The 72,089-nt window shown below is 37.0% G+C and overlaps 2 protein-coding genes across 2 annotated transcripts; one reads left to right on the forward strand and one right to left on the reverse strand.

Annotated features, from left to right (window-relative positions):
- Positions 1-20,093: 20,093 nt before the first annotated feature.
- On the forward strand, positions 20,094-24,365 carry LOC143636583 (tubby-like F-box protein 8). Its single transcript, XM_077104148.1, has 5 exons — positions 20,094-20,335; positions 21,180-21,559; positions 22,237-22,324; positions 22,451-22,586; positions 23,538-24,365. Exons 2-5 carry the CDS (start codon positions 21,203-21,205, stop codon positions 24,259-24,261), a joined length of 1,305 nt encoding a protein of 434 aa, XP_076960263.1. The 5' UTR covers positions 20,094-20,335; positions 21,180-21,202; the 3' UTR covers positions 24,262-24,365.
- A 6,036-nt stretch (positions 24,366-30,401) lies between these two features.
- Positions 30,402-33,825, reverse strand: LOC143636573 (bZIP transcription factor 12-like). The gene is made up of 4 exons (XM_077104137.1): positions 33,214-33,825; positions 32,946-33,017; positions 32,834-32,863; positions 30,402-30,756 (listed from the first exon to the last, which is right to left on the reverse strand). The coding sequence occupies exons 1-4, from the start codon at positions 33,721-33,723 to the stop codon at positions 30,682-30,684; spliced, it is 687 nt and encodes a 228-aa protein (XP_076960252.1). The 5' UTR covers positions 33,724-33,825; the 3' UTR covers positions 30,402-30,681.
- Between the last annotated feature and the right edge of the window lie 38,264 nt (positions 33,826-72,089).

Genomic DNA, 72,089 nt, shown 5'->3' on the forward strand with positions numbered 1-72,089 from the left:
TACTTAGTAAGGTCTTTGTTTTTATTTTCTCAAAACCATAAATTTGGGACAATGTATCCCAAGTGTGGGGATGGGGAATTTTCTTTAAAAAAAACCATAAAAAATCTGAAACTTTTAAATTTTTTGTTTGAAAGAAACCGGTAAGTGGTAAGATGGCGGGTAAAGTTTTGGTCCTTTTTCATGGTCACAACTTCCTAAATAACATGTGCCTAGTTGTTTTTAAAAGGAGATTATGTAATTTTCTAATCAAGGTTAGCATGCTTTCGGTGTAATAACTTGCATAACATATTCGTTTACACTTGAGAAATGAGAAAGTATTGGTTGGTTGAAAAGTTGATATTATCCAATTGAACTAGTACAATTAGTGCATTTCGAGATCTTAGCGTGGCATAAGTGCAAAAGTGATAGAGTCACTTAGGTTAAGTCTCGTCTGGATGAGCGAAAGTGTGGGTTTTGGGGGGTTGGGGCCTCATACATTATACATATGAGGATGGTTAATGTGAGGGGCGGGGGGTTGGTTCCTTTAGAACACTTTATTAGGCCTATTCTTTTATTTTATCAACCCCGGTGTTATTTTGCGAGACGATCTGACTTAATAGGTTCTTTGTATTTGTAATTGTTTTAGTACTTATCAATAGGAAGTTTTAAGCATTATGTTACTTATGCTTGTCCTCATGAAAAAAAAAATGAAAAAAATAGAAAAAAAAGTGTTCAAGATTCAATGTTCAAGATACTATGTATTGAAAAAAAAAACAGAGAAAAAAAGAAAAAAAAAAGAGAAAAGTTAGTGATGTGTATAGTTGTTTATTTCATTGTTTACTTAGTTTGTTTGTAATAAGCCAGATCGGATCACTTGAGATACTTTCAATATTACCTTCCATACCCTTACACTTGGCCCCATTACAACCCGTTTTAAGACCTCTTGATTTGTATTCATGTCAAAAGCATTTACATAGGTAGAGATTTGATGATTGTACAAGCTTATGCGAGGAGAATTGATTAAGTATGAAATGTATGAATGATCACCAATAAAAAGGTTATTGTGTAAATGTGTTATGTATAGGTAAAAACCGAAAGCATATTATGTTTGGTTAGAAATCTTCGGTTTAAATGGAACGTCAAGTGAACTAGTGCAACCGATAAAAACTAAAGGAATAGGGTATGACTTGGGACCTTAACCGAACCGGAATTGTGGTAAGATTGGTGGCTACAAGTTGAAAATAAAAAAAACTTTGTGTTGAGATGTTGCTTGAGGGCAAGCAACGGGTAAGAGTGTGAATGTGACGGGTGGTCCATGGGACAACCCTTAAGTGGTTTAAGGCCGTTAATGTTCATGCATTTAATAGGTTTATCTTGTTGAATTAGATGACTACGTTTACTTGTATACTTGAAGGTAGGAGAAGATAGAAGATGGAATTACGAGAACGTGGACGAAAACGGCGAAGAAAACGGAGTTGAAACGAGAAAGATATGAAGAAAACAAGAACTTGAGCAAGTGTTCCACCGTGGCCCACGGTCAAAACCGTGGTCCACGGTCAACTCAGCTAAAAACCAACAGTTTACACCGTACCGTGGGTTCTTGGACCACCGTGGAGGCCACCATGGCCCATGGTGTGAACTGTGGGCCACGGTGCGGAGCTGTCAATACCGAAAATACTTGTTTATATTCCGTTTTTTGGTTTCTTGTCACCTATCCTTCATTCTAAACAAGCTAGAGACGAATTTTTGAGAGCAAGAACAAGATTTTGGTGATTATAATCATTTTTTTGGGTTTATGATTCGTTCGATTATCTTAATTGAGGTGATGATTAATCAAAGGATGTGTGGCTAGTACTCTTTATGTTCTCTCCCGAATTATAAGGTTTTCTAATTGGATATTTGTTAATCGTTTATGTTATTGGTGAGATAGTATTTTGATCATATAATTATTGTGCTATGGTGATTGTGTGTTTGTTTTGTAATTGTTAGTGTGGTATAAATTCGTGTTCTTGACTACCCGTTCTTGGTGTCATAGGCAATCGAGATATAGTAGAAGGGAATTAGGGTTTACAATACTAAACTGATTTTTAAGTGACAACCTTGTGTTTTTGTAATCCAAGTACTTAGTCCTCTCTTATCACTTCCAAACGCATTTTCACGAACTATATTGTGTAGTTTATCCCACAAGTAAACGTTAATTTTATCAACATTGGATACCTGAAATCGGGAGAGGGCATTCTTTCTTATATTGTTTAAAACTCGTTTATTGCTTTAGCTATTTTTGTTAATCAAAACCAAATAACCAACTCTTTGAATTTACTTTTGCACGTAGGTTAATATAGTTCAATTATAAAGCTACTTAGTAATACATATTCCACAAACTCCCTGTGTTCGATACCCGCTTACCGCTATCTAGCTTGTTGTATTCGGTTTATTTTTGAGTGAGTCTTCGACCTCACGTCAAATTTTGGCGTCCTTGTCGGGGAGTAGTGCGCAACTTGTGTTAGCTTTAGTAGTTTTTGTGTTATTTTCGGGTTTACGCTGGTTGTGTCAGTGTTCAGGTATCTACAGGTGTATGCATACTAGAGGCTCTAACAGGTCATCACCGCTAGTAATTGATCCCGAGATTGACAGAAAACTTCGAAGAAACCGAGTCTTACTTAGGGAGAATAAGCTTCTTGGTTTTCCAACTGCATCAAACAACATGGATTCACCAGTTTCCACTTTGGGTCAAACAATCCCGACTACACCTCCACCAAACCCAACTCCACGATCACCACTAATATACCTACAACATCAAGTGAACTCCAACCACCACCCAGAACCGAACCCATAGCTGCCCAATTCACCTATGCAACATCATCCACATTGCCACCTATTACCAACCTTTTTTCTAACTTTTGTGCGTCATCATCATCTCAACAACAACATCAACAACCACCCTTTCACCCATCACAATCAACATACCAATATCAACCACAACCTTTCATGCAACATTCAAGATCACAAGGTGACGGATACAGATATGGGTTTGACAATGAATTTGAAGGGTATGAAGAAAAAGGTTACTACATGGGAGGTGATGGAGGAAAAATGGTAAATCCGGGAACTTTTGGTTATAGTCAATGGCAACAATCGCAACAATTGCAAGAGCTTAATCGACAACAACCACCGCCGGTTATTCAACTGATGTGCGCAAAGTGGTATATAAAAATTTAACAAATAATGACCAAGCATAACGAGTAATAAAAACCTAGAATACCCTAAACCAAACCACTAGCAACAGGCAAGTGAACCTATCGGGTGTAGAATAGGTATGGGAAGACCGGGAATATCGAACCCTAGAGACACTAAATTAAATAACGAGACTAGTTCTAAAAGCTAATTTAAATTAATAATTAAGAAAATATATATTTTATTTTAAAAACTAATAATTAATTAAACAAATTACTTAATTAAATTAAAGTAAACTAGAAAATTAAATTACCGAATAAAAACTTTAGTTAATTCAAATATGAGAAAGAGTTATCTAGACAAGGAATCTGAATTGTGACGACTCGGGCTTTTATCGGTTACGGGAAAATGTTATGGGAACCGGGAATCTAAAGATATGAAAATCTAGGAAACTTAATGGATCCTTAATCACTCTCAAGGTGTCACCAAAAAAAGAAATCTTAGAGATCATGTAAAAACACCGGCTTATTAGTTCATCTGTCAGTTCACCAATTATGATTAATTACCCTATAAAACAGCTAACCCGTCGGTTTCACTATCTCAATGCACCAAAGTACATGGGGTGGTTTTGAACAGTTTAAAGGACACGGGTAAATAGTGAAATTAAGGCAAAAATAGGCAAACCTCCTGTCAGATAATTTAACCTAAAACCCTAACAACGCAGACAAACCCGACAACTTATCACCCGTCGGATATTTAAGTAGGTACGAATATAAACTTCTAATAATATGCCAAAAATCAGTTTCTATGGTGAATGAGCTCAATAAACCATAAACAAGTAGCAAACACACAGTAAACAACCCTAACATGCAACCTATAATCGAAAGACATTCAATCAAGTAACATGTGAAACATTTATTTAGACACAAATCAAAAGTAAATACGCATGAGACACATCCAATAAAACTAATCAAAACTTTTAATTAATCAAAATCCCATAAACAAAACCCTAAAACCGACAAGTCCAAAACAATCAACAAAACATCATCACAAGCCTAGATAATTAAAAGTGTTTAGCCAATAATCATGTTCAAAACAAGAAAATAAATAAGTTCAATAAAGGAGTTCATAATAAAGATAAATAAAAATCAAACCAATCTTGTGGTTGTTGTCCAGCCCCCCCCCCCCCCCCAACGAAATAATAATAATAATAATAATAATAATAATAATAAAATGATGCTTGTGCACCTGCTGTTCTCGTGAGTCCAAAGAAAAATCTCCAGACAAGTATATAATAATAATAATAATAATAATAATGAGAATATATGGTGATTTGTGATGTTGCTGCTTGTTTGACTTCCTTCTTCTGATGACTTAACACCAACCCCAAAACAGTAATATATATATGGCTGCTGTTGTCTGTCGTCCTCCTCAACCCAAACAAAAATAATAATCCTGCGATTTTCGGCTGATGTAGGGTTTTATATTAATAATAATAATCTGTTGCTTTCCAACTAAAACAACTTCAGATGGGAATTATAAACCAACACACGATCCTCACACTTGAACTCTTTCACCTTCCTCAACTTTCGATCGTCTAACGCCTTCGTACGCTCCTTATAACTCCATGATCTCACATACGCCTCATCTCCCAGCTCCTCTACCTCATGAATTTGGAGATACCGGTTTTTCGCAGCTTGGGTCAGGTCAAGATTAACGGATCTCAACACCCAATATGCTCTATGCTCTAACTCAACCGGTAAATGACACGTTTTCCCGTAAACCATCCTAAAGGGCGTGGTCCCAATAGGCGTTTTAAATGTTGTGCGGAAAGCCCAAAGTGCATCATCCAACTTGTCGGACCAGTCCTTTCGGTTCTTGCCGACAGTTTTCTCCAAAATTCGTTTAACGCCTCGGTTTGCATTCTCCACTTGCCCGCTCGTCTGTGGATGATAGGCGGTGGACAATCGATGGGTGACCCCATATCGTGCTAACACCTTCTCCATCTGGGCATTACAGAAATGTGTGCCCCTATCACTGATCAAGGCCTTGGGAGTACCAAACCGACAGAACAACCTCTTCAAGAATCCCACTAGAACTCGCCCGTCGTTAGTGGGCAAGGCTTGAGCCTCAACCCACTTGGAAATGTAGTCGATAGCCACGAGAATGTATCGGTTCCCTCGAGAAGAATGGAACGGACCCATGAAATCAATGCCCCAAACGTCGAAAACCTCACAAACCTGAATAGGGTTTTGGGGCATCTCATTACGGGATGAGATGTTACCAGTGCGCTGACATGCGTCACACTGTCTGACAAACTCGTGTGAGTCTTTGAAAATCGATGGCCAATAAAAGCCGGAATCTAAAACTTTCCTAGTGGTAGAAGACGAACCATGTTAACCTCCAGTTAAACCCTCATGACAATGCCTAAGAATCTCACGGCCCTCTTCCCTACTCACACACCTCCTCAACACTCGATCGGCGCCTACACGAAACAAATAAGGCGAATCCCATATGTAGTGGCTGGCGTCTGCGAGAAACTTCCTTCTCTGCTGATAACTCATGCCCTTGACCACTACTCCTTCGGCCAAATAATTCGCAATGTCGGAGAACCATGGCAGACCCTCCTCTTTAGCACTCACGTACAAAACTGGCCCTCTCTCAAATCTCACCCTCACCATCATCAACGACTCGTGGGGGAACTTATCCCCGATGGCATCCTCTCTAATCTCCTCTCTCTTCGGATCCTCCAGACGTGATAAATGATCCGCAGCTACATTCTCCGCTCCCTTTTTATCTCTAATCTCAATATCGAACTCGGAAAGCAAGAGAATCCATCGTATCAGGCGAGGTTTGGCATCTTTCTTGGCGAACAGGTATCGCAATGCCGCATGATCAGTATAAACGATGGTTTTGGACAACACGAGATAAGAACCAAATTTATCGAACGCGAAGACCACTGCTAGAAGCTTCTTCTCAGTAGTCGTGTAATTCTCCTGAGCGTCATTGAGGGTCTTACTCGCGTAATAGATAGGATGGAAGTGCTTGTCCTTCCGCTGACCTAAAACAGCCCCGACTGCAAAATCACTAGCGTCGCACATGAGCTCGAAGGGTAAGCTCCAGTCGGGTGCTACTAAGATAGGAGCATTAACCAACTGCCCCTTGAGAAACTCAAACGCCTTCAGACAATCAGCATCGAAGTCGAGTGCGGTGTCTTTCTCAAGAAGGCGAGTCATGGGCCAGGTGATCTTAGAAAAATCTCTAATGAACCTACGATAAAAACCCGCATGCCCGAGAAAACTACGAATGGATTTCACACTAGTCGGTGGAGGAAGTCTACTGATAGTGTCAATTTTAGCTTTGTCTACTTCAATACCGTATCGCGAAATCTTGTGCCCGAGCTCAATGCCTTCAGTCACCATGAAGTGGCACTTCTCCCAGTTCAACATCAACTTCGTCTCTATGCATCGCTTTATCATCCTCTCAAGATTATAAAGACATTGATCGAATGAGTCCCCATATACCGAAAAATCGTCCATGAAAACCTCCATGGAACTCTCGATCATGTCCTGGAATATCGCTACCATGCAGCGCTGGAAAGTAGCTAGAGCATTACATAACCCGAAAGGAATACGTTTGTACGCGAAGGTACCGTATGGGCATGTAAAAGTGGTCTTTTCCTGATCCTCATGTGCGACCAGGATCTGGAAATAACCTGAAAATCCATCAAGAAAACAATAAAACTGTCGCCCCGACAGACGATCCAACATCTGATCGATGAACGGAAGAGGAAAGTGGTCTTTCCTAGTAGCGTCGTTAAGCCTCCTGTAGTCGATGCACACCCGCCAACCTGTGACTATCCTAGTCCGAATATGCTCGTTACGTTCGTTAGTGACAACTGTCATCCCTCCCTTCTTAGGGACAGCCTGAACATGACTCACCCATGAAGAATCGGAGATGGGATAGATCAGGCCTGCGTCGAGGAGTTTGATAACCTCCTTTTTAACCACCTCCGACATGTTAGGGTTGAGCCTCCTCTGAGGTTGGATTATAGGCTTGTACTCATCCTCCATGTGTATCTTGTGCGTGCAAAAGTTCGGGCTGATGCCCTGGATGTCCATGAGTTTCCATGCAATAGCATGTTTGTGTGCTTTGAGCACATCAACCAACCTCGATTTCTCATCATCCGTCAACTGAGAAGAAATGATGATGGGTAAATCGGCATCACCGTCCAAGAAAGAATACTCCAAATGAGGAGGGAGCTCTTTAAGCTCGAGCGACGGTGGTGCCTCAATAGTTGGTCTCTCCTTCGGTCCCTCAGTGCTATCGACAACCGTGAACACCTCGGGGTATTCAGGAGGTGAGTTGACAAGAATGCTTAGGTCGTGCTCCAGAGGAACATCAACCTCGTCCTCCTGATTGAGCAAATCTGCTCCAGAGATGTAATCAAGACATCGTTCAAACTGAGATATGAATGTATCAAGAAAGTAAATGGAATCGTCCTGACTACTAGAGTTCCTCATTGATTTGACGACATCGAAGGTGACGTTCTCCTCCCTTACACGAAGTGTGATTTTTCCGTCGAAGACGTCAATAAGCGCTTTAGAAGTACGCAAGAAGGGTCGTCCCAAAATGAGTGGGACCTGATCGTCAGCCTCCATGTCAAGAATAAAAAAATCCATGAGAAAAAACGAATTTATCGACTTTAACGAGTACGTTTTCCACAATTCCTCGCGGATGTTTGACCGAACGGTCGGCTAAGGATAAACTCATGCGCGTTGGGACCGGCTCGCCAAGGTCTAGCTTTTTATAGATAGAATATGGCATAAGATTAATGCTAGCACCTAAATCAGCCAACGCGTAGCTCTCAGTCGAGCTGCCAAACAAACACGGAATCATGAAGTGTCATGGGTCTGCTAATTTCTCTAGCAGCTTGTTCTGGACTACCGCAGAGCATCATTCATTAAGACATACTGTCGAAAGCCCCTCCAGCTTCTTCTTATTCGAAAGAAGGTCTTTTAAGAATTTGGCATATTTAGGCATATGCTGGAGTGCCTCGACAAACGGAAGATTGATTTTTAGCTGTTTAAACATGTCCAAGAAATGTCCATATTCCTGCGCGTACTTCTGCCGCAGAAGACGAGCTGGATACGGAACTCGAGTAAGATCGACTTCGGGACTCTTCTTATTTTCAATCTTCTTCTCGACAACTTTCTCTGCAGGAGACTCACCGTTTGACGCGGTACTTGCTGGGACTCGCCTCTCGTGCGTCCTCACAGGAGTCTCCATCTCTATCTCCTCGTCCACCGGCTACTCATCATCTGCCGGAGACTGCTCTCGATCACCTCCTCTGCCACTACGAGTGGTCACCGCCTTCAACTGTGCCTTCGGGTTAAGCTCTGTGCTGCCCTGAAACGCTCCGACCTGTTTATTAGGTAGCATCTGCTTCATCATCTAATCCACCTTTCGAGACATTTCCAAAAACGACGACTTCTGGTTCTTCAATAGGGTGTCGTGCTCAGCCAGTCTCTGCTGTGTGTTATTCTCTCTGTCAATAAGGTGGGAAAGCATGGTTGATTGCTTAGTTAGAAGCTCCTTAAGATCCGGATCCATACCGCTACTCCTTCCCGCACTTGAACTCCCTGCTGCCTCTGGGTCACTAAAATGCTCCTGCCTCTGCTGAAAACCCTGAGCATTACCTCCTGACCTCCAACCATAGTTGGAGTTATTTCTCCATCCCGAGTTACCGTAGGCATTCGCTCCCCGACTCTGATTACCCAAGTAGTCCACCTTCTCTTGTTGATCAACCGGACAATCAACTATATCGTGCCCTCCACGACAGATTTCGCATTTCTGAGCGATCTTCTTCAACTCTCGGATATCTTTTTGCATTGCCTCTAAGACAGCCGCGATGGTAGTATCATTCGAGACCTGATAAATGCCTCGAGCGGAAGAGGTGGTGGTTTTAGAAGCACCTCGGGCGGACGGCTCCTGCTGCTCGGCTAGGGCGAAACTCTCAAACAACGACTGACACTCATCTATATCCAACTTCTCTAACATGTTTCCTCCAGCTGACGTATTGAATCTCTTCTGCATCTCAAAAGTTAGCCCGTTATAGAATTTCTCGACTACAGCCCATTCGAGTAGACCATGCTGGGGGCATCTACTAAGAAGATTATGGAACTTTTCCCAAGCAAAAGGGTATGGCTCGTCAGGGTCCATGAGGAAGGAACAGATCTGATCACGGAGTCGCGAGGCTTTAGATGGCAGAAAGTACTTCTTAAGGAATTTAGCTTGAAGATTATCCCAGGTAGTGATGGACCCAGGGGGAAGGTTTTCCAGCCACGATGAAGCACGACCCTCTAGAGAAAATGGAAAAAGATGAAGGTAGATAGTAGCACGAGTGACGTTGGCAATATTGAAAGTGTCGCAAATACGAGTGAATTTGTTCAGATGGCCAGGCGCGTCCTCTTCTTCAAGTCCGTGAAATGGGGCAGAATTAGTGATGGAATTCATGACGTTGGTCGGAATCTGCCAGTTATTAGCATCAGGCATCGCCGGACGTGTGATAGCAGACCGTCTCCCCATCACTCCCTCGTTCGCTCTCGAGTGAACCGTACGCCTAGGGGGGTTAGCGTCACCCATATCTAAAGTGGAATCAGAAACGTGTACCTTGCTTTCGCGTAGAGCACGTGAAATCTCTTGAAACTCCCTATGGCGCTCACGAAAATCTCTCTCGGGTTTGTCTGAAGCAATGAATTCTAGTGGTCCTAGTGAACATGCACGTCGCATACGCTGAAAAACAAGTAAAAGAGTAAGGACCCAAGCTTATCCCTAGAGCACACAAATTACACTTAAGGCACAGATAGCAATCAAGAGCAATTAAATAATAAAATAAAAATAAAACTAATTAATTAACTAAAACTAAACTACTAAAAACAAATAAAAGCAAATAAAAACTAGTTCGCTATTACCAAGTGTCCTCGGCAACGGCGCCAAAAACTTGATGTGCGCAAAGTGGTATATAAAAATTTAACAAATAATGACCAAGCACAACGAGTAATAAAAACCTAGAATACCCTAAACCAAACCACTAGCAACAGGCAAGTGAACCTATCGGGTGTAGAATAGCTATGGGAAGACCGGGAATATCGAACCCTAGAGACACTAAATTAAATAACGAGACTAGTTCTAAAAGCTAATTTAAATTAATAATTAAGAAAATATATATTTTTGGATTTTTATTTATTTTATTTTAAAAACTAATAATTAATTAAACAAAATACTTAATTAAATTAAAGTAAACTAGAAAATTAAATTACCGAATAAAAACTTTAGTTAATTCAAATATGAGAAAGAGTTATCTAGACAAGGAATCTGAATTGTGACGACTCGGGCTTTTATCGGTTACGGGAAAATGTTATGGGAACCGGGAATCTAAAGATATGAAAATCTAGGAAACTTAATGAATCCTTAATTACTTTCAAGGTGTCACCAAAAAAAGAAATCTTAGAGATCATGTAAAAACACCGGCTTATTAGTTCATCTGTCAGTTCACCAATTATGATTAATTACCCTATAAAACAGCTAACCCGTCGGTTTTCACTATCTCAATGCACCAAAGGTACATGGGTGGTTTTGAACAGTTTAAAGGACACGGGTAAACAGTGAAATTAAGGCAAAAATAGGCAAACCTCCTGTCAGATAATTTAACCTAAAACTCTAACAACGCAGACAAACCCGACAACTTATCACCCGTCGGATATTTAAGTAGGTACGAATATAAACTTCTAATAATATGCCAAAAATCAGATTCTATGGTGAATGAGCTCAATAAACCATAAACAAGTTGCAAACACACAGTAAACAACCCTAACATGCAACCTATAATCGAAAGACATTCAATCAAGTAACATGTGAAACATTTATTCAGACACAAATCAAAAGTAAATACGCATGAGACACATCCAATAAAACTAATCAAAACTTTTAATTAATCAAAATCCCATAAACAAAACCCGAAAACCGACAAGTCCAAAACAATTAACAAAACATCATCACAAGCCTAGATAACAAAAAGTGTTTAGCCGATAACCATGTTCAAAACAAGAAAATAAATAAGTTCAACAAAGGAGTTCATACTAAAGATAAATAAAAATCAAACCAATCTTGTGGTTGTTGTCTAGCCCCCCCAACGAAATAATAATAATAATAATAATAATAATAATAATAATAATAATGTGATGCTTGTGAACATGCTGTTCTCGTGAGTCCAAAGAAAAATCTCCAAACAAGTATATAATAATAATAATGAGAATATATGGTGATTTGTGATGCTGCTGCTTGTTTGACTTCCTTCTTCTGATGACTTAACACCAACCCGAAAACAATAATATATATATGGCTGCTGTTGTCTCTCGTCCTCCTCAACCCAAACGAAAATAATAATCCTGCGATTTTCGGCTGATGTAGGGTTTTATATTAATAATAATAATAATAATAATCTGTTGCTTTCCAACAAAAACAATAGGCCCTTTTTTGGTTTTGTGTCGTGGGCTCACCCCAACAAATTAATATTAATAATAGTTCTTCCACAGACCCTCACGTCTACTGTTGTAATCATAATGAACCTCCAAGAAAATAATAATGATAATATATATGGCGGCTACTGGAGTAACTAATAATAACGATCTCTTCCATCCAAAGTAGGGTCAATAATATATATGTCTTCAAATCTTGCGACCCCACGGTAATTTTAGACTTCCCTCGTCATGCTACTGTCCACAACAAATAAAAATGGTGAATAACATATTTCACTCAAATGCACATCACACCATTTAATTGAAAGACACTTTATAATAATTATACTAACATATTCAAATATTCACCCATTGGTTTTAAGTTAGTAAAATTACTCTATTTTAGCCCATTGTCTCTCGAAACCATTAAACTCACATATGAACCAATTAATATAATATTCAATAAAAAACATGACTCAAAGTATTTGAAAGTGTAAGAAATATTAATATAATAATATATATAATTTAAACCACATCATCAACAATAACCACCACTAGTTCAACAAGCTCAACAACAACCACCGGTTGTTGTTAATCAAGTTCAACCGCCACCTATTATTCAACAACCGCAAGGGCAACCTCAAGATCAACAATTCCAACCGCAAATGCCCCAACCACAGTTTCAACAATAATATGCGCAGCCAAGGCCCGTTTATAGGCAAATGGGTCAACCAAGAGTACCAATGGGGGTACCAAGAAGGCATGCAAAAGAGATGGTAAGGGGGATTGAAGCCCATTTCCGACCCATAATTACTAATAATCCGTCTCCGGTGGTTATACCTCTCAATCATCAAGGGAGGACATTCGAAGTGAGAACAAATTCACCTCAAAGTCTTTCGAAGTATAAGAGTCTAGAAACGGAGGAACCTTACTTCCACTTGGAGGCATATGACTCCATTTGCAACACAATTGGGGGTCAAGGTTTTACATCGGATGAGGTAAAGTTGGTTTTATTTCAGTTTTCGTTGGAAGACAAGGCAAAGAGATGGTTTTACACTTTGCCTTCCGTGTCTATTTATACTTGGGCCGAAATGCAACAAAGATTTTTGGAAGAATTTTACACGGCCCAAAAGACAAACGATGCGAGAAGAAGTTTGAGAACCTTTCCACAACAAAAGGGGTAAATGTTTCATGAAGCATTCGAGAGGTTTAACATGATGATTAAGAATTGTCCCCATCATGGAATTGCTCTTTGGGAGTTATTAAATGCTTTTCATGAAGGGTTGAGTATGGAGGATGAACAGGATTTGCGGTCGATCATTAATGGTACATTTGGTACCAATTATGAACAAGATGATTGGGCGTATTTGGAACAAATGGCGGTTACATCAAAGAGAAAGGCTCAAACCGATAGAAGAGCGAGACCGGCGATTGGTAGACCTCAAGTGCAAGCCGTGGAAGAAGGAAATGCACAAACCACTAATCAAGTAATAAATGTTTGTACAAATTGTAACGATTTGGCTCATGCAACGGAGGTATGTACGGTAGGTCAAGCACCGGTGGAAGAGGTGAATGCACTTCAAAGAGGGAGGTGGTAGAAATTACAACATGAACTCCAACACCTACCACCCCGGGTTAAGAAATCACCCGAATTTTCGTTATGGAAATTCGGTCACTCAATCTAACCTGAATTTTCAAGGAAGTCAAAGCAATTATGTCCCACGCCAACAATATAATAACCAAGGTAATTATCACGGCGGGAATAATCAAGGATTTCAAGGTCAAGGAGGTAGTGGCCAAAGTGGGTCAACGGGTCATAGTTCATCTAGTGGAAATGAAGTTATGGAGATGCTTAAAGTGATGCAACAAGACATGCAAAGAAGAAATCAACTCGATGAAATTTGCATGCAAAAGGATGAGGTTCGTGACAAAGCCATTCATTCGTTGACCACTCAAATAGGTCAACTTGCAACCGATATGGCGAATTTGAAGAAAAACAGCTCGAGTTTAAAGAATGGGAACAACGTGCATATCAATGCAGTAAGTCTTTTACCTAATTTTGAAATTTCTAGTGTTCGAGTTGACCCAACACCACAATTTGTTGAGGGGGCGGTGGAAGATATTAGTGATAAGATTGAAAATGTGATTAATTGTGAAACAATTTTTAAAAATAACTCTGAACTAAAACCGAATGAAACATCTTTTTGTGAAACTTGTTCTTGTGATAAATGTTTAAATGACAAATTAACCAAAATAAGGGATGAGAGGGTTGATAATAATACTCTCCCGAGTAAACTTCAAGACCCAGGTGTGCCCCTTTTATCAATCCAAATAAGTGAATTTAAAACTGATCGAGCACTGCTAGATCTTGGAGCTTGTGTTAGTATCATGCCCGTTAGTTTATATGATCAGTATGACTTTGGTCCGTTACAGAAAGTAAACACCACCGTGGTTTTAGGGGATCAAACCCATACACTTCCTCTGGGCATGATATATAATGTGATGGTACATGTGGAGGATTTATGTTACCCAGGTGACTTTTTCTTGATTATGCTAAAAATGTAACTAACACGCAGCCCACAGTCAGATTGGGTAGACCCTTCCTTGGCACTTCACATGCAGTGATTGATTGTGCTAAGGGGACACTGGGAATAAAGTGTGGGAATCGTGATAAACAATTATTATTATATGAAAATAATACTGACTCTTTTGTTGGAAAGGAAAACCTAAAGATGAATTTTGTTAACAGTGTGTATCCTTGAGCAAGGATCACATGAAAGTGGAGTGTGTGATTGACAGGTCAGTTGAGAAGAAAGAAGTTGAGCATCAACAAAGTGAGAAGGCGGCAGAAAAAGGTGGCCGACCAAGAAAGACGAAAGTGAGACATCCACCTAACCAAATTGATCCAGGGTGGAGAGTGAGGATGTTCGGGCCTGACCCTGGTTTGCCGGAAGACAGGCAACAGTTGCTTGAAAAGGAGCGTGCTTATAACGAGAAAGCTGCACGGGAGTGGGCCAATCACCCACCTTGAATGTCATAAAAGTTTCAAAAAGGTAGTAATTGTACATTTTGTATATTTTAATTTTTATTTTGCATTATAATTTCTAGTTTGTTTGTTATTAGTGGTATTTTAAGCTACCATCTTAGCAAAAACCAAGTGTGGGGAAATTCTTATGGATTTCTCTTCGACACTTTGTTGGGAACAACCCGGGTTTTTCATGGAAGGAAGTGGAGTTTTACTTAGTAGTGTCTTTGTTTTTATTTTCTCAAAACCATACATTTGGGACAATGTATCCCAAGTGTGGGGATGGGGGAATTTTCTTTTTCAAAAAAAAAAACATAAAAAATCTGAAACTTAAATTTTTTTTTTTAAGAAATCGGAAAGTGGTAAGATGGCGGGTAAAGTTTTGGTCCATTTTCATGGTCACAATTCCCTAAATAACATGTGTCTAGTTGTTTTTAAAAGGAGATTATGTAGTTTTCTAATCAAGGTTAGTATGCTTTCGGTGTAATAACTTGCATAACATATTCGTTTACACTTGAGAAATGAGAAAGTATTGGTTGGTGGATAAGTTGATATTCTCCAATAGAACTTGTACAATTAGTGCATTTCGAGATCTTAGCGTGGCATGAGTGCAAAAGTGATAGAGGCACTTAGGTTAAGCCTCGTCTGGATGAGCGAGAGTGTGGGTTTTGGGGGGTTGGGGCCTCATACATTATACATATGAGGATGGTTAATGTGAGGGGCGGGGGGTTGGTTCATTTAGAAAATTTTACTGGGCCTATTCTTTTATTTTAACAACCCCGGTGTTATTTTGCGAGACGATCTGGCTTAATAGGTTCTTTGATTTGTAATTGTTTTACTACTTATTAATAGGAAGTTTTAAGCATTATGTTACTTATGCTTGTCCTCATGAAAAAAAATGAGAAAAAGAGAAAAAAAATAGTGTTCAAGATTCAATGTTCAAGGTACTATGTATTGAAAAAAAAAAGAATTGAAAAAAAAGAGAAAAAAAAAGAAAAAAAGAGAGAGAAAAAAAAAAGAGAAAAGTTAGTGATGTATATAGTTGTTTATTTCATTGTTTACTTAGTTTGTTTGTAATAAGCCAGATCGGATCGCTTGAGCTACTTTCAATATTACCTTCCATACCCTTACACTTGGCCCCATTACAACCCGTTTTAAGACCTCTTGATTTGTATTCATGTCAAAAGCATTTACATAGGTAGAGATTTGATGATTGTACAAGCGTATGCGAGGAGAATTGATTAAATATGAAATGTATGGATGATCACCAATAAAAAGGTTATTGTGTAAATGTGTTATGTATAGGTAAAATCGAAATCATGTTAGGTTTGGTTAGAAATCTTCGGTTTAAATGGAACGTCAAGTGAACTAGTGCAACCGATAAAAACTAAAGGAATAGAGTATGACTTGGGACCTTAACCGAACCGGAATTGTGGTAAGATTGGTGGCTACAAGTTGAAAATAATAAAAACTTTGTGTTGAGATGTTGCTTGAGGGCAAGCAACGGGTAAGTGTGGGAATGTGACGGTTGGTCCATGGGACAACCCTTAAGTGGTTAAAGGCCGTTAATGTTCATGCGTTTAATCGGTTTATCTTGTTGAATTAGATGACTACGTTTACTTGTATACTTGAAGGTAGGAGAAGATAGAAGATGGAATTACGAGAACGTGGGTGAAAACGACGAAGAAAACGGAGTTGAAACGAGAAAGATATGAAGAAAACAAGAACTTGAGCAAGTGTTCCACCGTGGCCCACGGTCAACTCAGGTAAAAACCAACAGTTTACACCGTAGCGTGGGTTCTTGGACCACCGTGGAGGCCACCATGGCCCACGGTGTGAACCGTGGGCCACGGTGCGGAGCTGTCAATACCGAAAATACTTGTTTATATTCCGTTTTTTGGTGTCTTTTCATCTATCCTTCATTCTAAACAAGCTAGAGACGAATTTTTGAGAGCAAGAACAAGATTTTGGTGATTATAATCATTTGTTTGGGTTTATGATTCGTTCGATTATCTTAATTGAGGTGATGATTAATCAAACGATGTGTGGCTAGTACTCTTTATGTTCTCTCCCGAATTGTAAGGTTTTCTAATTGGATATTTGTTAATCGTTTATGTTATTGGTGAGATAGTATTTTGATCATATGATTATTGTGCTATGGTGATTGGGTGTTTGTTTTGTAATTGTTAGTGTGGTATAAATTCGTGTTCTTGTCTACCCGTTCTTGGTGTCATAGGCAATCGAGATTAGTAGAAGGGAATTAGGGTTAACAATACTAAACTGATTTTTGAGTGACAACCTTGTGTTTTTGTAATCCAAGTACTTAGTCCTCTCTTATCACTTCCAAACGCATTTTCACGAACTATATTGTGTAGTTCATCCCACAAGTAAACGTTAATTTTATCAACATTGGATACCTGAAATCGGGAGAGGGCATTCTTTCTTATATCGTTTAAAACTTGCTTATTGCTTTAACTATTTTTGTTAATCAAAACCAAATAACCAACTCTTTGAATTTACTTTTGCACGTAGTTTAATATAGTTCAATTATAAAGCTACTTAGTAATACATATTCCACAAACTCCCTGTGTTCGATACCCGCTTACCGCTATCTAACTAGTTGTATTCGGTTTATTTTTGAGTGAGTCTTCGACCTCACGTCAGCAAACACCGCAACGTTCAACTTAGTTAAGTACCGTTCGTATACACATGGTCCTGCTCCCCGTAGGAAAGCGTAATACGACCAGGTGTGGTGCGATGCGCATACCGCGTAATACCACATATGTAAAGATCCAGACAAACGTACACGACATCCTGAGGGATAGGCTTTTACTTTTGTTTATAAATATTTTAGAGACACGTAGTCCCATGTAAATCTTTTTCACATAACATGTTTGACTCATTTTAAAACTAGTTGTAAATTTTGGGGCGTATTCACCTTTTGATTTGGATTGGATTCAAACATCGCCCGAGGGTCTTTCACGTTGCTATCTCGCACCTATAGTACGAGTATAACCTTTTGTTAGTCGGATATACAATCCGGCTTAAGACCTTTAGTCTTTATAATCGTCACATCGATTATTTATTCTTTACCTTTAACTTTTAGTTAAAAGTATTTTTTTTCTTTTAAACCTTTAGTTTAAAATATTTTTCTTTTATAAGTTAACTTATAGTTAATCTTATTTTAAAACCCTACGTTTCTTCTTCTTTAAAAAACGTATATTTCTTTTCTTTATTATTTAAGAATAGTTATTATTACTTAAATAATATTTATAACAAAGAATTATATATATATATATATATATATATATATATATATATATAATCACATATAATATATATATGAACATTTATATTTATATTACTTTCTTTCTTTCTTTTCTTTGTTATATATTCTATTATTTTATCGAGGTATCGAGTATAACATCGACTCAGGGTTTTAAGCCTTTTATAATATTTTATTCAGGCATTACGCCTACCTTTACTTGGCTTATCAACTCTACAATTGAGCAGCACTTCGTTGCCGCTTCATTTTTCTTATCTTTTCAATCAACACCTTTTCTTGTACGCAACACGAGGTACACCAATACTCCTTCTTACTTCGAAACGCTTCTTGAGACGGGTAGTTGAGACGTCCGAATGGTAATACTTTCTTTGTTGGAACGTCAATGGTATGTGGCACGAATTACGAGGTTATGGGTATGGAAATCGAGGTTCGGTGTGGCACGTTTTATGAGGAAATTTCTAGAGAGAGAGTTAGGTGTTGTAGAGAGAGAGATGGCTGTGATTTTGGTGTGATGGGAATGAGAGGCTGATGGCCTCTATTTATAGGCCAAATCAGGGGCCCATTGCGATACGCGATGGCCCTTTGGCTGAGCCCGTTGCATATCGTGACGTAGGCTCTCTGAGTCACCACGTAGACCTGCCACGTGGCGACACGTGGCTGGCGTTGTGCCGCGTGGCGACACGTGGCGATCAATCTGCCACGTGGTGAAACGTGGCAACACATAGTGCCACCGGCTGTCACGTGGCACACGTGTCACAATTTGTCAGAAAGGTTATCGCGATACGCGATGACCTTGACCCTAAGGCCGTCGCGTATCGCGATCAGCCAAAGAATCAGATTTTTCATTTTTAACTTTGGAGTTTGGAATTTGACAGATTTGATCCCTTGACTATGAAAACTTAACATTTTTGATCCGATATTTTCATAATGTTACAACTAATGTTAAGTATGTACCTCATCAAACTTAACATGTTCATTCATCTCCATATAAAAAAAACACATCCCATGTTACAGTTTGAATCCATATCTAATCCACTCGATATTTATTGCACCCCTCTATATTTAATGTACCCAAATCAATTTCAACCTAAAACCAATAAATGTATACTCATTTATTTCCATGATATTTTAAACATTAAGGTTTTTTAACTTTTGTTAACGGCGAAAGTATATTGAAAACTAAAAGAAACTGGTATTATAAATGGGCAATACTTGTGTTATTGAACGTCTTTATTATTTCTTGCTTTCGACGCACTCCATATTGTAATCGATAAAAGGTAGGATCTATCTCTTTTGCACATCACTTCTATTGGGGGGGGGGGGGGGGGTTGTCTTGGGAAACTCCAAACAAAGGGGGTGCATAGAATTGTGTTTACATAAACATTTCTTCTTGATAATGTCGTATAAGTTGAGATTCTTTCAAAACGTATTGACATTCGTTGTCGTCACCCAATAGTCTATCCAACATACCCCGGACTGTGACAACCAAAAAACATCCCATCTTGGGCCATTGTCCACACCCATTTATATTTCACATTAGTTATGTTTACTTGGCCTAATAACATGTGCAAACACAATTGATGTTTGTGGTAATCTTGCCCGCATCCAATCCCAAATAACAGTACCTACAACCGACCTTAAACGAGACTCACCAAACAATCTATATCCTTAGCAATACCAAACCAAGATCGGAACTTTGTTTTCAAGGTAATTGAATTGATCCAAACATCCACCGAAAACCAAATTATAACATTTTTGAAATCCGATTCATCCATCTGTCTAGGTAGCCTATTCAAATGGTTTGAAGAAAGACTATTCAAACGGGCTCAATTAAACCGATTATAACTCACGCAACTAGTTTTCAGTATGATAAGTTATGACCTAAAATGACTATTCAGACGGGCTCAATCACACACGATGAAAATAATTAAAGGACAACCATTTATGCTATCATTGTTTGATTCTTTTAATCAAAAGTCATTAAATGCATATTCACATCTTCCTCACACGTCAATTATTAAATTTGAAACTAAAATAATAATAATGCTACAATACAATATTGGTAGACTTTTTCATGTTTTTTTTTTTTTTTTTTTTTGCTCTCCTGGTTAGTTGAGCTAGATTTAATGTATAGATTTATTTGAGTCCAAATGATAATAGAAAGAGAAAGAGAGAGAATGTATGGGTTTTAGTTTTAGTTTTAGAGAGAGAAATCAAATGTATATCTTCTACTTCTTCTGGGTCTGACCCAACTTTCCTTTTTACTCTTTTGATCTTCATCATATCATGCCTACCAACTGTTCGACCAAAGTTCTCAATCAAACCTTCATCTGCTGATCCTCATTTCTCAAGGTTTCTTTCTAGATCTCTAATCTTGCATTGTTTACACTGATTTCTGTGCACTAATTTGGATTAGGGTTTTTTTTTGTTTGGATCTATTTGGTTACAAAAACCCTAAAGTTTTAATAACGTTTGTATCTTTATGGAGTTAGTGATGCTTAAAGTCAAAGTTTGTGGCTTTTAATTCATGGGTTTGGTGTTTTAACAGCTTGGTTTTCTTTTCCCCAATTTTTCTGATTCAATTTGTATGCTTTGATATATATAATTAGTTTGAAGCACAAGGAATCAATCTGGTAAAGATTTACTTAGTTAGGTGTATACTGTGTATGTTTAGAGCCTGCCCACTTGATTAGATGATTGATGCTTGTTTTTTTGCCCAAAAAAACTGTGATTACATCATAGTTGAAAAGGAATTGATTCTTATAGATTGCTGATAGGAAAGTCTCTGACCTTTTTCATTGCCCAAAAAACTCTGTATGGTCAAACTTTTGTGGGACAAACATTATTGAAGATTTTGTTTCTTGCTCATATTTTTTCAATTTTTCTGTTCATACACATGAGTTTAAGTTATATACCCTATTCATAATATTAGATTTTCCTATTTATTTATTCCCATTTAGCAAAAAACTTGACAGATAAAGAATAGAGTTGACTTCCTTCACCCCCCCCCCCCCCCCCCCCTTTTTTTTTCTATAAAAACTAAAGAGACATGTTTGGTTTGTTACAAGATTCTAAATTTAGATTGAATCTTAAAAGGCAGATATACAATGCTTTCATGTGCTTAGTCAACTTCTAAGTGTTCCTGATTTACCGCTTTGTTCAATCTGACACAGACTTTCTTTGATTGTTTTTGCAGGCACTGAAATTCTTGTGAATAAAATGTCATTTCGAAGCATAGTCCGTGACGTGCGAGACGGGTTCGGGAGTTTATCGAGGCGAAGTTTTGACGTGAGGCTATCGAGCCTTCATAGCAGAGGGAAATTACAGGGTTCAATCAATGATTTACATGATACTCATCCGTCACTTATTGTCCAGAACAGTAGGTGGGCTAATCTTCCACCCGAGCTTCTTTTTGATGTGATTAAGAGGTTGGAAGAGAGTGAAAGCACGTGGCCTGCAAGAAAACACGTTGTTGCGTGTGCTGCGGTTTGTAGGTCTTGGAGAAGTATGTGTAAGGAAATTGTTGGAACTCCAGAATCTTGTGGGAAGCTTACTTTCCCAGTTTCTTTGAAGCAGGTTTTTTTGTTATTTCTTGAGGTGTCAAAATGGGTTAAAATGGGCCAGGTTCGGTTGATCAAAACCCTTTTTGTATACAAAATTATAAAGTTTGTAAATAATTGTTGTGTTAAATATGATTAAAAAGTTCGTGGTCCTTCAGTACTAATATGATTTTATTAAATACAATGAGTTAGGAGGTTTTATGCATAAAGCATAACAGTGTACATACCTTAGGCAGTTTTAAGTTTTAACCAGTATGGCCTTTTTCTTGAAGTGCCAAAATGGGCTTACAGATGGGTTGGATAAAGGGTCAAAATAGGCCCGATTGGGTTAACAAAACCTTTTTGTCTAAAAAGTTTAAAAAAAGTTTATAATTATTTGTTATGTAAAATATGAATGAAAAGTTCATATTTTTCAGTAACTGTATGATCTTTCATATAAAATGATTTAGGAGCTTTATGCATAACAATGTATACACATTAAAGCGACTTTTGACTGGTGCGACCTCTTTCTATTCGGGTTACGTTTTGTTCTGTTCTATTTTATGTGTTTGACCTGTTAAAAGGGCAAACATAACCCCAATCAACATATTCATAAGTAAACGGGACAAAATTGACACATGAATCGTTTAACATCGCAATATGCATGGAATTGTACTATGATTACTGATCTTTATAGTGTTATTCTTTTTTCAGCCGGGGCCACGTGATGTTACTATTCAATGTTTCATAAAGAGGGATAAATCAAACTTGACATATCATCTGTTTCTGTGTCTTAGTCCAGGTAATTTGTGACATATGCGTGTGATTATGTTTTTCAATAGTCAGATTTTTTTAAAAAATAGTTGAAGATAAACTTGATGTGCTAAATTATCGATCATATTATAAAAAAATTTAATATGTTTTGCAGCTGCTTTGCTAGTTGAAAATGGGAAGTTTTTGCTGTCTGCAAAGAGAACACGAAGAACCACTTGCACTGAATATGTAATCTCCATGGATTCTGAAAACATTTCTAGATCAAGCAACACGTACATCGGGAAGCTCAGGTATATTAATTTTGAAATTCTTGTTCGTATGTTATAATTTTTCAAATATAAATAATTAAGTGAAATGTTTAGGATAGAGATGGTGGTTAAAAACTGATTTTAAAAGATTAATGAATGATTATTTGTATTTTAAAGTTTAAACCTAACCACCTTTAGGGGGTTGATGACTTCAAAGCCACCTTTAAGTGGTTGATGATTATGATTTATTATTTAGTTTAGGTTTATTTAAAAGAAGTTAGTTGTTGACTTTAGTCTTAGAGGCATATTGTTACTAAAACCTAATAACTAATGCGCCAAGTAGGATTAAAAAATAATTCCATTACATTAATGGCCTAAATATTCAAATTAATTGATTCAGGAGATTGTGTACCTTTATGCACTAAACAAAATCTTTTGTTGCTTATTTTTTATTTCAGCCTTTTGTGACATTAAAACACGAAATTCATGGGTTTGGGTTTAATCTAAACGGGTTTTAGTTCAAGACTGTGTTCGTGTCGTGTCAACCCGATGGGTTCGTGGATTGATCTGTTTAACCATTTGTTTTTTTAAATGTGCTTTGTATAATAACTTTAAACTACCGGCACAGTTTTTATGCCAAAAGTTAGAATTTAAAAAACAAATTGGCATAGTTTAAACATAATTGCCTAAAAAGTAAAAACAATGTATAATTTAGAACTTTGGAGTATTAATATGCAAGAAAGTTAAATAGTTCTTTTTTCTTTTCGGAATAAATGGTCGTGTCTGTGTCAACCCGTGAATATGCGTGTCGTCTTCAGTTCATGCGCATACATGATTTTCGGGTTCGTGTCAGGTTCGACCCGCCAACACACAAACATGATCCATTTAGCTGCCAATATCAACCCATTCGTAAGTAAACGGGTGGAATTTTTCACCTCTAGAAGCAAATAAAGATTCAATTTTTATTGATCTTTCGTGTGTTCTTTTTTACAGGTCTAATTTTCTTGGAACTAAGTTCATAATATATGACACACAGCCTCCACATTCGGGGGCCAATATCCCGCCGCCACCTGGAAGATCAAAAAGATTCTATTCCAAAAAGGTCTCTCCAAAAGTGCCAAGTGGCAGCTACGACATTGCCCACATCACCTACGAGCTTAACGTTCTCGGCACACGGGGCCCACGTAGGATGCACTGTGTCATGCACACAATTCCCGCCTCCTCCCTTGAGCCTGGTGGCACCGTGCCAGGTCAGCCAGACCAACTCCTCCCGCCCCGCTCACTAGAAGACTCTTTCCGCAGCATGTCATTCTCAAAGTCCCTTGACCGGTCAACCGAGTTCAGCAGCTCGAGGTTTTCTGAAATCATGGGAGCCGCCACGTCTGCCGACGTCCCTGATAGTGAAAAGTCCAAACTGCCCTTGGTGTTGAAAAACAAGTCACCTAGGTGGCACGAACAGCTGCAATGTTGGTGTTTGAACTTCAGAGGACGGGTAACAATTGCTTCAGTTAAGAACTTTCAGTTGATCGCCGCCCAGCCTGCGGTGGGAACATCCCAGCCACCACAACCGCCGCCACCGGACCATGATAAAGTGATACTGCAGTTCGGGAAAGTCGGGAAAGATATGTTTACTATGGATTATCGGTACCCATTATCTGCGTTTCAAGCGTTTGCGATCTGTTTAAGCAGCTTTGACACCAAATTAGCCTGTGAATAGAAAATTTTAACATTAGGGTTCATTTTGTTTGGATGTCTATCTTGTGTGTACCTTGTTAAAATTAAAAACTCCATTTATTATAACAGTTTGTGTTGTTATTGTCATTTCTATGTTTTGGGGTATTCAAACTCAGTAACCCTTTTAGGTTAATATGATGCATAATTGCGTATCCAAGTGGTGGAAACATTGTTTGACTTTATACATGTTATGACTTATGCAAGGGTTGGTCAACTTGGTTAACGTATAATAATGGGTCGAGTCAGAACGTATAGAAACAGGTTAAGTCGTTAGACGGTTTTGATTGACATGATACCCTCGTCGACTTTTTAACATGCTTGACTGTATTTAGTCGTTTTAGGCACAAAAACTCGAGTTAGTACCGATAAGGTTATATGTTTTAACCCGCTATCCAACCCACCCAATTTACCTATTTTGAAAGGTTATAGTGGGATTTGGGAGGACCATAGAAGGTGGGGTAGGCCTATAGATCATATAACCATTATCAATATGATAATGAGAAACATGTTAATAATATTCCAAAATGTGGGGGGCACAGGGTTCATCACTTTCTGAATAGTGTTTGGCAAACAAAGTTCACATAATCTATGAATGGGACACTAATCTTTATTATTTCTATACCCGACCTGACCGAAGGTTGGTGGCATGGGGACGTACACAAGAAAAGAGAGAGGGACGGTGTTTCTCTCGCCTTAATCACAATGGGCCCATGGAGGGGCCTTGTTTCACGGGCTATTAGCTCTCTAGGTAGAGCGGGTGTCTACTTGTTGTGCCGCTGACATTAGTATAGAGTGTTCATTTTATTTGATCCGGGTTTGAAACCAAACTTCTTGTCATGATGATTTAACGTATATAAAGTTAAAGTGTCGTACGGTTTATTAAGTGTATCGTGATTCACGTTATATTTGGCAAAAAGATGATAAAAGTGGTTGTATAAATGTAGAAAAGTAATAAATGTCATGTTCAAGAATTCAACTTGCAATTATATATGTTGTGGGAATAGAGGGACGCATAGTATGTCATTATCAAAGAGCATTTATTAATGTACATTTAATAATATTGAAAAATGACACCAACTATAGATGTACAATGAACTAAATGATAGGACCAAATTTGTTTGCAAGAAATCACGTTCGGTGGTGTTTCATATCATGTTGACCAAATCATGGCATGCCAGTTTTAATCGCAACCCAAAATCTGACCTGAGATAGTGTTAACTCGAACTTGAAAGTATTGGTACTCATGAAACCGAAGCCGACATGTACTATTTCGAGTCAAGTACTGATTACTTTTTTAGGGGTTTCGGGTAAACCCGAAAAACAGGTTTAACCCAGTATGCCCAAATTAATAGTATTAGATGCTCGATAGTCTGTCTTACAAAAAAAAAATAATGCTCGATAGTCGATTTTAAGTATCATATGCTCAAATCTAGTTAACCCTATCAATTACTATTCCACTATCTTCTTAATTCCATCAATTTTTCAGAGTCAAAAGTATTCTAATATGGCTATTTATTTGATCATTCAGTCAGTTCACCAGGGTTTCTTGAATTTGGATTTTGCTTATTAATTTTGCTAATTGCAAATCACTTTCACTGTAAGTGTGTTCAATGTCCGATGATAATTTTTCTTTAATTTGGATTTTTATTATCATTGGACTATTTAATTTCACTAGTTTAAAGATTAAGTGTTTGAATTATATTTTTATATTTTTTAATTGCTTATTTACGATAGGTGGAGACAATTTTGCTTTAAATTTATCATTTAATTTATTTAGTTTCCTAGGCCAAATACATACCCGATTAACCCAACCCGTTAAAACCCGAATCCGAATAACCCAAACGGGAGAGATTAGGATCGGGTTTCAGTGCTAGAATTAGATTTCTCAAACCTTAGGAACATGACCCGAGAAACCCAAAACTTGAAAATATAACCGGAAGAACATCTATAGTTGAATGCATTTTTAATGTAGTTTGCCTTAAACACAAACTCTATTGTAATAAATGATGGATCTAAAACTTTAGAGCGTGCATTTCGGTTTGGGTTAGCTTTTGCTTAATGCCAAATCGAAAAGTTTGATTTGAGATTATAGAAATGGTTTAGCTTGATTATTTTTATTTTCCTTGAAACAACTAATTTTTTAATTCTCCGCATTTTATCTTTTGTGAGACTTGTTACCAGTCTTTATTGGATAACACCAACATCTCTATCACCACAACACAAGGTAGAGGCGGACCTATTATGAAACTAGGGGGCGGTCGCCCACCTTATAGTGTTATTTGTATATAAAAATCCCGATCACCCCATTAAAATTAGTGTTAAGTCCCGATGTCGCCCCCCTTAAGAAAATAATTCCTGAGTCCGCCACTACCACAAGGGGGTGGGGGTCGGCTTGATTAACTCAGTTTTGGGCTTTTGGTTCACAATTCATGGTAAATAAACTACTTACTACTAATATTAGAAAAATATTGTTACATTTATATTGAGTGTAGGGGCGAAAATGTAGTAACTGTAATAGTTAAGGACTAATTTTGTAATAGCCAGAATTATTGTGACACCTCTTTAAGTTGGCATTAATAAGTGTTTACACCTAAGGCTAAAGGGTATGAATCGGTGCATCCCCCACCACTTTGATGTGGCAGCCCCCTCATTCAAATGAGATCACTGATGCCATCAACCATGGTTACGCAGGTACCGGAGAAAGAGCCAATAAATGTTTTTTTTTTCAATTATTTATAATATTAAATAATGGAATGATGAAGAATGACCTATAACCCTGGTTGAATAGTAAGGTTGAATGATGGAAACAAAATTGATGTGACGCATACGTGATGAATGAGAGGAAATGAGGGTAATGACCCATATATGATCAAATTCCTTCTTTGATTCTCTTTCGATTCATGAAATAAGTTTTAGTAAAAGAATTTCGACATCAAATTCTTTTCATTTTCATTTTCATTTTGAACTCGGAACTTTTACACGCAACTATCAAGTTTGGTAATGGTGTTGAGTTAGCGAGTTGGAGGGTGTAACCATATTTAAATCCTCTCCCAATAAATTCTCTACAAATCTTTGTGTATATGGTTCTCCAAGGGTTCTATGGTAAATTCTGGATATGCATATGTAAGTTTTCTTTGATGAAGCTTCGAAAGCGTTGGGAGTCCATACTTTTCATCCCAAGTATCATGTTAAAAGTTAATCATGAAACGAGTTATCAAGAAAATTGAAGAAGTGAAACTAGATTAGTATGCTTTTAGTACGTTTATTTAGTGCCAATAAGAACATTATGGGTTATTTAGTCTCTTAGAATATGTTTACTTGTTCTCTAAGTTAGAATTTTAGTATAAATAGATAGTTATGGACCTATCGTTTTATTGGGCCTGATTTTCAATATTGTGCAATTCCATCCCTTCCATCCCAAACCATATTAGGGCGTCCTTAATAGGCGTCGCCCAACGATTTTTTGAATCAAAGACACCCACACCGTTGTGGGTGGAGCGTTTTTAAATAAAAATCCACATGAGCGCTTTTACTATGTACATTAAAAATTCCACATGCGCGCTTTTCATAGACTGAAGTACACCGTTTAGATAATATTTTTCTTAAAAGTAGTATTAATATCAAGTAATAAATAATATTTTTGAAAAATCTTATTAAAAGTATTAGTAATAAACACTTGCAATTACATAACAGTATATTGCTTTTCTTTTAAACAATCAACAAAACTCTTCAATTAGAAAGCTAGTAAGTCGATAAACACCAATACAATTATCAAAGCACAAATGCATCACATAAAAAAAAGGAAGTAAAAACACATAAAAATGCACCCGATCCCCACCCAACTACACCCTTTTAAGCAAAAACGACACCACTCCTTCCACAAAAGCCCACACGTATTCCCCCTATTCTTGATCCAAAGAAAGCCCTAACATCTCTATCTCCTTCACCAAGTTTGAAATCAGAGTTCCGGAATGAACTAATGCATTCCTCTTTTTCCACAACACCAAGATATAAGTATATTGTTATAGTATTTTTTTTTTAAATAATAATTTAATGAGATTAATAAAGAATATATAAAAAAGAGTGCGTAAACGTATAATGTTGCACAACACGTGGCACTATTTCATTTAAGGAGGCAAAGAGCGTGTAATTGTGTATGATAGGTGAAGGTGACTGATTCAGTGATTTGTAAGCTTCAAGTTGAAAGGTGGTTATCTTTTGACTTTGAATAGACTCCATACTAGGACAAGAGGACGATGATATAACAGGAACTTAAGTGTAGACAAGTAAAAGATAGATGTTGGATTGACATACGTTGATGAGCATCTTTAAATTGATGTTTTGTCTAAATTGTACGCATCGTTTTGTCTTCACTCTATTAGCCCTTAACTTACTATGTATCTTTTTTTGTTTCGTTTTCTGATTTTTAAGCAAAGCTTACAGCCACCCTCTATTATGTGTTGTCATGCTTTCATTGTTAAACGAAACCATTTTTCTCACTAGAATAGACAGCTAGAGTTATTTTTGTAAAAAAATATGAACTCTACTCTTCAAAATGAAAAAAAAAAACATGCATAGTCCAAGATTAATTGTTTAGCATAAGTAGAAAGTGACCGGAGTGTAGGAATGTCAAATATAACCCTCTTCTCAAAAGAAAATTATTGGAGTTCTGGCTTTTTTGACCAACGCCATGAATAGTAAATTTCGGCTTCTAAGACCCAAAGCTTTGCTTTTAATAGGATCGGCTTTGTTATTCAAAAGAGGATTGCGGCGTAGCTTGTTGCTCGCTTACCTGCCACTTATTGTATATTGTCAGATTAACAAAAGAAAACAAATTACGTATATCAATCTTTGAAAATAACAGTGTTAATTCAAGACGTCAATAAATACTAGTACAGTCAAAAGTTAAATGTACACATCAAACGCTTGACTACTTACTACAACCACATCACCTATACACTTTTTTCCTATTAGTGTTTGTGATAAGATTTCAACCATTCCTAGTTATTTGAAGCTTCATGTCCAACTTTATTTGATGCTTCATGTCCAACTTGCAGGGCCGACTCCGAAAAGTCGAAAAAATTTTTAGGCCAAAGACGAACTTTTTTTTGGGCCTTAAGTAAAAGAAACATTTTGTTAGGTTTAAACAATTTAATTATAAATGAGCTTATTTGATTATGATTTAAGTTGTGTAAAAAACTCTTGTATAAAAATAAGCTTAAAATTGTTTCAAATAAGACTAGAATCCACAATCTTTTGGTTAGATGTCATACCCCTTTACCATTAGACCAAACTAGTGGTTATGTAATTGTGTTGTAACATTGATTATACACATGTTTTTGATAAAAATACATATAATTTTCTTTTTTGAAAAAAAAAATTTCGGGCCTAGCGGGGTGTCCATGTACTAGTTTCTCGATACCAAACCAATATTTATGGTGTGATTGGTTAATGATGCATACAGGAATTTGTTGTATCCGTTCGAGTTCCAACTGAGGCAAGTGTTCCATTGAATAATCTTTTGTCGGTTGGGAGGTCTTGATTGTCTAAGGCATGATCTTGAGGATCACACATGGATAACGGAATTTTGGCAGGTGTACCATTTACTTAAAACTGGTTCTGTATAGAATACGCCCATGAATATATAATTGACGTATATGGGCTATATCGTCGATTCATCGGACATGATTCCTAGAGGTGTCCTATGTAGTTCATCTATGCCCTGGCTTTTATTTCATTTATTTGAGCAACTGACCAGAGTGTCACAAAACGGGTGGGTTGAGTTGGATAGTTGTGATTCAAAAGATTGTATATGTTAAATGTAAACTTTGGACAACTTTCAACTTGTCTTGACTCTTTTATGAATTTTCTTCTTATCATTTTGGTTTTTTAGCTAATTATTATTCTTTTTTCGTGCTTGACATGAAACACGACTCAAATCGATCTGTTTGTGAATCAAATAATGAAGAAAGTAGAAACATAATAATATTTGAAAGGGAAGTGATTTACCTCATTCTTGGGCTAGCCCAAACACCAGGTAGGATTTAAAAATATCTGTACCCAAAAGAGTGGTAATAATAATAATAATGATAATAATAAATAAATAATAAAATTAAAAGAGCATTAAATCTCTTGTATAAACACATGAAGTACAAACAAGTTTAACAGAACAAAGAACATTAGATTTTTGTAACACATGTAAATTAGTTAAAGAGTTCATGAGTTCTTGCTGCTATCTTTGGCCCCTAACAACTATGAACAGCATAGAACTTGGTCACAACCTTTCTCGCCTCTCTTTACCAATGGGCGAACCGTGGACCCAAAAGATTTAAACCTTAAACCCTCTTTTTAACTTAACTTTGATCATAGACGTTTAATTTAGAATAAGAAACCGCACACACATTCACATGGAGTTAGTTCTTCGAAGAAGTCTTGGTGGTCTTCTCTTCTCCACAACCGGCATCAGGTTCTCCATTAACTGAATTTCACAATAAGTCAAAGCAAATGTTAAAAACTGGCAATAAATAATTGAAATATATGTGATCAGACCGTTCGCCCAGTAACCATCTGCATGGTTGCCTCGGTTGAGTACTTTTAAACCGCCTTTCATTTGAACCGGCCGGCTATGAGTTGGACCCGATTTTACATATTTAAAAAGAAAATTATCCTTTCAAAATCTCATTTATAGTCTCTCCATATTGTTATAAAATTTTACATCTACATCAAAATAATTCCATATTATGTTAAAATTATATGCGATTTTGTGATCACATATATGTAATCGTGAGTTTACATATTTATAATAACCAATTTAAATATATATCTAATCATAAAATAAACAAATAAAATGATTGGTTGTTAAAAGTTGTTATATTACTTGGAAGTTTCGGAATTATCCTGATCCTGAGTGTGCTTGTGTGTGTGTGGTAAAGATTTTAATCAACTATGCCGTCAACCAGTTTTAAAACCAGTATAACGGGTGGACTGGCAAGGTCAAATCGTCTAAAAAATCTGGATGTTTTCATAATCAGATCGACCATCTAAGGCAGCCTTACCAGTCCACTGGTAGATTGGTTTTAAAACTGGTTGACGTCGAAGTTAATTTAAATTATACATTATGTAAAAATTTTTGAATAAACTATGTCGTCAACCAGTTTTAAACCAGTCTAACCAGTGGACTGGTTTAAAACTGGAGAAGGCCGGTCTGGTTATGAAAACATTGATATTTTGGACAATTCGGTTACCAACAGGATAGGGTAGGCCACAGGAGGTTGTGCAGATATCATGCATTAACATGAAAGCACCCGCCCACCCACCCAACAAACACCATCCAACACACACCCTTGCCTGTTAATGCCAAATATGGAACTTTCCCTAATCTATCAACCTACATATATCTAAATACATAATCTTGTTTGATTACGTATATGTTCAATAACCAATTTACAAATACTTCTTTTGCACATCAACATATTTTATCAAGTAACCTTTTATAATATCTTCATTTTGTCCCACAAGGAGGCGTTTTTGAAATAATGTCATGTCACAGACGCCCTCTAAAAACCCCCTTAACTGTTTAGACGGTTAGGTTGGATTTTAGTCAATTCCCGGCAAGTGATCATCCTCTCTCTTTATAGTCAGATTATTACTGGGTAAAAAATAGTATTTTTATTTAAATAAATGTATGAAAATACAAAGACCACCACCAAAATCATCATTGCTTTTCTGAAAACAGAGAATCTTAAATGAATTTAAGGATAAATTTTACTTGTTTCTTTACAGAATATAAAAAATTCTGATGGTTTAAATATAAATCAACTAGATTTCAAGATCAAAACTGTTGTAATATGTTTCTCTACCTAATATAAAAAAAATACTGATAAGTTGAAGTATAAATCTAGTGCAAAAACACCTCCTTCCAAGTTAAATTTTATCATTTCAAAAAATAAAATTAAATAAAGGAGTCAGAAACTCTTTTAGATTCCTCAACCACCAATACACTGGTCCTGATCATTAACCTAGTATCCATTAAATATTAGCAAAAATAGACATGTAAATCTCGAAAATGCACAAAAACATGAAATGAACCTAATACGAAATTCGATTATTCGGACCTGGTCTAAACAGGTTTGGATCAGTTTCGGGTCAAAATCGTAAACATGTATAGCTAATCCAGTCATGTTCGTGTCAACCCGGCAGCTTCGTGGGTTGTCCCGTTTAGCCCATGTATTTAATATTTTTATTTTTCTAAAATACGTTTTAAATAATTAACTTCAACTATATGGCTATTTCTATGTCAGAATTTAAAAAGTTTAAAAACTAATTAGCCTGGTTTAAACATAATGGCTTCAAAAAAATATCATGTAAAATTAGATATTTAAAAGCATTAACATGCAAACAAGAAATAAAATATTTTTTTTCGGTTCAACCAGTAAACTTGACCAATTTAGCAACCCTAGGCAAAGTACCAAGAGCACAACTACTTAAAACACAGAATCATTATTGAGGAATCCAATAGAATAAGAATCAATGGAAAATGATGATTGATGACTAACCTGCTTTAGCCTCTCTTTGTTCAGTTCATCCTACAAATAGATTTACCATCCACAAACTATAAGAACAATGCTTAACACTTTAATAATCAAATCATCAAATAAAAAACCATACCACTTCCTTCACCAATCTTGCATGCTCTTCTTCCAATTGAGTCACCAAAGACTCCAATTCCACAGTATAAGCCTGCATTTCACAAACTCACAACTTTATTATAAAAAATCATTTTTTATTTTTAAATTAACGAAACTAGCAAAAGCTACAAAATAAACAAAAAGTACAATTACATAACAAGGAGAGGATTTTTTTTCTTTTCTATTTTTTTTTATTTATATTTATAATCCGCTTGGTCCAACTAACACTAGTTTTAATCTAATCGAACCTGCTTTCGCTCCCTGGACCTGGCAGCCGATTCTCTGTTCTTAATCATCCTCCTCTGCTTCTGCTGCGTGGCCTTATCCACCGGCGGATCTTCCACCACCACCTTCCTCTTCCCCCTGCCACCAACCGGACTTCCAAACTGCATCTGCGCCTGCGGAAACGAACCAGCAATTACAACGTTACCGGCACCTGCGACAATAACCGGATCGATAACTCCGATATACTCCGACACCGACACCGGCGGCAGTTTCGACACGTCCTCTTCTCTAACAGCTCCGGCTTTGGTGAGGAAATCCTCTAACGTCATCTCCGGATCACCGGCGATCTCCTTCCACCCGCCGTCCACCGGCTTTCCGTCGGGACGCGTGTCATCGTAAATGTTCTTCAGCAGATCGTCCATGTTCATCGAAATCAAATTGCCGTTGTGATCGGAAGCATGATGATGATGATGATGACGTTGCAGATCCTGATTCGCAGGCGATGATGACGCCATCACCTTCGACGACGCCATTCAAATTGAAACTGAAGCGGATTTTACAGTCGGAATTTAATTCAGTTGAGAGAGAAGTTGTTTAAGTCCGAACGAACGAGACTATCGCCGACAGTTCGGAAATTGTACTAATAATAATATTGTAGAGAGAGAAAGACAAAGGCGTTGTGGACGGTTTTGTCCTCGTTTGTCGGATTTGAAAATTGAATTTGGTGGGGGTAGTTTTGTCATTTTGTATTATGTTTATGTTTATGTTTATGTTTATGCCTGTCTAAAAAAGCCGGCAGGTATGTGTCACGGGCAGATGCGTCTTTAAATTTTCTTCTTCTTTAGTTTATATTTAAACAACAATTAAATTAGCTTTTTGGTTGTTTTGGTATTGGACGTATTCTACCGTAATTAAAGTTTATCGTAACATAGATAAATATTTTGATTTTGTTGGTTGAGATATAGATTTTTTTTATGTATTTTTCTTGTAATTTCTATTTAGAAGATTGATATAAAAAGTTTGGTGTGTAAGGGTGATTAAGGGAGAGAGAGCGAGTCTTTCATTTCTTTCCTATGATGCAAAAGTAGAAAAATATGAAATGATAACACGAAGGAAAGGCAACACTCTTCATGCGCGGACGAAGATGAGTCTAAGAATACATACAAATTAGGAACACTAACTGATGATGTAGCCACCCTTACCTACCCATAAGCTTAACAATAAAGAAGTAGATCACAAGTTAAGGAACAGCGGCGAAGCTTTGACATCTACGTCGAGGGGGTTGGACTCAATACGTACAAAAAATTCATAGACTAGAGAGGCGAACTCAAAATTTCGGTCGAAAACGGGTGAATTTACATCATGTATAAAAATTTTCGGCTGAAAAAAGATAAATTTGCACTGCCGAGCAAAAAAATGGAGGAGGCCGGGCTCAAAATTTCGGTCGGAAAAGGGTAAATTTACACTATGTATAAAAATTTTCGGGCAAAAAAGGATAAATTTACACTACCAAGCAAAAAACCGAGGGGGGTGGGCTTAAAATTTCAGTCGGAAACTGATAAATTTACACCATGTATAAAAAATTTCGATCGAAAAATAATAATTTTACACTATCGAGCGAAAAACGAAGGGGGCCGGGCCCACCACTGGCCCCCAACTAAGCTACGATGCTAAGGAAGCTTAGGAATAAAAGAACAACAAACATAAGCTACCAAATGGGGAAGCTTAACACTTGCCTAGCAGGATTCCTAAGTTAACCCAAAAACTCATGCTACAGTAATGTTAGAAAAAGTCACAACTGAGTAAAAGTTAGTGTCTGGCATAAAGTAAAAGCAATTATAAGACAAATTAAAAGCTGAGCGCATGTTACACAGAAATGGCATGCACCTAGTCTGCATGAGCTGAAAGAAGAGCTCACATTTTCTACTTAAGAAGCTTCAGCTTCCCCAAAGAAGCTTCCAACTGTCTATAAATAGAACACTCCACCAACAGTATATTCATTCTCATTCACACTTTTCTCTTTATACTCTCTCTTCATACTTATCAACATACACATCAAATTACTTATTCTCACGCCGGAGGTTGATCACAGGAGACCCCCTCATGCGGTGAGACTAACCGGTCGTGTTTCTTCTTTGATTATTTGCAGGATAGGAAGCTTTGATAGGCACATAATCTTGAACCGCTATACTGTCATTGTTCGCTATATTCGTTGTAGAAACAAGTGGCATCCACCGCGGGGCTAGCGCTACTTAGAACAAAAATTCTGGTAGCTTTAGCTCCATTTTTCTCAAGTATTATCCTCTTATGGTTGAAAAGAGTAATCCTAATCAAAGTGCTCCTATGAACGATGAGCAGCCAAAAATGATTCCTCACCGGAGGAAAACATTGGCTGTAGTTCGCCGGAAATGAGCATGCCTTTGGTCATGTCATCACAATCTTTTGAGTCCCAAACACCACCCTTGTCTAGAAGGGGAACATTCTCCCCAAGGAGTAATTTTCTCCTTCTGATTGAAAGAATAGATATGACGCCGGAGGATGTTAAACAGAATTTCATCTAGCTCAGGGAGTTGATGAACAATTATTCTTAGAAAGAGCGAGCTAAGAAGGTAAGAATAAGGTTAGACTATAACGAAGAACCTAAGGTAACACTCTCCCCCATGCCTCGTCCATTAAACACGAGCACACCTTCTCCATCGAGAAGAAACGCTCAGGGACCAAGTAGCTCACAGATAAGAGAATATGAGAACACAAGCTCTCCTCGGGAGATGGTAAGCCTCACAACTTCACCCATAACCCCTAATGAAACGGGAGAATTCACCGTGAAACAAATTTTTCAAAGCTTACCCGCTGTGGTACCTCCCTCAACAAGTACCTCCCTAACATAAGCTTTGATGTCATTACCTCTGGCTATAAGCATCATAACAACACCTATGGTAGAAACTGCATGCTCCATGGCTCAAGCTTACCTACAACCAGGTCTCATGTTGCATGGTGTGACATACCCTCAGATGGTCGTCTTAATGATCTCTCATTATGGTCAACCATGGTCAGGAAGCTTACAATGGCAAGCTTCCCAAGGCTTCCCAGCCATGAAGCTCCAAGTATCATCGCCACTAACATAGGCGACTTAACACATTTGAAACCTTAACACCTTACAAGCCATCAACCTTGACATGATTTTGTGAACAAATAGCAAACTTTTTGTTCCAAACAAAACTCAAGATGCCTGCTAACATCAAGACCTATGATGGAACAGAATATCCCGAACATCATCTTCAGATTTTCACGGGAGCAGCTACCGTAGAAAGATGGAACAACACGGAGTGTTGTCACGTGTTCATGCAAACCTTGGCAGGACCTGCCATACTTTGGTTTAACTCCCTTCCGTCAAGAAGCATAGCTTCCTTTGATGACTTATATCAAATCTTCTTGACCAACTTCACTCAACAAAGAAGGTGCACCAAAGATGTGGTTGTCATACATCAAATCAGGCAAAAAGAACACGAAGACCTTAGATTCTTCATGGATAAATACAAGAAATAATGCTTGAATTATAATGGTGCTTCAGAAAAGATGTGTGTGTCCGACTACATGAACGCCTTAAAAGCTAAGAAGCCAGTAAGAAGGTTTCTCGAAAACATTCCTCAAACAATGAAAGAAGCCTTAAAAGCTTACCTCCGGTGGAGGAAGCCTTGGATAATAAAGAAACAAGGAAACGCGACCATAGAAACTGGAGAAGCTACTCCTCAGAAGGGAAGGAGCCTCGGTTCCAGTCCTTCATTGAGAAGCACCCTCAGATGCATCATGAGCATAGAAGGTCAGATAACGGAAGCCATTCTTCTTGACATAAAAACCATAAGAGAAAGACAAGCTGATCTTCTCCATGCTAACGAAAACTACACAAGAGATCCTGGCCTCCGAGGAGGTCAAGCACAACTTTCGTCCTCCCCGTACGTTATCCAAGCCAACAAGCAAGCATGACGTATGCAAGTTTTGTGCCTTTCACAATGACATTGGGCACCATACCGATGATTGTTTCTAGTTGAAGAAACGTATTGAAGATGTCGTTCAAAGTGGTGAGTTAACTCACCTACTCAAGGATCCAAAAGAAGGTAGGGGGGGCAGAAAGAAGGTGTTCAGAGTGAACATGATTGAAATCTGCAACAAGAGACAACAGACGCTCGCATGGAACCAACATATCATATGTTTCCCTCCGACCAACTCTCACAACAAAGTCACAACTCCGGTCATTGTAGAAGTTGAGCCTAATGGCATCCACATAGACGAAGCTTACATGGACTATGGGGAAGTAACGGAGGTTATGTATGAATGATGTTTCCTAAAGCTCACTCAAGGAATCAAGAATCAATTCCAACAAACCAAAAACTCTCTTAAAAGTTTCACTGGGGAAAAGGTAGTTCCTCTTGGGCAGCTCACCTTAGATGTCCGGTTGAGAGACGAAGACTTCTCTCGAGTTGAGAAATTTACCTTCATAGTGGTCATGTACCCATATAACTATAATATTCTCATTGAAAGAACCTGAATAGCAACTTTCGATGCAATAGTGTCCACTGCCCATGGTATGATAAAATTCCCCACCATGGGAGGAATGGCTACGATGGTACCAACACAAGAAGCTTTACTCATAGCTGCCACAAAAGAATCATAGGAGCTCAATGAAGACATAGAAGATGACCTTATGTAAGAAATAAGCATCAATTCAGCTTACCCTGAGCAAACCATCAAAGTCAACAGTAAGCTTCCCTCTCAGACCATGAGTAAGCTAATAACTTTATTACAAAAAAGTAAAGATGTTTTTGCATGGTGTCCAAATGAGATGGGGTTTCCAAGGGAATATGTTGAACATTCCTTGAGCATCTGGTGTTCAGAAGCACGGGGGCGTGTTTCTTGAGGCATGGGGGCGTGTTTCTTGCTTTTCTTGCGTTTTCTTCCGTTTTTCTTCGTCTTTTCGCTTGTTTCTTCGTTTGGGGCTTGGTTTCACCTGAAATTGTATTTTATTATGATAAGTAGCCTTCTGTGCTATGTTATTTGATAGAAATTATAGTTTTTAGAGATTATTTGATGCTAAAAAGATGTATAATTTTATGTACATCAACATCTCACCCACACATAAACCATTCGCTCAAAAGAAGGGAAGCATGGCTGCTGAAAGAAGCTTAGCTGCCTGCAACGAGGTGGGCAAGCTTGTCAAAGCCGACATACTCCGAGAGGTAATATACCATTCTTGGATTTCTAACTCCGTTATGGTCAAAATATCTTATGGATCTTGGCGAATGTGTGTGGATTCAAATATCTTAACAAAGCTTTTCCTAAGGATAGCTACCCCCTACCAGAGATCTACTGGAAGGTAGATTCTCTTACAAGCTTCCAATACAAATTCTTCTTTGATGCTTAAAGGGCTACCACTGGCTCTTAATAAAGGTTGAATATGGAGAAAAGACCACATTCCACTGATAAGGAAATTTTCGATTACAAGAAGATGCCCTTTGGCTTGAAAAATGTCGGGGCTACATATCAACGGTTGATCGACAACACCTTCTCGAATCAAATTGGAAAGAACATGGAAGCTTATGTTGATGACTTGGTCATAAAAATAAAAAGTTTCAGGGCCTAGGCGTGTGACCAATAGTTGGTACCTGTTTTGTAAATATATCAGAGTTGCGTGTTTGTTTTAGCATAATTCTTTTATTATAAAATATCTATTTATAAAATGTCGGGTTAAAATATTCGTTCAATGTTTATAAAGCTTGTTTGAGTAAATATGTTCTTTTCAGCGGAAGTCTTGAATAAAATATTATTATATTGAAAAACTCGGGTTTAAATACCCATTTGATATTTCAAATACTTTTCTTTAGAAAATATAAACCTTTATAATTTTTTTGAAACAAAATATCTGAGCCACCAGATAGCATCTAATGACTATATCTCCAATCTTCTATTCTGTCTTGCTTGTCTGTTCTAACCTTTCTGTTCTCCTGTAAAATGGTTAGAAAATACGTCAGCACCCAGCTGGTGAATGACGCTGACTCTTTGTGAAAAATTTTTCAATACCTTTGTGAAACCAACAATAATACCTTTGTGACTACTCATTAGGCACCCTAAGTACCTTGTACAATTAATTATATACACAATATCATTTCTCTGAACAGTCCCGTAGACTTCCTGAGGCATGTTGATGATATGCATGGCCTCTGGGAAATGCCGAGTCACCATGTATGAATGGATCCAAACACATGTATACTCTTAATCAAAGTGTCCGTTTCTTATTATTGTAACACAAGGTTTTAAGGATTCGTAAATCCTATGCAAACATTCTGACTCTAAAAGAGTTTGTAAAGGTTTAGGGCGTATTCACCTTTTCTATTTATAATTGGTTTCTGATACTGATTCATGTTTTCTGCTTCTTGTTTTGTTACCTCGGACCTATAGTATTGATGTGTTTTAAAACACATAGCGTTTTTATCCCGTTTTTGGGTTGTTTTGTGCGTAAAACGTTAACGAATATAAATTTTTCTTGCATGAAATTACATGTTTGTGTATGTGATAGGTTCCATGTTGAAGAGAGCAAGAAAACGAGTCAAATGGAAAAAGAATCAGCTAAAACGGAGCTCGGATGAAGCCGGTACGCAAACACGAAGATAAACGAGCTAAAAGTCGAAAAACGTCAGAAAATGTCATGTTCGAGCTACGCGACCAGGTCATACCATTCAAGAAGCATGTGTTAGATTCCAACATGTCCCAAGGCTGCCAAGAATGTTCAAGAATCAGCTACCACGTCTATTTTGTCTTCTAGTGGGCCTAGTGGGCTTGTTTTAACCTATTTTATATTAGGAAGGAGGTGTTTAAACATATATATAAACCCTAAAACCCTATGAACGAAATTATTCAAGTTTCCAGCCATCCCACACCTGCTCTAGAGGAAAAATCAAGGAGGACAAGCTTACGGTTCTATCTTTTATCCTTCGGTTGTCGGTTTTGACTATTTTAACGTTTGTGAGTTCGTTTTTGGTTTTTAAGCATTCAAACCTTTTGTAATCAGATTTATATAAACATGTTTATCATTTATATCTATTTCATCTATTGTTCATTGATTATGATTGGCTAAACTTGTTAGTTCTACCTAGGTTAGATGATTATTGTTAGGTTTTAATGAGTTTTATGGATTGTTGATCATCATGACTTAAATTGTTAATGTAAAGTTTGGTTTAACATTGAATTAGGTTGTGTTTAGTGGCTGTGAATTTATTAGTTATACTCATATACCTCTTGCTTTGATTAATTGAATAGGTTTTGATTGATTTTAGCTTGTTTGAACTCTTTACTTTGTGTCTAGAGATTGTTTGCGGGGTGATCAACCGTAGGGATAAGTGGGTAAATTAATTAGATAAAATCAGTTGTGAAACACCTTCTTAGAGACCGAGAGGTGATAAGAAGTAAACTCGTCTCATTACTTTTACTTGTTAGAATTAAGATCGCGCGACAGCGGGTTTTGTTCTTGTCGGGTTTGGGTGTTTGAGCGATTAGTTGGTCTAGTTTAAGTTAAGTTGAATTGTTCCTCTATCCTTGGTTGCGTAGTATTCATTTCCATTAGGCTTGTGTGTCGGTGAGACCGAGAGGTGAGTCGGCATTAGAACACGTTAATAATTTTTTTTCCCGGTTTGTTCTTAAAATCAACTAAGATAAGTTAGAGTTTGTTAGTGAGACCGAGAGGTGATCTGACCTTCTTGAGCGAACCTTAGTTGTGTCATCCTTTAGAACCGATGTCGTGAGAATCCTCAATCCATTATCTTATTATACCTTCAATATGATTCTTACCTACGTAGACGTTTTTTCCGACTGCAGTAAAGTTTCCAAGTTTCGTCAAGAGTTTCATTTAATTAAGTTAAGTTTAGTTAAAGTAAGTTTGGTTAAGTAGTTAATTATATTAAAAATCATTTAAATATTATTAGGTGAGTCTTGGTTAGGGTTAGGTATCATATACGTTTTCAAGTGTCCTTGTGTTCGATACTCGGACTTCCTTAGGTCTATACTATTAGTGATCGGTACACTTGCCGGTTGTGTGTGGATTCGTTAGGATTTTCGTTTAATAAATTTAAAGCTTAGTTGTGAGTCATTTAGAAAGAGCATCATTATACACACATCAAGTACGAGAATAACCTTTGTATAGATAACTAGATCATCGATCTAGCTTCAGACCTTTAGTCTGTTTTGTATAGCTTTAACCTTTGTATAGATAACTAGATCATCGACCTAAATTGACTTGGGACGAGAGGATTAGGCATGATTTGATAGACCTAAACCTCTCCGAGGACATGGTTGAGGATAGGAATTCTTGGAAAAGTAGAATTAAAGTTAAGGTTTTTTAGGGAGAAATGAATACCTTAGGGCTTATAATTAACTTATTTAGGTCACATACCATAATGGTATTTTCCTTACATATATTATTATTATTAGTTTTTATATAACTGTTGAACTTTGATTTCCTTTGTGTTGCTTCATACATATGTATTTAGAGCCGATGGTCTCTCTAGAAGCCACCTCTTTATCCCTTTGGATAGAGGTACGGTGTGCCTACATCCCACCCTCCCCAGACCCTACTTATAGCTCTACTGTCAGTGGGACTTCACTAGGTATGATTGATTGATTGATTGATAACCTTGATAAAATCATTTGTATATATAAAACATTTGGACCTTTAGGCCCTTTCTTTATTTACCAATTTTATGTTTGTTTCTTCTTCTTCAGGAAGAAACATCTATACTAAGTTTCTTCTTCAAGAAGAAACATTAATTTCTTAACTATAATCTCTTGTATGTATATTATATTTCTTAGTGATAAAGAAATACTATTTTAACTATAACCTTCACTTAAGAAAAGTTATATTATGCTTAATTGAAATCAAGGTTCGGGCTATACCCCTGACTATGGTCTAAGCCATTTATAATAATAAAATAATAACTTAGACAGAACTCCTACCTAACTCGGGTATTTGGAGTTAGATATTTAAAACCTATCGAGCAACACTTCTACTCTATATCGCGTATCGAGCTTGAACTATTAGAACTTCGGAGCTTGGCACATACTACGAGACTGGCACGCAAACCGAGGCGACATCGAGGGGCTGCCGGTCGTGCACGTACTTTGAGGAAACGTCGGGTATTGGCACTGTTTACGTGGCAATGATTGTTGGGTCGGTGGCACGTAAAATGAGGTAGAGAGAAATATTCTATAGAGAGAAAGTGTTTTGGTGTGTGGGAGAAAGGCCGTGAGCCTCCCCTTTTATAGCCAAAATCTTAGCCCATCGCGATACGCGATGGACTTTTTAAACGGTTCATCGCGTATCGCGATGACTTATTATAACCATAAGTCGCCACGTGGCCTGCCATGTTGCCACGTGTATCCCGCACGTGTGCGATGTGTCATAACGACCCATCGCGTTAGCCATCAAAGCGCCACATTGTGCCGATCGCCGTCGCCATCGTCCTCGCCTGAGCGCGTGCGCGTCGGGTGCTCCGCACCCTCTGCTAGGACCACTAGGTGCATGCTAAGCATAAAAGAATATAACTATGGAAACTTTTTCTCTTATAAAGAGCTTCCATTTCTTTACCACTTTCCATATGGGATGTATTCCATCTTCCTTATTTATACCTAAGTGCAATGCTTCCACTTTGTTACATCTTTCCACGTGGGATGTAGTTTCTTTTTCTTATTTCCTCCATGTGGGATGACTTACATTATATATTTGTTTCTTTATTTTTATTATATTTGCTTATTTAAAATTTTCCCATTACTTGTCTTTGAGATTATTATTGATCCTTTAAATTTATTATTTTGTCAAATTTGGACCTAAATTTTGGGGATGTTACAAAAAGTGAGAAGAAATGCTCAATGATATTGAAGAAACATTACGAAATCTCATAAGCATCAACATGAAGCTTAATCCAGTCAAATGCTCATTTGGATTTGTAGAAGGTATATTATTAGGTCACTTAATTGATAAACATAACTTTAAAGCTAACCCAAGTAAGGTACAAGTTGTTCTTACTTTACATTCTCCAAAAACGAAGAAGGAGGTTCAAAGCCTCAATGGTAAGATTGCTGCGCTCAAACGGTTTCTTTCAAAATCAGTATAAAAGTCTTTACTCTTCTTTAAAACTTTGAAGAATTAATATGTAAGAAAGATTTTCAATGGACTAGTGAGGTAGAAGCTGCTTTCCTAGATCTGAAACAGCATCTAGCTTCGTTTCCTGCTCTGGCAGCTCCTCATGAAGGAGAAGTAATTACAGTGTACCTTTCTGTAGGAAGTGATGCTATCAGCTCGACAATTACTGTGGAACGCGACAAAGTCCAAATCCCAGTATATTTTATCAGCAGGGCACAACGTGAAGCTAAACTCAATTACACGCCCATCGAGAAGCTAATCCTAGCACTCGTTCACACATCCAAAAGGCTAAGAAGATACTTCCAAGCTCATCAGGTGGAGGTGGTCACAGACAAGACTATAAGGTCCATTTTGGAAAGTCCGGAAATAGTAGGAAGGCTAGCCAAATGGGCAATCGGCTTTGGTGAACACAACATAGCATATGAGCCTGGAAAGGCAATCATGGCCCAAATCTTGGCCGACTTTCTAATTGAAACACCAGAAGAACCTATGGAGGTGAACGGGTTGGAAGAAGGTGAACCTATTATCCCCTTGGGCAAATGGACAATCTACACTGATGGAGCTTCGAGTATAAAAGGTTCCGGAGCTAGTCTAATAATTAGAGAACCCCAAGGAACCGAATATACTTATGAAATCCGATAAGAGTTCCCATGTACCAACAATGAAGCTGAATACGAAGCTTTGATTGCAGGGCTTCGCCTAGAAAAAGTGACGAAGATCCAAGATCTAAGAGCATTTGTTGATTCAAGATTGGTGGCGAGCCAAGTAAATAATGAATTCATAGCAAGGGAACCTTTGATATTGACGTATAAGAAAAATGTCAAAGAGCTCATGAAGAAATTCAAAAGTTGTAGCTTAACAAAGTATCTATAACCTGGAATAAGTAAGCTGATGCTCTTAGTAAGTTGGCTTCCCTAACCTTCGCTCACTTAACAAGAAGGTACTGGTGGAAGTCTTAAAGAGCCCATCAATTGAGGAACTAGAAGTACAAGACACCATTGAAGAAGAAGGCATCACTTGGATAACCCCCATAATAGAGTTTCTCAAAGAAGGAAAGCTCCCCACAAACGAAGGAGAGGCCCTGAAGCTCAAGCTTAAGGCTAAACAATATGTGATAGAAGCTAATGTCTTGTACAAGAAGGGGTATTTGAGCCCTTTTCTATAATATGTGGGACCAGATCAGAGAAACTATCTGGTGAGGTAAGTACACAAAGGCATTTTTGGGACACACGCTGGTCCATGGTCAGTGGTAACTAGGTTAATGAACCTTGGGGTGCTATTGGCCAACAATGCACATGGACTTCATATAGGTCATTCACAAATGTGAAGCTTGTCAGCTCCACGCTCCCATCAAAACAGACTCGAAGCATAACCTGGTACCCATTATTGCTGCTTGACCATTCTACAAGTGGGTAATGGACATTGTTGGTTCCTTCCCCGAGGCAGATGGGAAGGTGAAATTCCTACTAGTAGCCGTTGATTACTTCACCAAGTGGCTAAAAGTTAAGCCCATAACTTCCATAAAAGGGAAACAAGTAATAAACTTTGTATGGGAAAATATAATTTATAGATATGGGATGCCAGATGAAATAGTGACGGATAATAGGAAGCAATTTGCTGAGAAACCATTCAGCCTTTGGTGAAAGGAACCACAAATCAAGCAAGTGTCTGGCTCAATAGCATAACCCCAATCCAACGGCCAGGTTGAACGAATGAACCGTAGCATCGTTGAAGGTATCTAGGAAAGGTTGGTAAGGTATGGAAAGAATCGGTTATAAGAGCTTCCAAACGTTCTTTGGGCTATCTAGACCACAGAGAAAATAAGTCATGGCAAAACACCCTACAACCTCATCTTTGGCTTAGAAGTCGTCATCCCCGTGAAAATTGGGGTAAACTCAAGAAGGGTGAGAAACATAAACGAGAAAGCCAGTGACTTTGAGGTTATGCTTAACCTTCATCTCCTGGAAGAAGCTCGCGAACAGGCTGCTATTGAGGAAGCCTGATACAAGAAGAAGCTGGAAGCCTTCTATAACACTAGGGTAAGAAAAGAAGTATTTATACCTGGAGATCTGGTCCTCAGAAACAACGAGGCCAACAGGTCCCTATGTCATCAAAAAGCTCACAGGGGCGGATCATACAAGCTCAATGACATTGAAAGAAGAAAGGTGCCACGTCATTGGAACGACAAGCACCTCAAGAAGTTTTTAGTTTAGGACAATAATTTAAGGACCTTGTAATAGTTGGTTTGGTTTAATGATATTAAAAAGATCAATTAATGATATTGCATTTTGAGTAACAAACTTGCTTATTATCCTATCTAAGGGTGAGCCCCTCCAAACTAGGCTTAATGAGGTCCGGCGTAGTTTCTACTCATGTAAAGGGTTGAGCTCCTAGGTCATATCGCTTAACAGATAACAAGATGATATATCTTCCTATATACATGTTGCGTCCCTAAAAGATTAAGACTCCATGGAACACTTAGAAATAAATAATATCCATGAAACAAGACTGAGCATCTCTTACCAAGTTGCTCCACAAGTACAAAGGCCTAGAAGTTTATCAAACTGATAAGCTCAAGAAGCTTAGGACTTGCGTAACAATATACTACAAAACGAGTTAAGTAAAATCTTGTGGACTGACAAGCGGGTAGGATAAGCTTTGCATCGGTTCTTAGTTACTAAGCTAAGGATGGGTGGCTGCAGCATCAGTCCTTAACGAAGTTTCAAAGACATTGCAAAAATAAAAAATGAGCATAAAAAACAAGTAGATAAGATAAACTATGAAACCAACATAAAAGGCACCTTGGTAAGGTGCTACATGCATCACATACATAAGGTAACAATTTTTCACACCAAACAAAGGCTTACATAACCAAAATACAAAGAAGCTTCACACACGAAGCATAATAATAACGAAGCTACTCATCACTAGTGGCATCTTCACCTTCACTACCAGAAGTTTTTGGTGCATCACCAAAAAGGTTTCCATACAACATGTTAACATCTTTATCAAAGTCATTATGGGAAGTTTCAGCGGTGCAAGAGAAGGAGTATTCTCAACTTCTCGCATAGGGAAAGGGGTCTGCTCAGTATCATCATCGTGGGAAGGAGTAACCTCAACTTCCTCATCATCTTCGTCAGCTACCCGGTCAGCTGGATCCTCAACTTCAACATTGTCTTCATCTACTCCATGACCTCTATCGGAGTTAAATTTCCCAGTAATCTTGGTAACCATAGCCTAAATTACCTGATGCACAAGCCCCTTCTTAAGACCTTCTGGCTCAATACCTTGAAAAGCCGACAAGGGAAGATCGTGACAATGAGCAATGACTTCAAGATAGGGGAAGTCTTCATCTCCATTTCCCTCACAACAGCTGCAAAGTTAGTGGCAACATGGGATCGATAGCTTGAAAGTCCCTCAAGGGGACGACCAGTTTGACCTGCCTTAAAACCGATGAACATGCCATGATGAAGACCATGATCAATGGCACTTGTATAAACTTCACCAATGACCGAATTAAACTCACCACTATGCAGGAGATAGGAAACTACATGAGGAATACCTTGTTCAAACATCAAGCGTTTCTCAGAAAGAAGCTCATTAACCAGGGTTTGAAGATTAGCAAGGGTAACATCAGTAGCAAGCTTCTGATTTTCACTCTCCAGCTTCTCACAAACAGCAACCAACTTCTTCTTCTCCTCAACAAGAGAGTTTCTCTCTTGGACGACCTTCTGACGCTGCTCATAGAGGTCCTTGGCATTAACTTCCACCTTGCTCCGCTCATCCTCGGAGGATGCTTTAGCAAAAGCAAGCTCATGAACCAAGCTCTGTTCATGAGCAGTCAAGGTCATAACCTTCTCATTTGCCTCAACCAAGGTTTAATGATCAGAATCTTCGACATAGGCTTAATGGTTTTCATTTGGCACCGGGACTAGGATCAACTTGGGAAAATACAATCTAGTATAATTGTGGAACTTATAATAGTTGTTAATATGATGGTTGATATGATTCATGTTAAAGTTGGAATCCTTTGTTTTTCATATCGGTCATAACAACTGGAGCCAATATGAATCTAGTAGGTGTTAACTGTCATTGAGTCTCGCCTATTGGAAAGCCTCAAATATGTCAACAAGAGAGTAGGTAATTCTAATTAAATATTTATTGGATAGTCTTCCAATATGCTTTATTTATCTTTATCAAGGAGAACTTTCTACGTGGTGGCTTAAAAAATTAAGGAAAAAAATCATTAGGTTAGCTGGAAAAAAAGTCAATGCTCCTAAAGTTGAAAGGGGGCTCGGTTGAGATGGTTGACTGTAACAAATATTAGTCTACTAGGTAAATGGTGGTGGGGATACAAACCAGAATCGGTTAAGTCTTTGAAGAAGAGTCATTACAAGTATTTACTCATCCAAAATACGATCGTTCCCTACGCTTTGTAAATTTACTATTTTAGGTGTTTGAAGTAATATTACAAGGATTGAAGATTTTTTTGGAAAGAACAATATAAATCTAAATGCTTTGATAAAGGGTGTATTTGGTCATGGTACTAAGGTAGTGTACCTCAAATTTTCAAAGATTGTTTAACTATAGAAAACAAGGTATGCGTGGCAGAGGAAGAAATGGAACTTTATGATCGCATCAACCTTCTAAGTTTAATTCGAAAGTAACGAGAATATGAGAATGAAAATTAGATGGGTTGTATTCCAATGGATGATGCTCTTGCTTAAAGAAAGGTATTGATCAACTCGGGTGGTGTTGATCATGTGATGAATGTTTAGAATCGACAGAGCTTAGTTTAATATCATGTAATGTGATGGTTATCATACGACGACTTATTAGCAAATTGGGGTAAGATCCCTCCATTTTCACCTTCTTAATCCAGGATCTATTAGAGGTGAATACAAGACTTCTTTGAAACCCGCTTACATCAAAGACAATGCACACAACAATTATCACTTCTTGTTTGTGTTTATGAAAGGTTTAGGCTCAAAACGAGATGACTTTTAACAGTAGAAAAACATAAATTTACTAATTACTGGAGGAGATCACAAGAACAAGATTCTAATGGGTTTGTTAGTACACGTTTTGTCATCTCGGTCTTTGTATAATTGTATTTGGTCTTCTTATTAATGTAAGGGTATTATGGTAAATGTATAAAGGTACATTCGTTATGTAAATGAGCTATTCATTAGAGTAGTTAATAACGAACGTGCTCATTCGTATCTATTTAGGTACTTTCATTAGGATTGTTAACGAATGAGGACAACAAATGGTTTATTCGTTTGTCTTAATGTATTATCATATGGGATAAAAAGCAAGTGTACTTGACGATGCTCATGATTCACGATGCATGCATATCAACATACGCACAAAATACATTATCATCACATACATTAACAACCTGACGTCATGTACGAAACCCCTCAATTACATCACCAATAATGCATGTATATACTTGTAAGGAATTTGATAACGAAAGGATTCATTCTTATTAAACGTAAACACCTTGCTATGCTGCCAAAATATTCTCTCAACATCTAGCTTAAAGTAATTCAAGTATACCTAATCGTATCATCATATCAAGCGACTAGATCTTGATCGTAATCGTATAATTAGTAATCAATCCGGATAGATATGGTTTATCAAGTGGTATCAGAGCCACTATCCATTTGAATATTTGTTAGGTAATAGTATAACATCAATTGAATTGATAATTGATTGTTAAGTGTATTGAATTTGAATCCGAAGCTGTACGTAACAATATTTGGTCATTTATTAACTGAATACTTGATAATTGATCTGAAAATGAGTTTCAGATTATTTGTTATCACTTACTGGATTGAGTGTGCGAGTTTAATTGTATTATTGCTGTTCAATTCAAGTGAATTAAAGATTAATACGTTTTGGTGGGAATAGAGGAGTGTACGGAATAATGTTGGTGAAATTGAGTGTGTTTGGATTGATAATTGAGGTTTGGAATGGGATGTTGAGGTTCGGTTTGATTGGACGAATAGTTTGAGTGTTGGATTGTTAATTTTGGTTGAGATTTGAATGAGCATTACTGATTTGAATGATGTCTGATTTGTGTTTGAATATGGATTTCTTATGAAGATTTGAGTGCACATTCGTTACATGTAATAGATCATTCGTATGAACAGTGATAACCGTTTTGCCAGCTGTTATTCTGTTACAACAACCCATTCGTCAACTTAATCGTATTAACAGTGCCATATTCGTTACCATTTAATCCACATTCGTGATATATTTCATTCACTTGATCATTCGTTTGAACTATATCACTACTATCATTCGTGTATCCATCTGTTAACCATTCGTTACTCAGATTCATTACTCAGACAGAATTCATTCGTTATCAAAACACAAGCCTATTCGTTAAAGTATTCTCCTAAATTGTTACACAAAACTTTCATCTTTTGACAGTTTTCACCCAAAACTTTGCAGATTGTCAATTTTAACCATATACCTTCTAAGATGACTAATTTCTATGCGTTAGCATCTCAATACATGATCATGCAACAGATGTTACATTTGGATGCATAAATTGGGTCTCATTCAAAATGCCCTAGACTGATGAAGTTAAGTGATTTTGCTAAGCGAGAGCTGAGGTTTAGAGCTCATTTGGGATCTGTACATCCTGACTATACTCGTAGTCTCGTTAAAGTCTATAGTCCTCCATTGCTTGGTGATCCCACTACAAGTTATGAAGAGAAATCTCTTGATACTTATTCAGTGGAAGAGAAGAAAGCTTTGGAGATCGAGACAAGTGCTTATTCAACATTGACTATGACATTACGTGATAGCATATTTCATCAAGTTGCTAGTATCAAAATTTGTGTATCTCTATTTCAACACCTGAGAATGTGAAGTATGGGTAATACTTTGGAGAGTAAGAAAGCGATGTTAAAGTTTCAGTTAAGAAACTTTTGTTTATTAAAGGGAGAAACTGTTGAGGAAATGTTGACAAGATTTTGTCATCTTATTGAAGAAGTGACAAAGTTGAATATGGAGCCTACTCAATTTGATCAAATTGACACAATTTAGAATTTGTTATCAAATTCATATTCTACTTTCTTGTTGGTATTGAATAAGAATAACTTCTTCAAGAATGAAGATCTTACTATATTGGAGTTTATGGAAAAGATTGAAGAAATGGAGTATGACTTGAAGTGTTAGATATCATCAAAAGATAATCACGAACCGACATTGTATGGTGGTTCACTTCCCATGAGCAGTAATTCAGTTCTGATCACTTCTTTCTACTCACAGAACAATCAAGAAGTTCCACTATCTGGTGAGTCAATGTCTAATGTATGTTTCATGGCTTCTGGTTCGAATAATTCATTTGAGGGTCAAGTATTCCATTTGCTGGTTCAAGTTGTTCTTCTGCTTCTCAAACACCTCAAGTTAATATGAATGAAGCAGAACAATTTTTTTCTTTTTTTGAGTGCGTTCATGATGTATTACGTACAACTGGATGGTGGAAAGATTGTTACTAGTGAGTTAACTGATGAAGACTATGACCAGATCGACCCTGATGATTTGGAACGGATGGATTTGAAGTGGAATATAGAAATGATAGTTAGGAAAGTGAATAAATTTATGCATAAAACAGGGAAGGACTAGCCTACCTTGAACAAAAGAGTTGGGTTTGATAAGTTAAAAGTTCGTTGTTATAATTGTCAAGGTTATGGTCATTTTGCTAAAGAATGTGATAAACCGAAGAAAGAGTATTCGGGACCCCACAACAAGACAGCAGTTCTAGTAAAAAGTATTCTAAATTAAAGGAAAAGACTTATAGGGGTGATCAGTGAAAAATGGTGGGTCACAAGCTTTAGTTTCTGCTGATGGGATTGACTGGAATCAAAGACTATTAGTTAATTTATCCAATGGTAATCAAGCAAATTTGGCCATGTTTGAGACAACTGAACAATTTGAAGATGCTAGTGGGGATTGATTGACAGAAAAAAGCGATGATTCAGAAGTTGAGTCTGATTCTGATATTTCTAGCCAAGATCTTAAAAAGATTCTTTCGCTTGTATGGCTAAAGATCGAGGAGGTTAGTACTAATCCTACTATTGCTGAATTTGTTAATATAAAATCTGAAATTATGAATGAGTCTATGCGTTCACAATGTTCTCAATGTGATGATTACACGTCTAAGCTTGATTTGATTCGTCATTATAATGAGACTTTGATGAAAGACTTAACTATAGTTCGTGATAAATATATACAAGCCTATGATCTTAAACAAAGATCCAGAGTAAAAAATTGAGGGGCTGTCAAATAGTAATCACGATTTGAAAGCTGAAATTTTAGGAAAACTGTTAATTATCGATCGACAGTTTCATGTAATCTTGAAATCGAGAACCAAGATTACTGAACTCAAAATGTTGAAGAATAAACTTGGAAAGTTTAGAAATTCTTCATTTTTATTATATGAGATCATTGAAATATCTGGAAAACATAAATGATCAAAAAATGGGTTAGGATTTGTTGAGATTCCTCCAACGTTTCATCATGATTATTCAAACAATCTATTTTTGGGAGAAAAATAAAACATTGTTAATGATAGTCCTTTGATTGTTAATCCTCCCGAAATTGTGGAGCCTATAATTAAATAGGAGAAATCAAAACAAGTTAAACAAGATAAACTAGTTTCACAAGTTTCAACTCATGAAACTCATTTTCGAAGAAACAAAGTGTTTACTGAATCTGTTGACGAAGTGATCATAAACGATGTGTTTGAACCCGAGGTGGTGCACAAAGAACAGAAATTCCTAGTTCTAATTATATTCTTTGTGAACCACATGAATCCGATGAAGCTGTGTATGGTTTAAACATGCCTAAAGTGGTCAAAAAGAAATCAGAAAAGGCAAGTATTTCTGATGAGGATATAATGAAATTCATTAATCCAGCTGAAAGTAAAGTAAAAACTAGAAGAGGTTTTTAATTAAAAGGTGTTAAAAAGGTTTTTGATGAAAGAGACACTCCATTACACTTAATTAAACCTGAGTTGATTGAGAGTGTCTTTCAGAATGAAAAATCAAGCTTAAACGACTTTGAAAAGGCATTTGAAAAATCCAAGTTGTTGAACAAAACAGTTTCAAAATCTAATGTAAAACCGCAAGTGAATTTTGTGAAACCTGTTAAGTTGGTCAGTTCAACTCGAACGGATACTTTACAAAGTTTTTCTAACTATTCAAATCTTGACTTTTTCTAATTCGAAGTGATAATGGCACGAAATTTCAAGAACAATGTTTTGGACTTTTTATGTATTCAAAAGAGAATCCATAGAGAATACAATGCTCTGTATGTGCCACAACATAATGGTGTAGCTGAGAGAACAATCGAGCACGGATTGAAGCAACAAGAACAATGTTGGCGGATTCAAAGCTTCTCGTTCAATTATGGAACGAAGCTTTGAACACCGCTTGTTATTCACTTAATCGTGTTTTAACGGTTAAAAAGCTCAAGAAGACGAGTTATGAGCTACTCAATAACCATAAGCCTAACTTAAAATTACTCGAACCATTTGGGTGTCCTTGTAGTATGCTTAAACGAGAGGCGGGTAAATTTCATGAAAAACCGACTGAAGGTTACTTTCTTGTCTATGCTTCGCCTAAGAAACGTGTCTTTAATTTTTGTTCTGAGTGTGTAGAAGAATGGTATCATGTGGATTTTCAAATATACACTACACCACCTGCCGACAAGGGACCAGATTGGATGTTCGATTATGAAGAGTTATTTGAGTCGTTTACTCCATCGGTTGAGGTACCTAATGAAGATTTGTTCGTACTTATTTGAAAGAACAAATGTTTTCCATACCAAGATCTTCTATTTATGAAGACGAAGTGGTACAAGATCAACTTGAGACATCTGATGATATTTCTATTTCTTCAAATGATGCTCATTTTGAAGATTCTTCCTCTGCTCCATTTATTTAAACTCAAGATGTTTTAGAGTTACATGTTGGAGAATCTTCTGTACCATTGAAAGAATTAGCATCTGAAGAAAACATCACTATTTTAGAAGACAATGTTGTTGTTTATGAGAATCCGACTTTTCGTATTAACTCGTGTCATCATCAGGAAAAAGTCATTGGTGATCTTAATGATGGTGTTTGCACATGACATCAAGTCACTAATGTATGCGAAAACAAAGTATTGTGCGCATACGCTGACATGCATGCTTCGGGAATCATGAGTACTACCTGATACACTTGCTTTTTATCTCAAGTAGAGCCGACAAGTGTTCCTGTGGCACTTCAAGATTCTTCGTGGGTAGAAACAACGCAAGAAGAATTGCAACGGTTTTTACGACTAGGTGTGTGGGATCTCATTAATATATCCCGAAAAAATGGGGTTTAAGTGTAAAAAGGATGATCGTGGGGTTATCGTCCAAAATAAGGCACAGTTGGTTGTGCAAGGATTCATTAAGCAAAAAGGCATGGATTACACCGAAGTATATGCTCTTGTTGCGAGACTGGAGGCTATACGTATTTTTCTATCCTATGTAGCCTTTAAGAATTTTAAAGTTTATCAAATGCACGTTAAGAGTGCGTTTCTTAACGGGGAACTTCATGAAGAGGTGTATGTGAAGCAGCCTCCTTATTTTGAGGATCCTGACTATCCCGAGCGTGTTTATCGTTTAAACAAGGCTTTATATGGTCTTCACCAAGCACCGAGAGCTTGGTATAGTACACTTGCTGACCATATGATTGATAGTTGCTTCAAACGAGGGACTGTGAATTGTACTCTCTTTTACAAGACAGTTGACGATGATTTGCTCATTGTCCAGATTTATGTCAATGACATAATATTTGGCTCTATAAATGACTCATTATGTAAGTATTTCGAGAAGTCAATGCAGACCAAGTTTGATAGGAGCTCGATGGGAGAAATGAGTTTCTTTTTAGGGTTGCAGGTTTATCAGTTTGAAGACGTGATCTTTATCCAACTGACAAAGTATGTGAACAATGTCTTGAGCTGATTCAAGATAACTTCCGAAAAATCCCTTCTATTCCTCTTCCTGCGGGTCACAATTTGTCACCGGAAAAATTGGAGGATACTGTTGATCCGACTCTTTACCGAGCGATGATTGGTTCATTAATGTATTTAACTGCATCGCTACCTGATATAATGTTTGTTGTTGGTTTGTGTGCCACGTATCAATCGAGTCCTCGAGTGACTCATGTGGTGGCTGTGAATTGTATTTTTCACTATCTGAGGGGTAATCCTGACATCGGGTTATGGTATCCCAAGGATGACAGTTTCGATCTTATGGCTTTCTCATATTCCGACTAGGGAGAACGCAAGATCAACTTCAAGTCAACGGCGGCGGGTTGTTAGTTCTTAGGAAACCGACTTGTTTCCTAGCAGTGTAAGAAGTAGACAACGGTCTCTACTTCAACCGCTAAAGCTGAATATGTGGCAGCCTCGCATTGCTGTTCACGGGTTTTATGGATCCAACAACATCTGCGGGATTATAGTTTTATTGATAACTCTGCTGCCATATGTATCACGAAGAATCTCGTTCACCACTCTAAAATGAAACATATTGAAATTCGTTATCATTTTATCCGTGATTGCTATGAAAAGAAATTAATTGATATTGAAAAGGTTCACACGGATCATCAAAAAGCATACATTTTTACCAAAGCTTTTGAGAAAACGAGATTCAAAATTTTGCTTGGTTTCAATGGTTTAAAATCATTTGTTAATATCCCAAAGCTCGGTAATCATTTTTATTGTTTTTGTACAGTTTTTCTTTCTTTAGTATTTTGTTGTTTATGGGGAGGAAATTGGGAAGAATACAAAAATATTGTGTTTTATGTTTGTATAGATAAAATCCAAAAACATTGAGATATTTTGAAAATTCAAAAACATTAAAAAAAGGTGCTCTTCAAAATGAGTTTTGAAGCAAAATGGAAAAATGATAGTACATTGATCATTTATATTCTAAATTTTAGTATAGAAATAGGCATAAAAGACCGTGTGCTTAATTGTATTGGTGCATTGGTAGGTCTTAAACAAACAATTAAGGTAAAGTATGTGATATAAACATAAAAATTGCCAAATTGAAAGAGGTGTTAGTATCTTACAATGTCCTGGTGATGAAGGCAGAATGGTATAGCCTGTCATACTCAAGCCTTAAATCTATTTGATCACCAAAAATCAAAATTTAAATAAAGTGTCTAGTTAATGGTTAAAACTTCAACGGTGTATGGTCTTATGACCTTAAATCCTGTATTGATGGGATGCTTCGATAATTCCGGACTCCATTGGGTTTTTTTACGGTTTTCCATCTAGGTATTCACAAATGTGAATATTATTTTGCTCAAAAGGCGAACCCGTAGTTTATTGCCCATTATAAGTCATTAAACTTGATCACAATTGTACTTTGTACAAACATTCCTTACTGACTTTATCAAACCACGCAATGAGTCGTAAAATTGTTCCTCTCTTGCTCACGTCTTAATACCAGTAAGAAACGAACCACAAGGGATATAGTGTATGTAATCCATACTTATGAAATCGTGCATACTCATCCGGGGGAAAGGAACTCGAAGTATTGCTTGATAACGGAGGTATATCTTGGAGTGGGGGTTATTTGATAGATTGCTAAAAAATATAAATCATATATTTTGATCAACTAGTTTAATGGTTTAAGTCAAATTGGGGTGACATGGTAAAATCAAATTAAGCCTGAATCGAGATTAGAAGCTGATATTTTCTGATATATTGTGCTCTAATTGAACTTTAATCATATCACAGAAATTCCTGAAACATTTGTTATAAGATTTAAGTGGATAACAATATCAATGACCGACTTAACATCAGTCATAGTAAAGCCGAAAGATAAACCTGGCATGGATGAATATCTTGATCAATATGATTCCCTACTCAACTCACAAAAATATGTATTTCTTTCGTAGTTTTCATTTTTTATTTGTTTTTTAATTTAATTTAATTTAATTTAATTTGAAAATATTTAAAATTCAAAAAGAGTTTATTTATGGATATTTTCGATTACCGAGCTAAATGGATAAAAGATTTGAAAATAAAACAATTTCCCACGTTTTAAGTTAAGTGTTAACTTAATTGTTTTTAACGTGATAGTTTTACCTTTTGGGTAAAACTTTTAAAGTATTTTAAGGTAAGTTTATCAAAATCTTGATTTTGATAGTTTAAGTATTGGTTTTGAAATGGTAAAATCCCATTTTTAATGGTAATTTCACCATTCATTACAACTGTTGTAAAAATTAAATATTCATTCATTAAAGGAAATAATGAACGGATGATCATTTGTTAAAGTATGACAACGAATGTATTACAGTCGTTACCCATGCATATTCGCTTCCGCTACCTGAAAATGAATGTGTATTGATTCGTTAAAATAGTTTAACGAATGAATAAAGAATAAGAAGCTATTCGTTAAGATTTAATGTATGTGTTTATTCGTTAACTATGTTAACGAATGAGCATATGAATGAACTGTCATTCGTGTATTTAAACATAACGATTGAGTCTATTCGTTTTCCTAGGGTTCTGTGCCAAGTGTACGTCATATATAAACCCAAGGTTGAACGAATGAATCTTCATTCGTTTAGTACTGTTACCTAGAATATAGAGAATACTAAGAGACACTCTGCCAAAATATTTCAATAATCCTAAACCTCGTTAAATCGATATTTGAGTGATTTCTTCGTGTTCAGCAGGTAATAACGAGATCAATGATGTATTGATTTATAGTTTTAAACAAGATTCAAGGGTTAATTAGACTAAAACCTGAACATACCTAAAATTGATTAATTGACAATTAAAATAATTCAGTTTAAGTGTTAGAGTTTGTAGTCGATATCATTCCAATCATATTGATATATGTTTTAGTGTATAAATCTGATGTTTAAGCTTAATTGTAAATTCAAACTGCATGATTGACCATCAGTGTTCTTGATAATTTTGACTTTGACAAATATATGTCAAACTGTTCATTCGTCTCTTCACATTTATTCTTTGTAACAAATGAGAAGTTCATTCGTGTTATTGATAACAAATGTGACATCATTAATTATGAATTGTAACGAATAAGAATCATTCGTTAACCTTTTTTAACGAATGAAACTTATTCTTAATGAATAGACTCATTTGTTTAAATTGCTATAACGAATGTGATCATTCGTTAGACTAATGCAACGAATGAAAGATTGTTTAATATTGATCAGAATGAAATCACTAAGTATTGGTGAGTTTTAAGATTTCAAAGTATTAATTGAATATAAATTGTTCGGTTTTTACAGATATGGCCGAGGAATTAAATATTGATGTTGTTGGGTTTTAACAAGATTATCAAAGTCATATAAACCCGTTTATATGAAAAAACGCAACGTATAATAAAGTTTTAAATCTTGTTATTTAAAAGAATATAAAAACCGATTTTGTATAAAACCCAATGCCCGGATCCATATACGAAACACATGCTATCAAAACAACCATAGGGTGTTTTAGCATACTACCTTTCAAGATGAAAGATGAGAATGATCTTGAATGGCTAGTCTTCAAAGGAGAAGATCCCCAAGCTTTTATACGCTTCAAGCTTCCAACAAAGCACCCTTGGTTTGCTAGGATTTACACTATAAAACTCCTTCTTGTTTTCCTTCACCTTGTCCGAATTTAGGAGAGAACGAAAAGGGAGTTTACTTGCAATTGTGTGTATGAGAGAGAAAGAGAAAAGATGCAACATTTGCACACTTTCTTTTGCCAATCAAATTACATGCATGTTCTTGAAAGAGTATATTAATAAATAGATGAGAGAGAAAGATATTTCCCTCCCAAAATTCAAATCCTTTCAATTTAATTACTTATGTTATATTTGTTACATAATCTAAAACGTAACATAACATAGTGTAAGTAACATGCATCATGTTATTTAACCAACTTAAATAACATTATAAAATGCTTCTCTCAAATTATAAATTATCCATATAATTTATTTACTACACAAGTGCAAATATTTAAAAACCCATTTTCTAAATATCGTAAGTGTTGATATTTATTTGTTAGATCATGTTAGGCCAAATAAATTTGACTCTGAGGATATGTTATTCTTATTGATAGATCTGGATTAGTTATCCTCCTTAAGGGCTCCGGAGCTGTGATAGGATCAAGGATCCTCAGCAGTCGGTATTATTAACAATTGTTTCTTGTGTGTAGGTTGATATTTATCAAGTGCAACTGCTCTAAGACTTAGTCCACCACCTATTTCGCTACTGGACTTCTATAGCACGTGGTCAATAGGCACGAAAGAAGAGAGTGGAGAAATGGAGGATTTGTAGGACTAGGTAGTTGTGGTTGTATTTTTCTTTTCTTTATATATCGAGTTTGTGATCAATGTTAGGTCAGATAGTTACACTCGCACATACTCTAGCTGCCAAGTTCTCTGTAATCACACACACATAGCTCGATTGTATTCGTTGATAATAAACTCCACCCATTGTAACCTTTTTTGATATTAATAAAGTGGTGATAGACGATTTGTCATCACCCGGGGTTTTTTTCCTTTGATCTAATCGAGATCAAGGGGTTTTTCCTCGCAACAAATCACGGCGTTCTTCATTATTTCGTTCACACAATCGTTGTTAACATCATAGCACTATACCTCACATTTACGGATTTGGATACATTATCCTTAGCAGATATTTATTCAAAACAGATCATATCTTAAAATAAATATCGTGGGTGTTTGTCTAGCTTGTTATTGGGTATGACACGACTTGGATCATAACGTAGTAGCCACATCAACTCTAGTATGTGTCTTGGGCAGTCTGATTCCAACAATCTCCCACTTGCACAAGATACATAGAAGATTGATGCAAGTAGCAAATACCGCCTAACAACGGTTTACTACCCCTAATACGTATGATGAAGTGCCATTCAATAACATCATCCCCTTCAAGTCCCTCACCTGAAAATGATTTAGGTGAATCTATCATTTATCCTTTTGCCACAGATGTCATGTCAAATCCAGAGACACAGAGTGATCATTCTCTGTTGATTTAACTTAGCAGGCCTTAGACATCTAACTCTTAACGAATAAGAGGGACAAATCCCCTATTGACTACATACGTCTCTCACAATCACCTCGTACTACACTTGAGCTTAGCCTTATGTATCCTCATGTTTCAGAGCAACGAAGAACTAAGTCAAAGCAGAAAATTTGGTGAATATCAAGACCCAATATGTATCTCAGGTCGGAGGATACTATGATATTCGCCTTTACTCAAATTTACTTATGACCACCAATCACAAGGATTCCATGCAGTAACATTTGAGGGCATGCCAGTCCAATATTTATATCCCATAAATATGTGGCAGCAAACCCTTGCTCTATATTCATACCTTATGAATATCCACCAATCAAGTTCATAATAGTGTTACCTTCATATTTTTTTCCCACAAATATGAACGACTAAGGAAATTTAGTATAATTAACTTATTCAAGGATTTTAACATTCTAAAATGGAACATAACTCAAAAGTCATAAGCATAAACCATAATCATATGAATGAGTCAAAATAACAATCGTTCCGATATCCAAATGCAAAATAGATCAAATCCAATCACTAGAATATCAAAGTCCTAAGGCACAAGTATGACCCTCATGCTTCGGCCTTTCAAGGAGCTTCATGAATGGATCCGCAATATTTTGATCAGTGTGAACTTTGCGAATACATATCTTTCCTTTTTCAACTTCATCCCTTATGTAGTTGAATCTCTGCTCAATGTGCCTTGTCTTTTGATGTGCACGGGGTTCCTTGATGTGAGCAATCGCACCCTCGTTGTCACAAAAGATCTCTAGAGGGTCCTGAATGGTATGGACTACCCCTAGGTCGGCAATGAATTTCCTTATCCACGCAGCTTCTTGAGTTGCCAATGAGGCGGCGATGTATTCCGATTCAGTGGTGGACAACGCTACCACATCCTGTTTTGCGCTCTTCCAAAATACTACCCCACCATTCATAACGAAAACATATCCCGATTGTGATTGAGAATCATCTCGATCAGTTTGGAAACTCGCATCCGTGTAACCCTTTACAATGAGTTCCTTCTCACCAGAGCCATATATTAGAAACATATCCTTAGTCCTTCTAAGGTATTTCAATATGCTCTTAACCGCCATCCAATGGCTACTTCCCGGATTTTGTTGGTATCTACTTGTCATGCTCAAAGCGCATGACACCTCCGGTCTAGTGCATATCATTGCATACATGATGGATCCTATAGCCGAAGCGTATGGGATTCCTTTCATTTTCGCTTGCTCATCCTTTGAGCTTGGACATTAAGTCGCACTCAATACCCTTCCTCTTTAAATAAGTACCAAACCTTTCTTAGAGTTCTCCATCTTGAACATTTTAAAGATTTTATCTAGGTATGCACTTTGGTTTAAACCTATCAACCGCCTTGATCTATCCCTATATATCTTTATTCCCAAAATATAGGCGGCTTCACCAAGATCTTTGATGAAAAAACAACTCCCAAGCCAGGCTTTTACACATTCCAAGGTTGAAAAGCCATTTCCAAATAGTAGCGTGTCATCAACATACAATACTAAGAAAGTAATGATGCTCCCACTAGCTTTCTTATACACACAAGCCTCATCATTTTTGATGAATCCAAATTTCTTAACCTCTTTATCAAAACGGTGATTCCAACTCCTAGATGCTTGTTTCAATCTATAGATTGATTTCTTTAACTTGCATACTTTATTAGGATGTTGTGGATCAACAAAACCTTCGGGCTGAACCATATAGACATCTTCCTCAAGATGTCCACTTAGAAAAGCGGTTTTGACATCTATTTGCCAAATCTCAAAGTCATAATATGCGGCTATGGCAAATAATATCCTAACAGACTTTAAAGGTCTCATCATAATCAACCCATTGAGTTTGAGTAAAACCTTTTGCTACAAGTCTTGCTTTATAAGTATCCAAGTTTCCATGCATATCTGTTGTCTTCTTAAAAGCACACTTACTTCCAACCAGTTTGGAGTTGAGAGGTGGTACAACCAAATCCCATACTTGGTTGTCATGAATGGATTGCATCTCAACGTTCATGGCTTCAAGCCATTTGTCACAATCGGATTGTGACATTGCATCATGGTATGTGGTAGGTTCATCCGAATCTACCACATAGCATCCATCCATGAAAACATCATATCTTTCGGGTGGATTACTAATTCTACCAGATTTACGAATGTTTTGTGTGTCTTGATCAACCATTTGATCATTCTCAACAACCTCTTGTTGATTTCTAATATCAATCAAACGTGTATCAGCTCGTGGTTCTCGATCCTCCTCGAGTTCCACCGTTCTACTAGTTCCTTCCATAAGGAACTTAGTTTCCAAGAACTCGGCCTTTCGAGCAGTAAATACTTTTTGCTCGGTTGGGTTGTAGAAATAATATCCCATAGAGTCTTTGAGATATCCTACAAAGATACAATTAGCGGATCAGCTTTCAAGTTTGTTTTGGGTGATGTGCTTAACATAAGCCTCACAACCCTATACCTTTAAATATGATAATGATGGAACCCTTCCATGCCATATTTCAAAAGGTGTCTTGTCAACTTTCTTGGTTGGTGCCATATTTAGAATACGGGCTACCAAGAGCAATGTGAAACCCCAAAATGACAGAGGCAATGTGCTTCTAGCCATTATAGATCAAATCATATCCAATAGAGTTTGATTCCTCCTTTCGGACACACCATTATGTTGTGGTGCTCCGGGTGGAGTGACTTGTGAGATGATTCCACAACTCCTAAGATGATCTTGAAAAGCATCACTAAGGTATTCAACTCCTCTGTCAGAACGAAGTACTTTGATGGTTTTATTGAGTTGACTTTCTACTTCATTTTGGAAGACTTTTAACATTTCAAAAGCTTCATCTTTGTGTCTTAACAAATACACATACCCATAACGACTATAATCATCGATAAAGGTTATGAAGTATCTTTCACCATTCCTTGTCATTGCCTTAAAAGGACCACATACATCCGAATGTATGATACCTAATAAGTCTGTCGCCTTTTCATTAGTTCCACTAAAGGGTGGTTCCTTGGTCATCTTTCCTTGTAAACAAGATTCGCACTTATTAAATGAATCTTCATTTGATTCCAAAAGATCATTCTTTTGAAGTGTATGCGATCTTTGTTTATGTGACCAAGGAGACAATGCCAAAGATAAGTCTTACTCAAATCCACTTTGAGTTTCTTGGTGCTTGATTGGTACAACTTGTTATCAAAGGATGTGTTATCATAACTAATTCATAAATGCCATTAGACGGCATTGCTTTAAAATAAAATACATCATTCATGAAAATTTAAATACCATTGTCAACAAACTTCAAATCATAACCATATTGTCTTAAAAGAAAAACAGATATAATGTTCCTAGTCAAACTAGGAGCAAAGTGTTTTTCAAACAACTTCCAAACCATTTGGAAGCTTCAAAACATAGTCTCCTTGGGCTTCGATATCAACCTTTGCTCCGTTGCCCATTAAGAGACTTGTATCTCCTTTCTTGAAATGCTTATTTCTTTTGAACTCCTACAACAAATTGCATTTTATGAGTTCCACATCTAGTAGCCAATACCCATGTGTTTGAAGAAATAACATTAAGATCAATATGGATCATGAAAGTTGTAGCCGAGGTTTGTCCCACATTCCGCTTGTCTTTCAACTCCTTGAGATAGGTTGGACAATTCCTCATCCAATGTCCTATCTCACCACAACCAAAGCACGGATCCTCTGAGCTAACCTTTAGCTTCTTCTCATTTGGTTTGGGTGGTTCCGCTTTAGTCTTCCCTTTAACTTACCCTTGATGTGTCCCTTACCTTTGGCAACCTTTTCCTTAGGTTCCGGGTGATGCCTCTTCTTATTGCCACCTTCATTGATCGTGAGAACCGGTAAAAGATAGAATCAAACTTTCGATCGATCCGGGTACTTGGGAGCCTATGGATGAAGACATGGTCTCTCTGGATCCCATTGAATTTCATTCGGAGGAGGAGCCTTATAAAAATCAGATCGACTCTTATCAAAGAAAGACAGGATTAACCGAGGCTGTTCAAACAGGCATAAGGCAACTAGATGATATTAACGTAGCAATTACGGTTATGGATTTTCAGTTTATGGGGGGTAGTATGGGATCCGTAGTTGGGGAGAAAATTACCCGTTTGATTGAATGCGTTTACCCATTCCCGCTTCGGCCGTCTTGAGCATTGCGTGAAGCTCACCAATGCTCTTGTCCCATCCATTCATGTTATAATTCATGACAAAAGTCTCAAATATTTTGGTTAGGCAATTAAGGATCATATCCGTGGCTAACTCTTTTGAGAAAGGACAATTTAGCCGTTCAAGTCAATCAATGTGGCTTTTCATCTTAAGCACATAACATGAAACATATTGGATTTATTCCATATGACATGCATGAAGCGCTCGAACCGTTTCGAAGCTTTCCACACTAGCTTGAGTAAGGAACATTTCCTTAAGTTGGGTGGTCATGTCATATGCCCCATGATTTTCAAAATCCTTTTGAATTTCGGGAATCATAGTTCCCAACATGAGACAAGAAACTTACACCAAATCCTTGGTGTATTTCAACCAATCGTTATAGGCATCTACATCGTCAATGTTCGGTTCATCTGGAATAGGATCGTCCAATATGTAGGATTTCTTTTCTTGCTTGAGAACAATTCTCAAGTTTCGATACCAATCCATAAAATTGTTATAGTTAAGACAATCCTTATCATGTATAGCTCTTAGTGATAGGTTATGCACGGGTGGGATAATTGCGCTTGGTGGATTGATTGCGGCCATCTACATAATTTAACAAAGTTCAATTTTAGTATTTTCGATATCTTTAACTAATTTTAATCGTTAATACCCTTTATGTCTCCAAGACAATTAATGATTAAAATCTAGAAACCAACGTTACATTCACAAGGTAGTTAGGGATTGGTTAAACATCTTATGTTTAGTTGGCATGTTTAATCCCATCAACACCTTTGTAAACCATGCTTCGATGACCCTATTCCATGGTTTCCAATTCAAGTCGTCCTTCTTACACACACATGTGAATTTGCATATACAAGTGGTTAGGTGACCTTTATCCCACAAATATAGCAAACCCACCTCAAACTCACAAGTTTCCTCCAATGGGTGGTTAGGTGACCTTTATCCCACATCGAGTTCTCAAGTGATTCGAGTGTTGTATAAAAGGATGGTGTTAAACTTGTTTTAAAAGGGATTTAAGTTTTCTAAATTCTAGATTGGAAAACTATTTATGTACCTTGCATTTGCATGCATTCAAATGTATGGTACTTTGTTTGAAAACCAATTTTCAAAGCTCCTTTAATAAAACCCATTTTATTGTGAAATCATTAACCTTTAATAAAACCAATTTTATTACCTAATGATTTCTAAGGAACCAACTTTATGCAAGTTGTTGATTTTAAATTGTTAACAATCCATATCCAAATATGATAAAACAAAATATAAATCAACCAAGCAAGCATAAATAAAACAACCACAAGTTCATAACCATAGCCACCTAAAATGACAACACTTGTTGACCGAAAAAGAAGTGTGCCAAAAGGCATGTGTCGGTGAACTCCCACTTGACCCTGCATCCAAATGCTTAAAGTGTCCACCTTGTGTTGTGACTCTTCCACTTTATTTGGGCTTCCATTTGGGCTCCAACTTAAGCTCCTAGCTTTCTTGGGCCTCCATGTTTGGGCTTTGGCCATTGGGCTAAAATCCCATCTTGGACTATGAGGTCCATTAAGGCCCAAAACCAAAACCGTAATTTTGTTACATCTTCTTTTACAAAAAAATATATCCTAATACATTTTTCTCTAGTAAAATAAATACAACTAATCTACTTATTATTACAAACCAATATGAAATGAATAAATAGATTACAAACCCAAATAAATGAATATTACACCATATTGAAAACCGAATAATCACAACACAAACACACATCCAAACACAAGGTCATGGCTAGGTTATGAACATCCAAATGTACATCCAAATATGCAAGGTCTTAGAAGACCAAAATGGTTCCCCTTTTAACCCATAAAACTTTCGGCCAAGACTAACAAACTGAAAGTTTCGGGTTTTGTCCAAACAAAATAATTAATCATCCAAATGAATTAATCTTTCAAGATTACCACATGCATGCAAAGTATAATATTGAAAAACCAAGGGGTAACCAAAATCTCAAAACTTTCGGCCATATGGTGAACCACACCATAAAACCCAAAATTTTTTATATCTATTGAAGCATGTATCCGTATAAGCGGCTCTTGATGCCATTGTTGGATTTTAACAAGATTATCAAAGTCATATAAACCCATTTATATGTAAATGCAGCGAATAATAAAGTTTTAAATCTTGTAATTTAAAAGAATATAAAAACCGATTTATATAAAACCCAATGCGCGGATCCATATACGAAACACATGCTATCAAAACAACCATAGGGTGGTTTAGCATATTACCTTTCAAGATGAAACTTGAAGAGGAGAATGATGTTGAATGGCTAGTCTTCAAATGAGAAGATCCTCAAGCTTTTATACCCTACAAGCTTCAAACAAAGCACCCTTGGTTTGCTAGGATTTACATTATAAAACTCCTTATTTTCCTTCACCTCGGCCAAATTTAGGAGAGAAAGAAAATGGAGTTTACTTGCAATTGTATGTATGAGAGAGAAAGAGAAAAGATGTAACATTTGGATACTTTCTTTTGCCAATCAAATTACATGCATATTCTTGAAAGAGTATATTAATAAATAGATGAGAGAGAAAGATATTTTCCTCCCAAAATTCAAACCCTTTCAATTTAATTACTTATGTTATATTTGTTACATAATCTAAAATATAACATAACATAGTGTAAGTAACATGCATCATGTTATTTAACAAACTTAAATAACATTATAAAATGCATCTCTCAAAATATAAATTATCCATATAATTTATTTACTACACAAATGCAAATATTTAGAAACCCATTCTAAATATCGTAAGTGTTGATATTTATTTGTTAGATCATATCTTAAAACAAATATCGTGGGTGTTTGTCTAGCTTGTTATTGGGTATGTGATGTATATAAAATTATACATCTTTTAAGCATCAAATAAATTCTAAAAACTGCAACTTCTATCAAATAACATAGCCCAAAAGGCTACTTATCATAATAAAATGTAATTTCAGGTAAGCCCAAGCCTCAAACGAAGAAACAAGCGAAAAACGGAAGAAAACACAAGAGAAAACAAGAAACACGCCCCATGCTCCTGAACACAAGTAAAGACAAAAATTTACAAGTAATTAAGCACATATTGATAAAAGCACGGGGCCGTGGCCACCTCCAGATAAAGACAAAATGAATTTGAGCACATGTTAATAAAAGCACGGGGGCGTGCCTCTGAAAGCACACCCCCGTGGTGAGTCATCATGTACGATCTGACAACATGCAACTGGTACACGTAGACACGGGGCCATGCATTTACCTCCAGATAGCCTATAAATAGAGGCTCTTGTGGCATTTGAGAAGAGTGCTTGAATAAGAATTCTAAATGGTTTTCACTTATAAAACACCCACATTACACTCATATTGAAGATCTTGTGAGGAGTTTGAAGGCTTGGAGGTTATCATCATCATCCATCATCATCAACACCATCATAATCCATCATTAAGAGAGGAGATTCATCCACATTCGGTTAGATTGTTCAAAGTTTAATTATGTGTTTGTTATCATCATCTCTTAGTTCATAACAATGCTCATTATGAGCTAAAATCCTATTACCATCTATAATATATGAAGAAGTTTTATTTTACTTGAAGATTACATTAAACATGTGGTTTAGTTTGGTATAGTACATGGTTATTTTGCAATTATCCATTGGTGAAGAAATATTTTATCACTTTAATTCAATAAATCAATTGATGATTTATAATCATTCATGACAATTCATGTTCTTGGAAACTAGAAATGGTAAAAAGAATACTTTGATACTTTATTCAAGATAAAATATGGATCCTTATGTTGTACTTAGAAATGATGAGATATAAACTGTGATCTATTTCTCGTCTTGATAATTCTAAAATAACATTGTTAACACTATTGCTTAGGTTATCATGCTAGTTAAAGAAATCATATGTCAATGGAATGTGTAATTATAATCTAATCTAATCAACCAAGGGGAGGTTGTGTGAGTTAACTACAATCACTCGAAGTTGTTAGGATTGGTATTTGAGAAATCGAAGTCAATCCTAATCGTTCTACTATACCAAACTGCTTGTCTACTTAAATTGACCTTCTCGTGGTAACATGACATTATGAAAGGATGGACTTTAAAATGCGCATGTTACTTTCTTTTATGTCATAGAATATGCTCACTTAGAAATGAGGGACTATTCTATCATATATTATTAGGACAAGTTTATCACATGTTAAACTATTAATCATCAAGGAATAATGGAGTGGATTCTTGATAATAGATGGTAAACCTTCATATAATTGAACTACTCATTAGAATTTCTATTCTCGTCACCTATATATAGATATATATTATATTTCTATTTTATAAAAGTTTAAAAATCAACCTCAAAATAACTAATACTATCCGATTAAGCTAAAACAAAGATTCATTATTAGAAACATTTGTGTCCACGGATCGATACTTGGTTCTTACCAATATTATTCTACATATATGATAGGTACACTTGCCTATTTTGTGTGTGTTTAGTTTTAGTAGAAATCACTTTTATAAATTTAAAACACGATCTTGTGCAAAGCTAAATATCCAATCTTTCATATTTTAAGCACACGCACGCACACATCAATTATTTGGCGTTGTTGCCGGGACACGGTACGTTTCTAAGAACAATCCAAGTTTTAATTCAATCATTGTTTATAATTGTATAACTTTTTTTTTTACTTTTATTTTATTTTATTTTTACTATTATACTATATACAATTTTACGGCTAGCCTAATTTTAACCTTTATTTACCTAACCTTTACCTTTGCTTAATTAACTTAGACCTTAGTTTAGTTTTAGATAGATTAGCCTAACTTTTAGTCTAACTTCAACTAACCTTTAGTTTTGAACAACTTCAATTTGATTTAACCCCATATATGTCCTCTACATTCGAGCCTGAGCTTGTTTCTCCAATTTCTGAACCGGAACGACTCTTTCGTCGATGAGCATGTAAAAGGCCTGCAGAAACTACCGAAACAATCAAAGACGAGTCAGTAGACACCACCATATCAGTAGAAAATCAAAACGAAGAAATGATTCCTGCACAAAACAATGAGCCGAACATGAGCCAATATGCCAAGCCAACTCTCGAAGGCTACGAAAATGGAGTGGCTCCACCCGAAATCACCAAAAATTTTGAAATCAAATCAAGCACCATTCATATGGTGGAGAATTCAGTTCAATTTCATGGTCACCTCGACGAAGACCCTCTTTCTCATATATCTCGATTCTTACGAATCTGCGGAACCTTTAAAATTCAAAATTGTTCAGAAGATCAGATCAAACTCAAACTCTTTCCTTTCTTTCTACGGAAGGGGTCAAGCCTTAGAATGGAAAGAATCTCTTTCCTCTGGATCCATCACCACTTGGGACCATATGGTTGAACAATTTCTCCTCAAATACTTTCCGCCTGATAAAACTACCAAATACCGAGCCAGCATTACCGGATTCCGGACCGATGATGATGAGTCGCTACACGTAGCATGGGAGAGATACAAAAGTCTTCTGAGAAGCTGCCCACATCATGGACTGAGCGTATGGTTACAAGTACAAACTTTCTTTGACACCCAATCCAGTCAAAACAAACAGGCCATCGACCAAATCGCCGGTGGAGACCTAGGATCCAAATCACCTAACGAAGCATTTGAAGTCCTGGAAAAAGCAGCAAAGAAAAGTTCCGCTTACAACCCACCAAGATCTACACCAACCCATAAAGGAATACACCACATCGATTCCAGCACTCTTGTCACCGCCCAGCTTGAAGCCCTTTCCAAGAAATTCGAACAACTTCAAGCCGAACTCGTGAAAACCAAGATAACCTGTGACACCTGTGGAGGAACTCACAAGATAAATGACTGCAAGCAAGTCATCATGGCCATGGAAGAAGTTGATTTCATCGCTCGGCATAATAACGCTTACAGCAATAACTACAATCCAGGATGGAGAAACCACCCGAATTTCAGTTGGAAAGACGAAGGAAACACTCAACCCCTACCTGGATTCGGACAAAGACTGATGAATCAACCTTTCCAGCCTAAACCACAATTTTAGGAAAAATGAATCTAGAAACTCAGATCGGACAGATTGCCAACTCAAGGGTTGTTGATATCAGCGGAGTATTGTTAAAACATGAAGCTGACCTAAAAAGTCAACAAGCATCGCTACAGAATCTAGAAACTCAGATCGGACAGATTTCCCAACAATTATCTGAAAGACCACCTGGCACTCTCCCAAGCAACACAATCACCAACCCGAACGCAACAGCTAACGCTGTTACACTCAGAAGGAGTACAACCACCGTTGCCTCACCAGCTTTAGAACCAGTTATGGAAAAGGAGACTACTGGAGAAACACGAGAAGTACTGATTCCAATAGGAACCGTACAACCTAAGGAACTAGTCCAAACGTATATTCCACCTATTCCATTCCCAGGAAGACTGAAGCATGAGAGATTAGAAGCACAGCACGGGAAGTTTTTAGAACTCTTCAAACAACTCCACATCAACATAACTTTAATAGAGGCCATCGCTCAAATGCCGAAATATGCCAAGTTTCTCAAAGAAGTGCTGACAAACAAGAGGAAACTGGAGGAACTGTCACCCTAAGTGAAGAATGCTCAGAAGTCCTCCAAAACAAGCTGCCAACAAAAATGACCGATCCAGGGAGCTTTACTATCCCTTATCTCATAGAAAATTTTCCTGTTAGCAATGCCCTGGCTGACCTAGGAGCTAGTATTAATTTAATGCCATATGCGGTTTTTGCAAAACTAGGGATATGAGAACCAAAACCCACCCGCATGGGCATTCATTTAGCCGATCGATCCGTTAAATACCCTCGGGGAATTGTTGAAAACATGCTTGTCAAAATTGACAAATTTGTTTTCCCAATAGATTTCGTGATTCTAGACATGGAGGAAGACAAAAGTGTACCTCTGATTTTAGGAAGACCCTTCTTCGCCACTGCAAAGGCTATCATTGATGTTTGCACTGGAAAACTCACACTAGGGGTTAATGACGAGGTTATCACTTTTGACATAGGAAAATCTATGTAACATCCGCAACACCACGATGACACATTATACTGTGTCGAAATCGTCGATTCTATCGTGAGTTGCTATGTGCGAAAGTCTTCCATCAACACACCATTAGAAACACAAATCTTAACTAATATAGATCCCAAACTCATTTTAGAAAACGAAAATCTCAATACTAATGACAACAATCAAGAAACATCATAAGTAGTATATGAGATAACTGAATGTAATGAAAAATCGAAGCCATCAATTGAGAAACCACCAGCCTTAAAATTAAAAAGAACTCCCGAACCACTATAATATGCCTTTCTCGAAAAAGACTCTCAACTTCCAGTAATTATTTTATCTCACCTTTCTAAAGACGAGAAAGACGAACTTCTTAAGGTTCTCAAAAACCATAAGAAAGTTATCGCATGGAAGATCATGGATATCAAGGACATCAGTCCTTCCTTTTGTGATGGAAACCTACCGAGGATCTGGCCGCTAATACAATACATCGATTATGCAATACGAAGCCGAATACTTTAAATACGATTTATTGATAAATAATGAATAATTACATAATAATAACTTATGGAGAACCTAACATCTCTCATGTGTGTGAACTCACTTAATTATGTGCATGGAACCACCTATTTATAGGCCACATGCTCCATTCGTTAAGTTAACTCTAATTCGTTATGCCTCCATAACGAATTAGACTCCGTTCGTCAACATTCCATGACGAATGGTATAAGCTTAACGAACTAGCCCTAATTCGTTATGCTTCCATAACGAATGGGCTTATACCTTAACGAACTAGCCTAGATCACTAATGAATGGACCTCATTCGCTATACAAACCATAGCGAATGGGCCATTTACAATAAATATTAAATCTAGACTATGTATAAGTTATTCGAATGCTACGGACAACAATTTCGTGCACTAACATTTTTTACTCACAAAATCCTCATGGAAGAAAAGTACAAACCGGTGGTCCAATATCAAAGACGTCTCGATCCCAACATGCAAGATGTGGTGAAGAAGGAAGTAATCAAACTCCTCAATGCCGGATTAATTTACCCAATCTCAGATTCAGCTTGGATTAGCCCAGTTCAAGTAGTACCCAAGAAAGGAGGAATGACGGTTGTAATGAAAGAGAAGGAATGACGGTTGTAATGACGGTTGACTAACAAAGAATGCCATTTGGACTATGTAATGCTCCAGCCACCTTCCAACGTTGCATGCTGGCCATCTTTCATGAAATGATCGAAAAATCTATGGAGGTTTTCATGGACGACTTCTCAGTCTTTGGAGACTCCTTCGATCATTGTTTGAAAAACCTAGACAAAATGTTGACT

Source organism: Bidens hawaiensis, unplaced genomic scaffold, assembly GCF_021521415.1.
Source record: "Bidens hawaiensis isolate Kalapana, Puna unplaced genomic scaffold, B.hawaiensis_p1.1 tig00008011_1, whole genome shotgun sequence".
Taxonomy (NCBI): Eukaryota; Viridiplantae; Streptophyta; class Magnoliopsida; order Asterales; family Asteraceae; genus Bidens; species Bidens hawaiensis.

What these genes read in the sequence shown, in the direction of transcription:
- LOC143636583 (XM_077104148.1), top strand. Translation starts at nt 21,203, where the DNA reads ATGTCATTTCGAAGCATAGTCCGTGACGTGCGAGACGGGTTCGGGAGT. An exon ending in TCCCAGTTTCTTTGAAGCAG is followed by an intron (nt 21,560 to 22,236) that starts GTTTTTTTGTTA and finishes TTCTTTTTTCAG; the next exon opens with CCGGGGCCACGTGATGTTAC. An exon ending in GTTTCTGTGTCTTAGTCCAG is followed by an intron (nt 22,325 to 22,450) that starts GTAATTTGTGAC and finishes TATGTTTTGCAG; the next exon opens with CTGCTTTGCTAGTTGAAAAT.
- LOC143636573 (XM_077104137.1), bottom strand. Translation starts at nt 33,723, where the DNA reads ATGGCGTCGTCGAAGGTGATGGCGTCATCATCGCCTGCGAATCAGGAT. An exon ending in GGTCCAGGGAGCGAAAGCAG is followed by an intron (nt 33,018 to 33,213) that starts GTTCGATTAGAT and finishes TGTGAAATGCAG; the next exon opens with GCTTATACTGTGGAATTGGA. An exon ending in CAAGATTGGTGAAGGAAGTG is followed by an intron (nt 32,864 to 32,945) that starts GTATGGTTTTTT and finishes ATCTATTTGTAG; the next exon opens with GATGAACTGAACAAAGAGAG.